The sequence below is a fragment of the Branchiostoma belcheri genome, unplaced genomic scaffold (genome assembly GCF_001625305.1).
Source record: "Branchiostoma belcheri isolate BF01 breed outbred unplaced genomic scaffold, Haploidv18h27 scaffold7, whole genome shotgun sequence".
Lineage (NCBI taxonomy): Eukaryota > Metazoa > Chordata > Leptocardii > Amphioxiformes > Branchiostomatidae > Branchiostoma > Branchiostoma belcheri.
Window position 1 is genome coordinate 946,492 of NW_017804353.1, and position 67,350 is coordinate 1,013,841.

Below are 67,350 nucleotides of genomic sequence, written 5' to 3' on the forward strand. Positions count from 1 at the left end.
GTCCTTTTCAGATTCAGTAGTTGACGAGGCAGGGAAGAAGGTGATCGTATCCTGCATGAGAACCAACATGTCCAACGTCGACATCCAAACCGAGGCCTGCAACGTGCTGCAGAACCTCGTCGTCACAGGTAGGGGGCACTTCTCTGTCATTAGTGAATGAATGAACTTTATTGCTCGACTATCGTACATGAAACTTTGAAGCTAGTCTTCCTGGTATTCATACATGTACATACAGACGATACATTATACAAACATAGTGGACAACTGGTCAAGTCACAAACATATCTAAAACAATAACATATTTACAATATACATAATTTTAAAAAACTGACAATCCTGTCGAACAGTGCTCGTGACCTACTGCCAAAGTACAATACATGGTACAATGTATGGCAGTAAGACAACAATACTACAAAACTAAACTATCTTACAATTCTTACTACAAACTACTATTGATAGCAATATATGAGTTAAAATACAGTCATGTATTGATGGTTTGGTCTTGCTTATGGAATGATGTATACAGAAATGGACCTACATTTATATGTATGTAGGCAGATATGGGAGTTGGACATGACAATAATGTAAGGAAAGTATCGTTCTGCGTACCAGATAGGGTGAACTTTGTCTGTGAAGTCTGTAACAGTGTATCTCTCTCTTTGCTATAAGTTGGACAAGTCATAACAAAGTGAAATTCATCTTCAATATTTTCATTACATGTGGGACAAAGACTCTGGAGTGGCTGGTTAGTAGACTAGTTTATTTGTCAGCTTGACTGACATTGCAGCCATTGTGGCAGAATTGTGAGGATTGTTTACATTGCTACATCAATGTGTTATAAAAGCTGTCATGCAGTGTTAAAGTTTTTAAACATTTGTTGTTGTTTGGACATGTTAACAGCTGAAGATGGGGATATCCTGTACACCAAAGATGTCATCGCACCCGTTCTACTAGCCATGAGGGTGAGGAATGTCTTTAATTCATTCTGGATATGGTATTCAAATATATACTAGTCTGATTTGTATAGGATTCTATACAAATTTGGGGCTTCAAGGGTACTGATTGCATTGCCAAACTAGTTATTTGTAGAAAATTGCGAAGTTCACATGACAGACAGTCAGTCAGCAAAATCTATTTTAATTTAAACTATCATGAAAGTTCATCTGTGTTGGTAGGTACATGTTTAAAGTTCATCCTTTTGGTCCAACACAAAAAGTTCTCTCACCTAGAGCTTTGGACCAGTCACTCTGGTCTTCTTCAGTAGACTGACCCAGTGAGGCTTGTCACGTGGCTTCTCTGGAGTGTGACATCAGCACTGGGTCAAAGGTATCTGGTAGACGATAATTTAATTTAAATTTGTCAAAATCAGATTGGATGTATTCTTTAAGTTCTCTCTGTTTTCCGCAGTCCCATGCAGCCTCTGCCAGCCTGCAGTCAGCTGCAGCCCAGCTCATCATGGCTCTGTCTGGAGACGGTAGGTCATCAACCTCTGTCATGGTTAAACCTAAACTTAGACTGCCTTCCTTCCTCTCCACTATCATGAGAGGATGAAAGAGACTCAGTGGTTAAATTAGGTTTGGTAACCAAGCTACAACTCAAGTGCCTTTCATTTTGTTTTCCTCGTGAAATTTGATATTCAGCACCAAGGACAGGTATTTTCAACACTGCAATCTGTGGTAAATTAGTGCTAGGGAAAACCACATGATCAAAGCTAAATTAGGTTTGGATACCAGGCTACCTCAGTCTGTAGTCCTCTACTATCAAGTTGGGGCTAAGAGGTGCCTTAAGAATACATATGACTGAAGATGGTTGCATAGGTATGCATGCAACCTGAAATTCAGTATTCGGCTGCTCAGATTTGGTAGAAATGTTAAGGATGATTGAGTAGAATGATGATTGGGCTTTATATGCATTTATTGTTTTTTTTTATTGCAGTTTTTACCCCTTTCATTGCTTAACATTAATTAAACAAAGAAAGCATATTTGGATGGCTTACACTTAGGTATGTGTAAAACTGGCTTACACTTAGTTGTGTGTAAAACTAACACAAGCAAACAAGGCAGGCTGATAAAAAGTATCATTTGTTGTTTGCTGTCCATTTCCCAGAGAGTGCAGCTGATGTGATCGGCCAGGCAGGAGGTGTGCAAGACGTCCTAGCAGCCATGAGACAGTTCCCTAATGACCAGAAACTCATCACTAACTGCTGTGGTGCCCTATGGAGCCTTGGAGTCAATGGTAAGTGAATTGCATCTTCATGCCGACATCGGCTAAATGCATTAAATTTGATAACTAAAGCAGAAAATTATGCTATATTTTGTTCCAAAAAGTTTCTTATTTATAGTTATATTGATGAAAGTTAGACATCTAGGTAATGAGATACAAAAAAATTGTCACTCAACCAACTAGATAGATTTTAAAAACTGTCAGACATTTCAACTAGAATCCATTACTTTTCGTCAGTGACTGAGTAGTGGATACTACTGTAAAAGTCTGTAAGTTCTTAAAATCTATCCAGCTGCTTGAGTGATAATTTCCTTGCATACAATTTTCTGAGTCATTTAATGGCATCATTTATAACAAACAATGGCAAGATCATGACCAATAAGTGTGTATCATTTTCAGCGGTGTTATAAATGTCAATTTTTGGTTTGGGGCTGTAAACAAACTCCCTTAAAAAACTGCGACAGTTTAAAAAAAAAAAACTTACTTTTTGCATTTCTGTTTGTAGAAAACAATGCAAAGATCATGACAGAAGAGAAAGGCCTGGCTGATGTGTGCGGGGCTCTCGATGGACATGGAGACACCGCCCAGCTGGTGGACTATGCCTGCTGTGCCATCTGGTCTCTCTCCATGGAGGACGACAACATCGAGATGATGGCAGACCTACAGACCGTCAAACTCACGCTCAGCTCTCTCAAAAAACACATGAAGGTAAGATGTACGTGTAGGTTATGTACATGTGTGTAGATGTTACCCCTTCTATGTAAAGCCTCCGGCAAAATTGGGATATTGATGCTGCTTCTGTATTTTTATTTGGGGTATACAGTATTTGGCAAAATGAAGTTGTTTGCCTATTTTGATGAAGGTTAGACATCCAGGTAATACAATATGCCAAAAAAGCAGTTACTCAAGCAACTGGATATGATTTTGCAAACGGTCAGATCATATCCAGTTGCTTGAGTAACTGCTTTTTGGCATATTGTTTTCCTATTTTAGACAATTTGGTTTTTGTAGACATCAAGTGAGTTTTACAGTAAATTGAAGAAACAGTTAATTACATGACCGACAATATGGAACAGTCTGATGGTTGGTTCCAAGACTTCAGTTTTGGTCCTCTTTTTTTAATCTCTTCCTTTCTGTTTCTAGGATGCCAAAGTTGCGAAGAACGCCTGCATGGCCATGGCCAGTATTGTGGAGGCTGATGGTAAGGCAGAGTGGCTTGTCTATAATACACACAGAAAATAAATTCTGTGCTGCACCGATCTTATTGTTTGTACTCTGTCCCTTTATTTTGACCTGAAAACAGTGAGCAAATACTAACATGATCTGGGGTACTCAATTAGATATTATTTTTGAGTTACTGTTTTGACAAATCATGTATTTTTTTGCACGCAGTCTATAATATTTTTTCAAGCTAAAAATGGTGTCAAAATTATCTCAAAAATCTTTATTATGATTGTCCATGATATTGTACATGTACGTGGTTCTTGGGTGATGCACACACATACAAATGTATGTGATTTATGAACTGTACATTAAAGAAATTTGATAGCAATTATTAATAACTACCCCAGCCTATAATTTTTACATGGTGGCAACTGCAACTTTCCATCTTTTTTTCTGTCTCCTGTCTTTCGGTGATTGGACAGTGTAGTGATCAATCCTTCCCTCCCAACCGATTTTTTCTCCTGTGACTTATCCTGTCTCTCTCCTTCCGTAACTCTCCCTCCCCCCCTTGCTGCCCCCCTCCCCGTCTGGGGAAAAGTGGAATGTGCGTACCAAATGCAGGGTTCGCCCTTCCTTGCAGAGGAGAGCGCGTACCGTCTGTTGGAGAACGAGGGAGAGGCGGGGATCCCCATCGTCCTGGAGACGTACGAACTGCACAAGGATAACCCGGAGGTGGTCGAGAACGTCTGCACACTCATCAACGAACTCGCACAGTACAGTAAGTTTTGCATGTGTGGAACTGGCACGATTTTGTCTTTACAGACAAAAATTGGCACGTTAAGATACGGATAGAGATGTAATGAAACAAAGCTTAGTCTACCACCAAAATTTGTCCCTCAAAATGCAGGGCAAAGCATTTCAGAGTGAAAATTTTCTAGGGGAAGCATGTCCCCGGCGCCCCTAGGATTGCAGCGTCTTTTGCACTCAACATGATCATAATAAGGTTAATTTAATGACCCGTAAAAGACGTCTGTCACCATGGTAACTGGTGGTATACATGTAGCAGACACATTGTGGTGTTGGGTTATACTATGTAGCAAGTTGGAGGGGCTGGTCACTACACACTAGTGAAGTACAGTGACAGATAGAGGGGTTTTCACGTTAGGAACTGGCACAGTAAAGTCAGTCAGAACCACGTATGTGACTGTATATTCTAAATTTAAAGTAAAATCCCAACAATTTTATCTTGCCCAGAAGGATGAACTATTGATGATGTTTCTCTCACCTCAGATGACCTTTGTGAGGAACTGAAGGCAGCGAAGGCTGACAAGATCCTGTCTGAGGCAAAGATCAAGTTCGCTTCCAATGAGGTAGGGAAAAGCTGAAGTTCAGACTGATGAATAAACTATAGACTTGTGGGGTCGTGTAGCGTAACGGTAGTGTGTTCGTCTCAGAACCAAGAGGTCCCGGGTTCAAACCCTGCCATGCCACTGATCTTGTGATCTTGCTAAGTCATATTGATGCAGCAACTTGTTACAACCAAGTGTTTTACACCTTTTTTGCTGTACAAAAATCCCAATAGACAAAAGAAAACATAATTAGATGAACCATAATTTTTAATGAAAATTTAATGGTGATGTAGAATCATCGTGTGATGCCCCAAGAGGGCTTTGCCCAGTACATAATAGGATATAGGATAGGGATAGGAAACCTTGTTTGGATGAAAATGGTGTTTATGATATCTTACTGACATTTTACTCAGACAAACAGAACGTTTTCTTCCAGGACATACAGGGTGTCTGTGAGGAGGGGCTGGAAAAGTTGGGCCCATGAGGCGGACATGTTTTAGAAAAATAGGCGTGGTTAGTAGTTGCCTAGCAACAGCAAAAGCTGTGTTTCGATTGGTGAATGTTGGGAGAAGGAGATTTTAAAATCTGTGTTGTTTACTACCCGTCTCCATGGTGATGAGAACAATCTCTAAGTATATACTAACTAATTGGGCTCAAAACAGCAGGGTTTCAACTTAAGGCTTGTCTTTAATTAATCAATTTGGTGTGAAAGGTGTAGGGCCAAATTTTTTGTCTGTTGGTGGTATCTAATTGTGATCTATATATTATATATTATGGTCATTAAAAGTTAACCTTCAAACAGTAACAGCTGCAAGGCTTTGACTCTATTCCAAAGGGGAATTGCAGATGTATGGTCTTCCTAACATCTTATCCATATAGAATCATCAGTACCAAAACTCACTTCTCCTACTATCCGGTTTATCATCTGTTGTTCCCCGACTTCCGAGGGTTAGACGTGCTTGCACTGCAATACTGAGGCTTGATGGCAGCCCGCCACTTGCCTCTATCCTGTGGGTTGGCTTAAAGTTAGATGTTCATGTTGTGATCATGGCATTTGTTGTTGTTTGTTCCCTGTAGGATATTATGGGTCCAGTCACCGAGGCTCTTCGTAAGATGGCTGGGGGCGCCTCCCAGAAAAAGGACAAGAAAGCCGGGAAGACATAAGGCATTGGGAACATCTGTTCAGTATAGTTGGGGAACAGGAAAATATATCATATGGGAACTACATTCTCCTGTTGTACTAAAGAAAAAAATCATCTGACTGCTCACATCTAACAGGATACAAATATGCCAGTTACTCATGATTTTATGTATTAAGAAGACTTAAGTCTTACATTTAACTGTTATCAGGAATGTACAAGTTATTCAGAGAGAATTGGGGAGGGGGGTGCACAGAATATTTTACAAGAAAGGCAAGGAAAAAGTACTAGATATGTCAGGAAAGACTGTAACAGTTACATTTGTTACTTTCAATTTTTAGACACAGGTGAATTTTTTGCAACCCCTTAGGAGTCTGTCCCTATGTATGAAAGACCAGAAACTGACATAAACTGTAGACGAGATGTGTAACATGGTTTAGACGACCCTGTCCTCTGGTGGTCAGATCTGTCCAACATTTAGCACAAAATCGGTTGGGTTGGCCACATACAGTAGATACTGTCGTAGAAAAGAATTACGCTTCCAAACCTGAAGTACACATAATCCAAGGGGTGTACTCCTCCAACCTCATAACAACAAAATGCCATCCAACAACTCAGTTTGCCAACTTCTTGGACACACACGCATACAAGTGATTTTTAAAGATCATTTCCACAACACCCATGCTAAAATTTTGTATGTTAGTTGAATGTTTGTCATTGTGTCCTATTATCTCACACAGTTGTAAATATGTCATGTCATAACTATGATAATTAAAGTAGATGGTACAGAACAGGGTGGATTCCGCCAGGGTGTCATAATTCATTAAAATGCCTGTTTTTTAGGCCACAACACTTTATTTCCTTGGTCTTCACATAGTTTTAAAGGCATCTTAAGCAAAATTTGAAACATGAAGCTAGGAGATAGACTTATAATAGTCATTGCCTGAAACTGTATCAGACCAACATGTGATATTCTAGTCAAGTCTTCATTTATTGTCAAGTTTGAAAACCAACAAATTAAATTGTTGTGGCCTTAGATAGATCAGGTGGAACAAATGCTGTACATGTATATAAGAGGTGTATTGGGCAAATATACTAAATTAACAAATGATCACTTTCAGAGGTATATTTTCAACTAATTGTAGAGGATAAATTTTTGGAGCCATAAATGAATGATGATTAAGAACAACTTTTAGACAAGTGCCCTTACTCTAGCCAGTCATGTTATGTCTTTGTCTTGATATCATGTAGTTGAATGGCACCAGTGAAAAAAAAAAATTTGTGACCAACATTTTTCTGAGCTGACTGCACTCCTAAAAGGTTCAGAGGATACAGACATTTTCACTAATTGAGAAAGTCTCTCTAAATTTTTTAGGGTGGCAAACAAACAAATGTTGGTTGCCGAGAGAACGTAGACAGTTAAACACAAGATAGTCAGTGAAGGTTAGACATCCAGGTAATAAGATATGCCAAAAAACAGTTACTCAAGCAACTGGATATGATTGTTGAAAATCATATCCAGTTGCTTGAGTAACTGCTCTAGATCTTTGACATAGTTGAACACAAGATTTCTGTGTTACATGTACTTACAGTCTACACCACTGGTGCTATTCTTCTACTTGAACACTTAGTCTAAATATTCAAGATTTCATGTTTTTTTTACTGGCTTACTCACCATTCTGAGTACTTTGTATAATCTATAAACTTCAAGAAAGCACAACTACTACTCTTCAGTATTACTTCTCATATTCCTGCTATGTTGTCACAGTGTGAAATGGTCACAGTAAGCCATGGTTAAGTATGTTTATACATGTAACGTTATGTCATTGGTATCATAAGTTGTTAAACCACTGTTTAATATGTCTTCTCAAAGAACGGCTTTATCATAATGATTATAAAAAAAATGGCTTTTAGGTGATGTATAGTACTTCATGATCAACTACCAAGCTGAAATCTTTTTATAAATTAGTTTTTATCAACGAAATTGTAGAGATGCCTACTTTAGAATGCAACCATGCTTGTTCGGGCTGTCTACTAGTAGGCATTTGCCTTTTTTCTCCCAAGTGTTAAGGTTATTTCCTTCATGTAAAACATTATGTTCCTTCTCAAATATTCACAACACATGTGCCTTATAGGATAGGATGGTTTAGTAACTAACATACAAACAGGGTGTGGGGTGAAAACTGGTGTAGTGTAGTTTGGTGTATCAATGTTTCTAACACTGGGATTCATTTACTATATTATTATGATTCACAGATCAACAAGTACAATTTTAGACAATGAATTGTACCATCTTATGGGGGGCATGGACGCTTAACCATCCCATAGAAGTACATAGTACAATGTACATTATTTCATACAGGTCTAAGCAAGGTGATTTATCTTATATGCGTAATTTCAAAATTGAAATGCCGTTTTTTTTCTTGACTCACAAATCTATATATTTTTAAATTGAAATTGTTGTCTGTGGGAAAAATTTGATCTAATTTTCCTAATGATTTCAGAAGCTTTTTGACTGAAAAGCTTGTTGTGATTATGTTGCAAAGGCCTGTTCAATTTCCAACTGCTAGATTGTTCTGTTTTTTATGTATTGGTGTTCGAATTCGCTCTTTACTTGCTTCTGAATAAAGGGAACATTCACACACACAATGTAGTTTTGTGTCAAATGTATGTATCTGTTCAACGATATTCTGTAAGTATTACAATCTCACCTGTGCCTTTCTCTACCCATCCTTCCAGAGGATATTGCAAAGCCAGAGCTACGGGAGGTTGTGGAATAGGCAAGGAAGCACCTCAAAATCCTGGAAGAGCAACTGTTGTGAAATGTTTTAAAGCAATGTGCAAAATTAAAACACCTTGCCCCCCCCCCCAACATACATTTTGTAATGCCCTAAGCCCTCCTTTGTCATAACCACACCTCACAGACCTGCCAAGGTACAAAATGTACCAGATTGTAGACTACATTCTTCATGTTAATAATCTGTCTTTATTCCCTACTGTATAATTATAAACATTTTCAAACATGGTTCTACACATGTATTGGATTTCGACTATTTCATATTTGAACATTAAGTAGTTCAAATAGCACAAGCACGGCCTATCAACATTTTGAACTTTTCTGACAACAAACTCTTGAGCATAGTCATGCATTTAACTAACAAGCTAGAACCCAGCATAAAACTCATGTATATGCTGACAATCTTGATACTCTACTCATCACTGTCACTGTCCGCCATGGTCGCTCTCCTATCCCTTTTGTGATGTGCATGTTGTGACGTAGATTTAATGGTGAAGGGTGTGTGGTGAGTGTGCAGGTAGTACAGGTACACCAGGAACAGGATCATGCCTATCATGATGCTGATGCCTCCACGCATGATGTACTCCGATGGGTAGGCTATGGGAGGCCGGTCCACATAGACCTGAGGGGGAAAGACAGAATCAGCATAAGGTCATGCTGATTTGCTTTTATGGATGACATCCGCACAGACATTCATTTTCACCTGTTCTCAAGAAAAAAAAAAATCCCCTCCTCTGATGCTCTGGCCTGGGTGCCATCCTCCGTAGTCCATGGTACATGTAGCTATTGACAGTAGGGAGCCGGCAGTAACTATTGCGGAGGGCGCCCAGGCTGCCGCAACTCAAGAACCCAGTACAGTTCCAACTCAAGAATGCCGCAAAAGGCCAACATGTGTGTGCCGGCTTGTCATGATAGTCGCTATACTATAATGGTATATTCACAATACCAGCTTTTTATTCCTGTGGTTTAGCAAAAAATTTTTCTGGCTTATTTTCTTATTCGCCTGCACGCTCTAATTTAGGGTTCTTCAGAGGATGTCATCCATAGAATAAAATCTGTGTGGCCTAATCTGTAAAAGTATATAACAACGAACTTAATGCATTTGGGCAATTAATCCTCAGCCACTGAAGAAGCCACATCTGATTCTGCAAAACTTAACTATGGTTGTGAACAAAAAACTTAGCTGTTCGGAGATGTCTCACCATAAACTCAGCATTGAGGTTACAGTAGGAGAAGCCCTCCAGTACGGACACCCTGAAGTGGAACAGCCGGGCGCCCGTCATGAGGACAGAGAGTTTGCGAGGGCTGTAGAACATCAGCGTGTGGTTCAGCCGTTCATCGCCACGGAGACGGGCCAGTGAGGGGGTTACCACTGAGTCAGGCACGTAGTCTGAACGACTGTTCACCTCCTGCAGGGAGATTGTTTGTGGGATCATGTGGCATAACGGCAGTGTTGGGCTCATAACCAAGAGGTCTTGGGTTTGAATCCCGCCTAGTGCCCTTAGGAAAGGCACCTTTACACTCAGGTGAAAATGATTACTAGTTAGGGCTGGTCTAGTTCAACAATCTCTGTACTTTACCTTGAAGTTCTTTTTCTTCTACTTAAATATCCCCTACGTGGGGTATTATTGATGGGGGAACGGTACGCGGCTATGGAAGGTCGACTGCCAGTTTGGCCTTAAAAGCCTTAACTGTCATGGCCTGCACAACTTGGCCTGGCAGTTGATTCCACTCACATATTGCTTGTGGGGAAAAAAAAAGAAAAGCAGCCTTTATGTACAGTGGTACCATGGACAATGTTGTCCAATGTAATTGTACCTACCTCTATCACTACAACATAAGGCTGGTCCAGTTCAACAGTCTCCACGCCCGGTTGCACCACCTGAAGTTGGACTGGCAGCACCGCCGGGTACAACATCCGGTGAGCACGGTCGATGCAGTCTGAGAACTCTTCTTGCGACGAAAGCTTCATTTGTTCTGTACAGCCGCACTCCGCGCTCGTGGACTTGCCTAAGCACTGCTTAAACTGGCCTGTGTCCTGTACAGGAATGACAATCAAATAGTCATTTTTCTGTTACATTCAATAATAGCGTATAGCACACATGTAGTTTGAAGAAATTAGGTTGAATATAAAAAATGGATATATATTGCTGACAATACATAAAATTCTACTTATTTTGTACTTCGTAGATCTAGGCAGACCTCAGAAAAAATGTTTACCATGTTTTTGAACAGTTGCCATGACAGTCCCAACTTGAGAGAACATGTTCTATCTGAGACATGTTCTATCTGAAACCAGCAGTCATTCATGTGTTAGTTTGATCCAACGACAAAAAGTACCGATACTGAGTATGGATGATTGCAGCTTGTCAAGAGGGATTAATATAATGGTTGTAAAACGATAAAATTCTACTGCTTATTAAATAAACTGGATATTTTTCTGACCTGTGATACTTGGTAGAAGTCGTTGGGTCTGTCCTGACTGGGGTCTGCGTTGTAGATGTTGTTGGACAGGGGGATTCCCACTCCCATACTGGAGGGCGGACGGTAGTTCACCTGGAAAATAAAATTGCCTCTATTCCTTGTGTTTGATTAAAGCTTATTTTGCAATGAAGTACGGCTAAGTCGATGAAGGTTAGACATCCAGGTAATGAGAAATAACAAACAGGATGGAAAATAACATGCAATCCAGTGTTTTAGACCAGCAAAACTTGCAACTTTAGTAGACAGAAACATGGTCATTTCTAGAAATGCCAGGAAAAATAATCCCTGTTAAGGCTGGGTTATGCATAATGTTTACCTTCACATGGTCCACTGCTCTGTTTATTCTCACTTAAACACATTAATACATAATAGTGACCAGCCCCTCTGCCCTGCAACTTGCTGCATAATGTAACCCAACACCACAGGGTCTGTTACAGCACAAGGTACCATGGTCACAGACGTCTGGTCCAGGTCATTAACCTTATGTGCTTGAAGAAGAAAAAGAAGGATAAACAGAGCAAAAACATTGCAAAAGCAAGTTCTCCTTCTGTTAAGGTAAACAAAGATATAACATTCACCTCTAAATTCTGCAGCAGGTCCCTCCCATCCTTGTCCACAGGTTGTCCGTGTAGAAACTCGTCGTCCGTGAACTGGTTCTGGTACACAAAGCGCAGGTGCTTGTCCGGCGGGCACTGACACCGCAGGGTCACGGTGTGAGAGGTCAGAGGGCACAACAGGGAGGCCATGGGGATGTACAGGGTCACCGAGGAATGGCCCTGGGGGTGTACAATGGAGGAAAAAAGCAATGAGGGATGGCAGACTTCAACCCCTTCGGTACATTGTGATGTTACTTCTGATGGTAAGAAAATACATAGAAACAGTAGAAACAGGACTGCAGAAATACACACAGACATACAAACATACACACATACACAGACACACATGCATGAATGAAGAAACATGCAGACACACACACACATACAATTATGAAGACACATCCATATACAGACACACACACACACACATACACACACACACACACACACAGACATACATATACATTTGTACAAACATACAAAGACACACATACAAATAAACATGCAGACACACACATGAACACATATGCGCACATACACACATACACACACACCAACACACACATATACATGTACACACACACCTACACACACATTTACCTGTTTGAAGAGATCATCCACAACATGCAGCCTCAAGTGGTGGTACCCGGAGGTGTCCCAGAATGCATCAGTCTCTATCTTCTGGAACACGAAGGGGTTACCGAAGGTCACCACCAGCAGGGCGCGCTCACTGGGCACCTCTGGGGCTGCAGGGAAGGGGAGAATTCAGGTTTAGATTGGTGTCACATTGCTGTTGTACCACAAGGATCTATATTGAGGTCTAATGAAAAGAAGAAAGGAAGGAGCTTAGTAGTACACATTAACCTTATTTAGCACCATTCACAATAGCGCTTTCAGCACCAAGGACAGATCTAGATACCATATACAGTGTTTCTTTCATCTTCTTTCCTTACGACTAACACAACAATGCCCAAATCCTTTTTTTAACTTTAAAAAAAACTTTTTTGAGTCATGCAAAACTTTAAATAGAAAAAAAATAAGAGTTGAAACATGTAATAGAAGCTTTTTGATATCAAACTCTTATAAACATCCAATCAGGTATCATAAATTTATTCATCAACACTTCACATTCACAAGGAACATGTGAACTGGATAGATTTTGAAAACTGTCAGACATTTTATTTAGCATCCCCTCACAGACCATAGCATTTTCTTGTATATCTCATTACCTGGATGTCTAACCTTCATCGACATAACTTGGTGAGAATTGTTTGGCACTTTTGAAACATTGTAGCATGTAAATAATTGAGTGCCAGAAGGAAAATGCCTTTACCATTCTCAGCGATGGTTGCATTTGCTGCCAGCCTGACGTCCTCTCTGACGTCCATGTATCTCAGACTGTGGGTCACGAGGTCGTCCTGAACGTTCATCACATGGCGACACTCGTCCTCGGTGATGTTCCACTTACGGACGGCCTGTTGTCCTGGCGATTTAGGTAAACAAGAAATCTGAGATTCCAAATGTCTGGGAAGTACCGTATATAAAGTTCAAATCTGAGATTCCGAACCTCTGGGAAGTATATTAAGTTCACAATAATGGCTTACAATTTCAGACATTACTTCTACAAATACTTTGGAGAACACTGTAACGTTATATGTTATGAATGAATGAATGACTTTATGTAATGTTATGTAATAGTCAGTGGTATCAAATGTTTAAAAGAGCCTGCTTTCTATGACTCATTCCTAAGGAAACATCTTAGAAGTTAGATTTGATTTTCTAAATGGCATGATCATAGGAAAAAACACCTATGATTAGAAGACCTTAAGAATCCTATTCTCAATCTACATGTAGGCATCATTGCAAAACAGAGTTAAGCAAAGAGTGACACATATTTGTGTCTAGAAAACAGGTGTAAAACTACTTCTTGTTAAAGAGGAAATAAGAAAAAACCTTGTATTGTATCAACCTGAATACTGAAGGGAGACCTGAAGTGCCGAGGGCTAGGCTCTGCCACAACAGAAAAGAAACTCAAGGAGCTTAGAGAGCTCGCGAGGCAGAGGATATGGTGGAAAGAGATGAAGAAAGACTGAATGCGGCTACAGGACACTTCCATACGACTGTAGATGCAGAACGCAGTGGATGATGATGATGAAAAAAAATCTGTATCTACCTGAGACTTCTTGTAGGCTCCACTCCCCTGCAGAGTATGACCCATCTAGGGAGCCAGTGTGGACCTGTAAGGTGACCTGGGTCACACTACTGACAGCTGTGACTGTGGCAGACCCTGAGGATACCTGCAGTACCAGCCCAACGTGATAGGGGGCGAACTCGAAGTGCCCTGAAGTCACAGTCGCTGTTGTTGAGCTGATTGTCAGAGCCTGGGATGGATAAAGTATATCAAATATCAGCAACTGGCATTGAATCGCATCTTGCATTCTTAATGCATTCTTACTAAATATTCACTGCATTCTGTTGATATTTGCCAAACATATTTTCCAAATGCAAATATTGTCCATACAATCCTAATGCTTTTCAGTAGATTTGGTAGATGTTTAAAACATTATGCCAAACATTATGCCAAGAATTCACATAAAATTTACTTTATACTATTATACTTAAAAATGCAGATTTTTTTAAAACAAGCTCTTAAGTAACTTGTGACCAAAAAGTGAAATCAAGAATTGAATATAACACTAGGAAGGCCAATATTCCCTCAGGAGCAAATGCAGCACATTTCACCCGTTCTTCCTCCAAATTCCAAATTTCCACATTCCCCATACATTCCATGCCACCCTGTGTTTGCTTGGAGACTATCATTTGGCCCAAAACTGAATCCATTTGACGAAATGGCAGAAGAAGAAGAAGAAACATGAGAGAAAACAATACATTTCACCCATACTACATGTATACTATGGGTGAAATGTAATTAAGACTGTTAGTACCTGGTCATACACTGTAGCATGTTCTCAGTAACTGTGTGACTGAGTAGGAGGACAGGAAGAGGGAGTACCTGGTCGTACCACTCTGGTCTTTGTCAGTAGACCACGGACCTCAGTACGTACTTTACTTAACCGTGACGGGGGCCGACATTGTCTACCAGACACTTTTGACCCAGTGGTGACGTCACACTTCAATGAAGCCATATGGCAAGCTTCACTGGGTTAGTCTACTGAGGAAGACCAGAGTGACTGGTTGAAAGCTCTAGGTGAGAGAACTTCTTTGTGTTGGATCTTAAGTTTTAACTTCAAACAAGAGTGACTAGTATTACCTGGTCGTACACAGTAGCATGTTCTGTGTAACTGCTGAAGTCATACAGCTGCCACAGGCCTGCTGGGAGGGTCACGCCCTTACAGGTCATCACGGGGTCAGCTCGGGCCGTCGTCGTGGTAACCAGCTCCGTCAACAGGTGGTTGTTGCCGGTGGCAACAACCAACGACTTCCCTATGTCGGAGAACAGCCAACCCGTGGAGCCTGGGGAAACAAACAAACAAACAAATAAACAAACTGGCCGTTCTAATGTTTTTGTCAGTGTGTGGTGCTCTATACCATATTGGCTTGTGCTCAATGCATGGTGTATTGCAGTGTGGCAATCCTAATAAAAATCAAGTGTACATGTCTTTTATTCATCAGAACTTTGCAACAAAATATAACATACCTCCTACATTCTGTAGGGTTAGGAGAGACTTTCCGTTACTCTCACAGGCAACCTCTGAAACAGAACAAGGGTTACTATCATATGTGTGTGGACAAATGTTTTTGCTAGACAAATTTGTCATTGATCACATCAAGGAACATAATTTCTCAATCAATTCAATCAATTTATTAAATCAAACAAAATTTGACAAATCATGGAAACTTTCTGTACAAGGCAAAACCTTAATTACAGTCAATAGATATATAATTTATCATATAAACTGACTCACCCACACTGTATGCCTGAGCTGGGCTCTCAGATAGTCTCTCGAACTGAAAAGGTTTGAAGACATGCGCCCGTGCCCAGGCAGTGTAGTTGTCCATTCTGTGCTCTGTTGTCACCTGGGTGATCAGTGCTGAGCCTGATGTGCTGGGGGACAGACAAAAAATATAAAACACGGATTACTAACTTAAAGTTGCTTAAAGTTTTCTTTTACAAGTCATATTCCCTCAAAAGGTAGTGTTGTCTGTAAAAAATTTATCTTACTTAAGGTGTCGCAGTAAATACTTGCAGGTTTAGACCACACTAATAAAACTTGCTTGTCAGCTCACATATTTCTATACAGATCCAGAAACAGAAGATCAACACTTATTATTATCTAATATATATATGTCTAGAAAACTCTAAAGTTTGAGGGGACACACAGTATCAGGTAGTGTCACAGTCAGAGACAAATTTTTCTCCTGGCATGTTTTCATCTTTGCCTCTTCATGAATCTTTTGCTGGGATATGTTTAAGAACCAAAGAAAAAAGAAGAAACAAAATTCTGTGGTCCTGGTGTGAACCTATAAAATGACTCCTGCTCTGAAATACTAGTACCTGAGTTGAAGTTTCTGTCCCACATGAAGCTGGGAGAACCCTGAGGTGAGACCATCCCCTGCGGTCTCCCACGGACGTTGCAGCTGCTGGTGCTCGTGGAACACAATGGTGTCAGCTGACAGGAACTGGGGGATCAGGGGTCGCACAAACGATGTGTCTGCACTCTGTAATTTAAAATAGATGCCATTCTCAAATTAAACAAACTACACAAATTTTCTGAGGAATAAAATCCTAATCATCAAATATTATTAAACCTTTTTCATCATTGATACGTCGGTGAAGGTTAGACAGGTAATAATATACGCCAAAAAACATTTACTCAAGCAACTGGATATGATTTTGGCTTACTACAACCAGGGCTGCCCAACTAGTCGTAGACTATTTTATTAAGGGTCAACCCTGGGAGAAAAGAAAGTTCTCACTCACTCACTCACTATCAGTTTAATGTCTCGTGGTCCCCGTTGCTCGAGGGTTGGACGTGGAATGTTGCCCTGGCCTGATTGCTGCTCTCCAGCAGGTTCTGTTGATTTTGAATATAAAATATGATATTTCCCCTTACCTGTATCCCTGCTGTGATGTCCACCACCTCCGCATGTACCCCAGTAGTACTGCTGTTCCCCCTGACATGGTACCACTGGCCTGTGTTGTCCACCAGGACTGCGGTACCTGGTATCTCCGCATGGAGTACTTCTGACATCCGGGGAATACCTGGGGAATAACACAAACTCACAGTTAACCAGTACTACTGTTTCCCCTGACCTGGTACCACTGACCAATGTTGTCCACCAGGACTGTGGTACCTGGTACCTCTGCTTGGAGTACTTCTGACATCCGTGGAATACCTAAGGAAAAACAAACTCACAGTTAACCAGTACTACTGTTGACTCTGACCTGGTACCACTGACCAATGTTGTCCACCAGGACTGTGGTACCTGGTACCTCTGCTTGGAGTACTTCTGACATCCGTGGAATACCTAAGGAAAAACAAACTCACAGTTAACCAGTACTACTGTTGGCTCTGACCTGGTACCACTGGCCTGTGTTGTCCACCAGGACTGCAGTACCTGGTACCTCCGCATGCAGTACTTCTGACATCCGGGGAATACCTGAAAAACAAACTCACAGTTAACCAGTACTGCTGTTCCCCCTGACCTGGTACCAGTGTCCAGTGTTGTCCATCAGGACTACGGTACCTGGTACCTCCGCTTGGAGTACTTCTGACATCCGGGGAATACCTGGGGAATAACACAAACTCACAGTTAACCAGTACTGCTGTTCCCCCTGACCTGGTACCACTGGCCCGTGTTGTCCACCAGGACTGCGGTACCTGGTACCTCTGCCTGTAGTACTTCTGACATCCGGGGAATACCTAAGGCAAAAAACAAACTCACAGTTAACCAGTACTACTGTTTCCCTGACCTGGTACCACTGGCCAGTGTTGTCCACCAGGACTGCGGTACCTGGTACCTCTGCTTGGAGTACTTCAGACATCCTGGGAATACCTGAGGAAAAAAACAAACACACAGTTAACCAGTACTACTGTTGACTCTGACCTGGTACCACTGGCCAGTGTTGTCTACCAGGACTGCGGTACCTGGTACCTCCGCTTTTAGTACTTCTGACATCCGGGGAATACCTGGGAAAAAAACAAACTCACAGTTAACCAGTACTGCTGTTGACCCTGACCTGGTACCACTGTCCAGTGTTGTCCACCAGGACTGCGGTACCTGGTACCTCCGCCTGGAGTACTTCTGACATCCTGGGAATACCTTCAGTTGGAAGAAAAACAAACTCACAGTTAACTATGAATGCCCTGTAAGTTCATTTAAGTGAAGAAGAGTTACGGATGTCACTGAAAATGTCAGGAATTAATCTTTGTAATTTTATAGTTGTAGTAGACTTGTCTAATAATACTAAATATGTTTCAATACTATTTAGCTGAATTTCTGATCTTCATATCTAATGTACAGTATGAATATGATTTCGAACAGTGTGACCAATTTTTTATGCATCCTTTAAGATTATATCCTTCCATATCGTATGTTCCTTCAAGTGCTGGCATATGATCTAAAGGTACGTCCTTGACATGCGTCAAATTAAAGCAAGCCGATTTACATGCAGGAAAAATTTGATGAACACAGTTTTTGTGCACAGGTGTGCGTTTGTAGTTTAAATACCCTCAGGTTTTTGCCCACATGTAAATCGGTTCAACATATTTTGTACTGAGTACAAATAGGTAAATATATCAAAGAATGTTTAGACCTTAGAACAAGTAGTATAAGTTGACCCATCTATTGTTTTATACGTAGGTTAATTTCGTTATACCTAGTACGTATTTGTCTGTATATCTACATGTAGTTTCAGACCTTATGAAAGTCGCTGTACTTGTGTCAATAAAGTTCAATTTGATTTATTACCTGCAGTTCCATAGAACATGGCTCCATCGTTAGTAACCATGGCAACAGCCTCATCATGCACATCGGCAGCGAAGGTGGTCACCGACTGGCCAGTCCTGAGGCTGAGGATGCAGCTGAAGGAACTTCCCCCGTCTAAGGACACAAACACCTGGGGAAAGGACAGAGATGGTGTTACCGCTGACTAGGTAATATTTTATGTACATTGTATATACTGAAAGTTGTTCAGTGTACGTGTAAAATAGCCAGTTGCTGCATGCCTGTGAAGCTGCTGTGTTGCGCCAAAGCGCAGTAATTCCAGCTATACAGGTACATTGTACATTCAAATACACTCCACCACACAGTAACATACCCATTTATAACAACAGTATCTCAGTCACTGATTGAAGATACTGGTAGTGGATGCTACTAGACAGTACAAATGTATCTGAAATGTCTTACTTTTCAGAAAATTTATCCGGTATCACTATGGCAGGATTTAACATTATAAGCTTGAATGAAAAATATTTACAACATTACTCTTTTAATTATACATGTAATATGATCTTCCATCCATAAAAATTCATTCTTAGCTTCTAAGATGACCCCTACTTGTGATCCGTAGGCATAGAGGAAGTGGTTGACAGGATGGAAGACCAGTCCAGAGGGGGTGAAGCTGGGGGGTAACTCTGCAGGGGGGTACAGCTGACCCCCTCCTGTACGGGACACCACTGTCACTCTTGGGCCTTCCTGTTGGGAACAAATGCAACGACGCAGTCATAGATGGCAGACTTAAAAATCTCCAAGCAGATCCTACGGTGGCAGTATCCATTGGCCAGAGGAGTGTCCATTAGCCACCAAAGGACACTCTTCTGGCCAATGGGTACTGCCACCGTAGGATCTGCTTGGAGATTATCAGCAGATTTTACCTGTAACCCTTTCAGTCTTCCAGACAATAGCAGAGTACTGAGGATGTATATGACAATCATTCTGACAGAATGGAAGGCCAGTCCAGAGGGGGTGAAGTTTAGGGGGTGAAGCTGAGGGGGTGAAGCTGGGGGGTAACTCAGCAGGGGGGTACAACTGACCCCCTCCTGTACGGGACACCACACTCACTCTCGGGCCTTCCTGTAGGGAATTACCACAACAAGGCAGTCTGAGATGGCAGACTTCACCCCCTTAACCATATGTATTTTGTGACCGTTTCAGGGGGTGGAGCTGAGGGGGTGGAGCTGAGGGGGTGAAGCTGGGTGGTAACTCAGCAGGGGGTTACAGCTGACCCCCTCCTGTACACCACACTCACTCTCAGGCCTTCCTGTAGGGGAATAAATGCAACAACGCAGTCAGACTTCACCCCATGACCTTTTCAGTCTTTCAGACCATAGCAGTGCTCAGGATGTATGATGATTGTTTTTTCCTAGAACTAACGCAAGTATGCAAATCAGCGCCCTTGGCGGCGCTGCCATGTACTTGAGATTTTTTACGATAAATCAATAAACATAAATTATATATATTATGTTCAAAGGTTAGGTGTAACAAGTTGTACAGTGTTATGTAGCATAATAGCTAGCTGCTGCTGTGCCACGTGCCTGCAAAGCTGGTGTGTCTATGCCAAGGGGCGGTTATACCGGCTACACAGATACAGAAGCTGCACCTTTTAAATGCTATAAAGGAAGAATCAAGTCAGCAGCAGGGAGGGTTTTTATTCAAACATTAGAATTTTTTCAAAGGTCTTTGTTAAGAGGTTAAGAAACCATCACATACCCTACGTCAGACCGAAAGTTTAATGTAAAAGGTATTACAATCAGTCAGTTAGTGATAAATGATGCTTTGTTCATCACTTGTTCATTTACACTTAAGACACACAATCCTCCTACATGTAGACGATGAAAGTCATCCTTTAACACTTTTATCCACTCAGTTTTGTCTTAGTATATATAACACCATCCAAACAGTGCTAGCATTGTAATCTCCAAGCAGATCCCTTTTGGTGGCACAAAGACAGTATCAAATTGGCCAGGCAGTCTCTATTAGCTGAGAGAAGGTCACCAGCCACCGACGGGTGGGTAGCAACAAAAAAACGGCCATATATATAAAAAGCTAATGATCATTCCCCCACAACCTCTGCTTGGAGAGTACTAGCATTGGTGCACTCTCTAAAAGGTTGGACCTGATAATGTTGTTTACTTTATGTCACGCTTTCATTCAGTGGCTTCACTCCTGAGCGGCTTTCAACAATCCATGAAACAGTAAACCACCATCCCGGTAACCCCCATCCCCGCCCTTTAACCTGACACCTCAGTGGCACCATTGTTGTACCCACAGATATCTATGTACACCAGTGACCCAGCCACGCTTTCTAAAGTTGTGTGGTCCTCACTCGGAAAGTGCTCTTACTACAGGTAGCAGGGAAAAAGAAGTGGGAGCTTGATAAGGCTGATTTTAAACTTGAAGGACCCGTTGGCAAGTGTTTAGAGGTAAGCAGAATTATGTTACTCTTGGTGTGTGTGTGTGTATGCATGTGTGTGTATGTGTGTGTGTGTATAGGTTTAAGTAACCATGCATTCTAGCAGAACTGTAAACTATGGCACAGGTGGGTGACTTCTTAAGCTGCGTACATTTACAAGTTGCAAAGGCCTGACTGTTGAAAATGTCTTGCTGGGAACTACATTTTGCATCCTTGCAGCCTTGCCACTGCAGTGCTGGTGTTTTTGTCTGCTTGAAGTCTGCCATCTCTGATTGCCTCATTTAATGGATATACGCTATGATGGAAAATACAGGGCCACAAAAAGAATCATAAAAGCTGTTGACACTTTGAGACTTCTTAAACTAAGTAGGAATCAGGAAAAGGAATGCCTCTTAAGATTCTAGACTTCAGAAGTCTGGTCCAGAAGAGTCAGATGCAGGTTGAAGTACATAATAGCTGTATGTGTTTAATTAATTAGGATCAAAAAGTAAAACTGAGTGGCCTTCAAGTCTTGCAGTCTTTAGTACATGTACATGTATGCATGCTGCTACTAAAAGTAACTTTTGATGGATGCTATAATAAATTAATATCCAGCTGAATTTTAGACCTTAAGAATCAGTGAGACACATTTCTTCCAGAAACTTGAAATACAGATGAAGGCTTTTTCTCCATTTTACCCAGCGTCAGTAAGGCCTATATCTCCCTAGCTGAAATCCACACCAGCGTGACCCCGTGACCTATAGGAGATAAACATGTACCAAACGACACACGACCTTTGTGTCGGGCCATCCGGTTGGTCGAAACCAAAACATGGAACCCCATCAGTTAATGGGCAACCTATATGTTTCACAATGGGGGTTGTTTACAAGTGGTTGGAAGGGGTTTAACCTATCACAGTTGCCCGTCTATATGGGGGGACACTTTGGCTGCTCTGACTATTGTTCCTAATTCTTATTGTGTCCTATTATGTAGTTAAGTAGTTGTGCACAAGAAGGCAGTCTAGACTTCAATGTAATATAACCTCAATGTTACAGTTAAAGCTCAACTCTTATCAGATTCTGTTTCTTTAAACACATTGGCCATTGCAAGTGAGGTGATATGGCTTTGTTAATTGGACAGAAGAATCATTGTATCCATATCTAGACCAAGAAAACTCAGAAAAAACAGTGTCCTTAATTCCATAATTGTATAGCATGTATGCCAAATTAGAAAGTAGAAATTGGTAATATCATATATTTGGTTACAGCTGTAATTCAATAACTAATTTGTGTTTTGTGAAAACAATCACTTGTCACCACCACATTTCAATGAATGTACATGTACCTTCAACATTGCTGGATGGATATGAAGGTACACGATGTGTACGTCATTGAACTGTGATGGTTCATGCACAAATGGTGGTCTCTAGACTCTCCTAGTTGCATTCTGTGTGCCGTAATCTATAGTTAACTTTTTGACTGACTTTGTTAATACCAAAGCTCCATCTTGCTATGAAAAAAGTTTTTAGCTGTAATCTGCAACACAATAAATTGGACTGCCCCAAATTTTGAACTCACAGTACAACTCCAGTCTTTGTAGATAACACACACACTCAGTGAGCTTTTCCTTGACAGTTGAACAGTTAGGAAAATTTGTCGTTTTTTTCCCCAGTCACCATGCCGAACGAGATGCGGCTGGCCATGGCGGACCTGGAGGCGCGCCTGCAGAGCAGGATAGTCAGACTGGCAGGTCTGAAGCGCAGCATGGCTGATAATAACACCTGTGCTAATTTATTTTTATTCTTCCCCAGCCAGTACTAACATAACCATGCCGAATGAGACACGGCTGGCCATGGCGGACCTGGAGGCGCGCCTGCAGAGCCGGATAGTCAGACTGGCAGGGCTGAAGCGCAGCATGGCCGACCTCATCGGGGCTGAGGAGGGGGGCAGCTTCAACGAACTACAGAAAAAGGTCAGAGGTCACAGCTTGGGAAATTTTGATATCTGTTGGTCACATGTTCTGTGTTTGACTAAATTATCATTATTGTATCAGCTATTCTGTTCTTTCAGTTACAGCACTGTCTTTTAATTAAGAAGCAAGAAGAAGTTGAACCTGTACATACTAGTATACTGAGGAAGGAAAAGATACTAGGCTTGTCTCATTGTGTAATAAAACAATGAGAACTTTATTGCCGTGACCTGTACTTAGCTTGTAAGAGCATACTTTATGTACAATAGAGGTCTTTCATTCAATAATTCATTCATATTATTATGAAGTCATAATATATACTATGCAATCTTGAGTGTAAATCAGATATGAACTAAACAATAGACACTACCGTAATATTAGTCCTTATAAGATGTGTTTGATATCTTTTGCATTGTGGGCAAATTCTCTATCCTTCCCCCAGAACGCCGAGCTGCGCCGTGAGCTTACGGAACACCGCGGCCACATCGCGGTCCTGAACCAGCGCGTGGACGACCTGACCTTCTCCGAGACCTTCCTCCCCAAGAGCGACCTTGTGCACACATACGACCTTGACCATGACGAAGAAGACGACCGCTCCTCTCTCTCCAACAGCCCGGCAACGTCCCTACTCAGCCTCAACCTACAGAATCTGGACTTGAACAGAACAACGTCGTCTCTAAACTTCCCAGACACATGTAAGCACAAAGCCGTTTATACTAGTACTCTCCCCATTTTTTTTAATTTTGAGTTGATTATTCTTAGTTTGATCCTTATGTTATGGGGAGAGACCAACTGAGTGTTTAGAAGTTACATTCCTTTTGATTGAGACCTTAATTCGAATTTGATTTCAGTTACATTTTCTTCTATGTTATTTAGTTGATTCATTCTATTAGCTGACTTATAACTTTAAACTTTTGTTTGATTTCTTTATCTATTGTATGACTGTATGATTGTATGTATATTTGTTGCCATGGCCCATATGAGGCAAAAGCAAATAAAGTTCAATTCTTCTTCTTCTTCAGACACAGCCAAGCCATATATTGCTACGGATGACGACAATCCGTATAATCCACAGCCAACTCTCACTAACGGTACTACAACCAGCAAAGAGTCAGCACAACAGGTCAACAGTGAGTCTCTTAACTTCCCATACACAGCAAAGCCATCCACAGCTGACAACTACGATACACACAAACCACTGTCGTCACTCACTAATGGCACTCAAACCAGCAAGGAATCTACAGAAGACGTCATCACCACCAAACCCAAGAGGAAGAAGTCAAGAAAGCCTGTGGACAACCCTCTGAAGATCGTGGAGTCAGACGACTCGGATAAATACGAGTGGGACTTTGAGAAAGCGATGGAGGACGATGCGGAAGATGCGGATGAAGAGGAGAAGATTCCGGTCATCCCGCATCCACGCTGGGACGAGTTTGATGTAGATGACGGTGGGAGCATCGCAGCGGAGAAGAAGCACAAGAGGAGTGAGCTGTACATTGATGTGAGCAGCTCCTGCGATGGATCCCACTCTGACAAGTCTGATGAAGTCGACTGAGATGTACAATGTACTATGTCACCAAGAACAGTAGCTATAGGGGCATTATCATTAGATAGTTTAGAGTTGTATAGATGTTCAAGGCTTAGGTGTAACAAGTCGTTTGGTGTAATGTAGCCAGCTGCCAGCTGTAAAGCTGGTGTGTTATGCCGAAGGGTGGTTATACCGGCTATACAGAAACAGATACAGAACTCACGCAGCACAAAACTGTCAGAGACATTTTCTAAATTTTAGCTACATCCGCGCTGGGAAAAGGAATTGATGAAGATGACAGCGGAGAAGAAGCACAAGAGGAGTGAGCTGTACATCGATGTGAGCAGCTCCTGTGATGGATCCCACTCCGACAAGTCAGATGAACATGAAGTGGACTGAGATGTTACTGTTACGTAACTGTAGTACTAACAGAGAACTCTATTTGACAAAAAAAGTTGATGGTGTTGTTCAGGTTTAGAGGTATGCAAAGAGCTCTAATTTTAAAGGTTTATGAATTTGTTCAGCATGTTTATGGTGTTGTAGAGGTTTGGAAATGTACAGACAAGCCCATAGTATGGTGCTTTTATTCTTAGTAAATCTGACTGCAAGGTTTCTTTGTCTTAAATAGATTTAGATAGTTTAAGATGATTGGTAAAAGGTCTCATACACTGACGAAAGCTGCTATGCAGGAAAAGTAAATTAGCACTAATGGCTATAGCCTTAATTGATGTATTCCTCATAAAAATCATTAAGCTTAGACATACGCCGTGATTTCTGACATTTCAAGACAATTTAGGCACTTTGGTGTGTGTGGTTAAAGTTCCAAATAAGTTGCCAATAAAAATGTCCCTGTTTGACAACTCACTTTTTGTTCAAAATTAGAGAAATTTTAAGTACCATATTGGTTTTTCATACAACATTGCATTCTTTGCCTGTGATTTTGTTTGATGAAATAAAGTTTGAAAAATACCACTGACTACTGTATTCAGATCTTCTATATCAGTGACCGTCACTACTGATTGTCACAAACATTTGCTTGACAATGAAGAATGATAGAAAGTTTCATCACATCTGACCTGAGTTTGTTTGAGGATGACAAAGTAGTCCTTCTGTATGTCGTAAGCAGCAGCCAGGACTGTACCACTGTCAGCTGTCCCCGGGGGTGACAGGGTCTGCCATGTCATGTAGGGAGCTGTGCTGTAGTAACTGCTGCTGTTGGTCTGGAAATAAAACCATTCTGTCATTTTAAGAACTAACTTAAAGGGACTTCATATTTCTTGGGTTATCAAAATTCTGTTGTTTCATCAAAAACCATTCTCTAGAATATACAAGTATATGCATATACCAGTAATTGCTGAAGAAGGATTAGTACTGAATGAATGAATGAATGAATGAATGAATGAATTGTATTATTGTGTCTTGCAACATTTGTATGAATATTGGTCAACCAGTGTAGCACAAAACATCAGAAACATCTTCTAAATTTCAGCTACCAGGAACAAAAATGTGGCAAATATTATTTCCTTTAAGAAATGCTCCATTTGCAGGAACAGTGAACTTTTGGGAACATATCCTCAACTAGCCAACCTGACCTCTGACCCTACTGGAGGCTGATGGGTAATGATCACATGATCAGCTGGAAGCAAAAACAGAATCCTGCACTTGAAAACTTGTTTAATATCTTTTCTGATTTCCTATTCTAATATCAGAGCCTAAATCAAGTCTTGTACATTTACAAATAGCAGAATGCTAAAATGACAAGGTGTGCTCTTAGTAGCATGTTGGCGGAATGTACTGCACCCATGCAAAACTGCTTTCGCTTGGAAGTTTAGTTAATGTTGCATCAGAATATGGCCTGCTGCAGACGATATCTTTTAGGACACAACATTTGCAAACTATAGACGGGATGTCATCTTTAAATATGTGAACACGATCTTAAATGAGACATTCTGTCCAAGTGTTCTGCACAGAATATTATGGTATAGGTAGTTTCAGCCATAGTATATTCTGCCTACATTCTGGTGTTCTAGGTAGTATACTTAAATACTTCTCAGGTGAGAATGCCTTACCAGGTGTGTGTCCAGGTGTGACAGACTCACACTCAGGTGTGTTCCAGAGTCGGGTGTTGGTCCTGCTCACATTACCTGCCTGGAAACATGTACAAACAGACCACTGAATATGAGAGTTGAAAGGTGTCTAAAATAGGTCCCCATGTCTACCTCTGGCTCCCAGACAAATTCTGAGATCATTGACTTTGCTTTAAAGTGTTCAAGGGTTAGGTGTAACGTGAAGCTGGTGTTACGTCGAAGGGCAGTAATACTGGCTATACAGATACAGATATCTACATACAGTGAAATCAAATGACTTTGCAGTTATATGAAAGAGTTTAAGACAGTAATATCTACCTGGAAGTCGGCTGACATAAGACTGTTGATGGGTGTACTGAGGAACCGAACCTGGGCAAGACTGTCCCAGCCAATCAGGTCCCTGCTTACAAACAGGCCCTGGTTGGTCAGGAGAAGCAGGTGATGATTGGTCAGCATCATATCGACCAATCGCAGCGAAGAACAGTCTGAAACAGAAGTTGGAAAAGATCGTTCTTGTATCAAAGGTTCTGATTGGTAAAGAACATATAGCTTTGATTTTAAATCTTTAAAAGCAAAGCTTGACCATTGTTATTCTTGACCATACACCATAAGCTTGACCATATACCATAAGCTTGACCATATAGCTGGTGTGTTACGCCGAAGGGTGGTTATACCGGCTATACTGATACAGATACAGATTCAGTGGCTATAGATTTCATGTGGATTTTGTTGTTACTGCAGAAGTTGGAAAGGAAGAAGGTGAAACCAAAAATAATTTCATAATGGTATCTGTCCTTGGTGCTGAAATGGTTATTGTGAAGGTGCCTTCTTCCTTTTTTCAGTCTTCCTCAAACTGAAATAAAAGGCTCAGAATGCAGGTGAGATTTCCAGCCTTGAGATTAACTAACCTATAATTTTACTTGCACTAAGGTGCATATGCAGGTAGTAATTCAAGCCTTGAGAAGTAACTGACCTGTAGAGATGTTACAGAGACTGGGGTTCTGTGTTATGTTGAACCATGTGGTATAATTATCCTCGAAGCGGTGGTACGTCACAGCTAACACGACTCCTGAAAAAGGGAAAAAAAATTGAAGGCAAATTCTTTCGCACTTTCACATTTACAGCCGAGCAGGTTTGTTGACTAAAAGGATTAAGAAATTATCATTGGAGAAACTCACAGCCTCACACACACAGACTCACTATCCGTTCTAACATCAGTTTTCCTTGTTGTATGAGTAGATGTTCAATCAAATCGATCAATTGATCAATCAATCAATCAATCAGGAGCATTATCTTGTCTTGACTTGTCTGACTTTTGTTCCCTTTTCGACTCTCGAAATATTGTCTTCACTTTATTTGCATATCAATCAAGAGTTTGTGCTTATAAACCTGCATTTCTCCTCTGGTCTCTCAGTCACTGACGAAAGGTAGTGGATGCTACCTGACTGTTTTCAAAATCATATCTAGTTGCTTGAGTAACTGCTTTTTGGCGCAATCAATCAATCAATCAATCAATCAATCAATCAATCAATCAAACACGGTTTATTGACAAAATGTACATATTGATACCAGTGGATGTGTTATTTTCTGCCACTCCCAGAACGGCCACATCAGGAGAACAGGGGCTCTTAGTGATGACCAGCTGTTCTGTGTCCCCCTCCCACAGGACGGGTGGGGCTGGGAGACGGTCGCCTAGCAACCAGTGTAGGATGGGCTCTGTGGGGAGAGGAAGGGGTGAATATATGAATAGATGGATGCATGAATGAGTGAGTGAAGATGAGTAAACATTTGTATGGTGTATTTTTAAATGAGTAAACATTTGCTAAAGATGAAAAATTTTAATGCACGTGACACTATACTGTAAAGTAAGACACAGAGTTGTTGTTTTTTTGGGGTGTCTGTTACATCACCAGTTACCATGGTGACAGCCCTCTGGTCCAGGTCATTGACCTTTTGTGTTCTTTTGTGACCATTGAAGAAGAGACAGAGTAATATGTTTTCCTTCTACGAATTAAAAATGTTTACAGCAACCCACCCACCTCTCTGTAGATGTAGCAGAGAACCCTGAGTGAGAAATTCTCCTTGGTCCATGGATACCGACACTCTCCACTGTTCTGTTGGGGTTTTGTCTGAAACAATCGAAAAATGCAAACTTGTTCAATGGTTTGAGACAAAATAGAGGCTTATACCGAATGTTTCATTAATACTTTCTTACTTCTTTTTCATCCAAGAAAATGTGAATAGAACTTAGAAGCTCAGTATAAAATTTTTGACCTACCTTGGTGACTGAACTCTGTTGTGGGGATTGTCAGCTCCCAAGACATGACAGTTGAGTTGGACTGGTTTGTCTAATGTGGATTAAGAAACAAAGTTAATGTTATCTCATCACCTTAGCCAGAATGAGCCTTCTTAAAACAGTGAACAAACAGATGTACCTAGCCCTCTCCCGGTACATCGAGAGTATGCATGCAAGCACATGGCACCAAGAGTTTAAATACCTAGAGAGACAAGTTGACTCTGAACTGAACCAAGTGCAAACTAGCACCAAGAGACCACGTCTGGCAAGATATTAGACATTAAACAAGGACAACAACAGCAACTTACAGCTGGAAAGTGGAAAGTCTGACTCCATGTCCTGTTGTATACAGTGAGGGCAGGAGTCTGGCCCAGAGCTGAGTGTGTGTTAAACAGAGACTGTCTCTTCTCTGGGGTGTCAACAGCTGGGTCGATCAGCCAGCAATACATGGTCTAAAACAAAGTGTCACACACAAATCAGGATCTAGCATAAGCAATAGTAGCCTTGAAAGTTGAATCCAGTCTGGTTAGCCTAGTGGCAACAACTGGAAGCGGACTAAACTCTAGATCTGCTTAGCTGAAGTGTATGTACATGTAGTTTGCCACTCAGAAGCAGTCTTTTAGTGGACCAACTATGCCTACTTGGCCAATTTCGAGTTCTACTTCTACTCTTCCCAACCACCAGCCTTCTGGAGCTTGGTCATAAGAAATTAGATGTGACTAAAAGGAGCTTTGAAGAAGTTGTACCTAAATGTAATACTTGCAGTTTAGAAATTGTTTAGTTACCACTACAGTATATACTAATGTGAGGAGTATAGGATCACCATGTTTTCTCCCTGAGCAAAGAGTGTGTTGGAGACTGTAGTGTTGGCATCTAAGGTCTCATCTGTCCACATCACAAATCTGTAGTCAGCTGGATAATACAAACAAAAAAACACTCCCATTATTGGATAAAATCAAATAAAAAAAATTTAAAAAAACACACTTTTAAATTGAATGGTATTTCACATTCTTTTTGCATTTTTTTTAAAAATTCGCAGCACAATGTATAGCAGTTGTAGATACTCTGCTCCATAATTCTTGGTCGGGATTTACATCAAATGCTGCAAGCTAACTTATATAGACACCATGTAATGAGCCTGAAGAGATACAACATAATTTGTTGATGTTCCATTGTTACATTCTTTGTCACCAGAGTACAGAATTACCAGACATGTAGTGCTACATCCACATGCCTAGATCTTTCTGTACTTATTTAACTAACTCATGTTGTACCTTCTGGGAACATGAATGCGTAACAGAAACTTTGCAAAATGATTATGCATCGAGCAACACAGTTGTGCTAGCCGTGGCGACTCTTGATTCGGGCTTACATTGCATTACGAATCAAGAGTCGCCACGGCTACCCCCTCCCCACAAAAAATGCGCACGGTATTATACTTTATGTCTATTAAACGTCTACTTTGCCAGTAGTTTCTTACCGTTAGTTGCCGCAACTCCATCTAGTAAACATGAAGCGTACAGGAAAGCGAAAATGAAGACGGTAGCTATCCTCATGGTTAGATACAGGCACAATTATTGTAAGACTCACAATGAAAAAGTCAAAATACCCGCGCCATTTTGGAAGAACACACTCAGTTTCACAGGGGTGGTCAACATGCTGGTACAACGAAAAAGCGCCACCTCCGGACACCGTAAGTACTGCAAGTTGTGGCATGAATGCAGTAAAACTGTAAAAGTAAATATATTTCATATACACTGTCAAGATTTTGGGTCGTTAAAGACATAATTGAGCCACCGTAGAGTTAATTTCCCCGTGCAGTAGGGAAAAGTATAAATTTCCCGCGAATAAACTCTCCTGGCCAGTTATAATCTCTTTTTTTTTGCCGGATTTTACAATCCGTACTCCCGTAGAAAGGCCCATTGTGTTCTCCATCTGAATTTATATAGCCAAATAGAGAGATAACATACCAGCTGAGTTTGTCCGCTAGAGAGCACAGTTCGGGTGCGGCAAAGTTTGTTCTAGTGGACCAACTCCCCTGGCATGTTATCTCTCTATTTGGCCAGTTTCTACTCTTTCCAGCCGCCTCCCGAAGCCTGGTAGGATAGAATTTATCCACTACCAACCATTTAACAAGAATTGCATTAAACCCGCCCATGCAGCCCGTGTGTGTACCAACGCGGTTAAAACATCTATAATGGCGGGTAAATATTGACCATCGAATGAACCTGTTGAAAGTTTGGACCTTGCGCGGAGCCTGGTGCGGCAGAAATTTGGTCAACAAGCCTGATCGCAATTGGGAAGTTGTTGGGGACTAAAGTCTTTGTGTGGCGTCCTTGGTGACCGCTATAGTTACCCTAGGATTGTTTTTGGCCAGCAGCACACCTGCACTAGAGGCTAACAAAACTAGCCTCTACCAGGCACCGCGGATCGCTGGAAAAATAGTAGAAATTGGCCGAAATAAAGGGATAGTATACCATAGAAGATCCCGGGCCATAGAAGATCCAATTCACGTTCTCTGGTATACTATCCCTTTATTTCGGCCAATTTCTACTATTTTTCCAGCGGTCCACGGTGCCTGGTAAAGGCTATAACAAAACATCTGTAACGTAGAATAGCCTTCTAGGGGTTGCCAGACCCATAACACACTAGGCCCAGAGTTATTAGCCTGTGGATCAGGGCCTAACTGAGGGGAAAATTTCCATGGGGGCATGTTGGCCCTGGAGCCGAGAAATTGTCCTGTGTAGGCCCTGGAAAAACAGTCTGGCACCCTGTCTAGGTAGGGGATTCGGAGTATTGTATCCAAAACCGTACCTGTCTAGTTCTATGCCTGAATGGGTTTAATAGGGTTTTGGATAGTCTTCGCGTATCCAAGAACGTATCCTGAATACGCGTGGACTATCCAGATCCGTGTCTGAGCATGGTTCTGGATAAAGCACGGTTCTGGATACGCGTGGACTATCGAGGCATGGTTCTGGATAAATAACGATGCTGGACACAAAAAGGAGTTTAGAACGCCCGCCCCTTCCTTCCTGTTAAGATTAGAAGGAATGTTGTTATCCAGCAATTGTATGCTACCGGGATATTTATCCGATAACTAACAGTTCTTCAGTTTAATTAACTGGTGTTGCCGAGGTGTTCGGGATGGCCGGCGAAAATTTTTAGGTTTATACAACCACCGGGGAATTTTCTAAGTGAACCTTAAACTCTGATCAGTCGAAAGGTTTGAAGCGATTTCAAAGATTGTTACCCACTAACCTACCACTAACCTAGCCTCTACCAGGCGTCGTGAGGCGGCAAAATGTACTGTCTAGCGGACCAACTCCCTCGGCATGTTTTCTGTATACATGGCCAATTTCTACTCTTTTCAGCCGCCTCCCGAAGCCTGGTAGAGGCTACCCCTACTACTAATCCAGCCTCTCTAATCCAGATATTTATAAGGGGTTAGAGTACAATTTATTAGACGTCGTATTTTATTCGTCGTCTAGCCGTCTTCGAGACCTTAAATACACAACAAAAGCCATGTAGACCACTTTGTAAACAAATCCTCGATCCTACCATATGATAAATACGACAGCAGTAATTCCAAAAACACCAGAAGGATTACTCAAGAGTTAAGCCAGATCAACTAGGTCCTCTACAGGCTCACAAGTGGAAACATTTGCCCACAATTTGCCCAAACATCCGCGTTCTCCTGCCTTAATTGTTGTTGCTAAGAAAGTCACAAGTGCAATTGCGTAAACACTTGAAAACCCTACAACCGTCACGGCCAAGTTCACATTCAACACGGTGACCCGCACTTGAACTCACGACGTCCGTTAATTTTCAAACCTTAACGCCACTGCTGGCCTGTTGGTTGAGTTTTTTTCTGTACACCTGAATTTCTTTCTTGTTTTGAGTAATTCTGTCATTAACGTGCATTATTGTGGCAATCGTTATCTAGTATATTATGTAAGCTCAATGCCGGTTGTTGACTTAAAATCTATAAGCTGCAGGTGCAACAAGCCTATGAAAGGCTTAAAAACGTTCAGTGTTGTTGGAATATTTTCAACAGCCTCACTTAAACTACTTCTGTTAAGTCTGGCCCCGCGATAACAAACAATACGGAGTGGTTGAAGCGGTGTTGTTACAGTGAACCTGTGTGAATTCACAAGTACACTCACATGTTTGTGCACGTGGGTGATTGTTGCTATTGGGGGTCCCAATAGCTAGCCTTTGTCTAGCCTCCATAGCATGGCAAAAACTGGGGGTTTGGGGGGTCTTCAGGGTCTTTGGGAGATTTTATGCGCTATTTTCTGATAGCATATAGACAACATAGATGGCCTGGTTGAATTACCCCCGTTTTTAAGAACGGCGGGGCTAATCAGAAAACAGCCGAAGACCTAGCCTGGTATCCAGCCTTGTTAGCTTTAGTCCGCTACCCAAGATCCGCTCCCCGCACAATTGTTGGCGGGGAGCGGATCTTGGGTAGCGGACTAAAGCTAACAAGGCTGGATACCAGGCTACACCAAACCCCCAGTTCTATAAGCCTGCTACGGAGGCTAGCCTTTGTCTGTGTTAGTAATTTTTTCAGAAAAGAAGTGAGCTTGTCTAGTGGGCTGTTGATGTGTTCTCTTCTTTGTGATGGTTTAAGAAATTTCCAAAATATTTCCTATGTTTACGTCTGCTACAATCGGCAGTGGGTTCGAATTGCTGGAACAAAGGGCTTTTACCTGTAACAACCTTTAGCGTGTTAACCGCCTTTTGTGGACATCGAATTGGCCCCCAACATAATCTATAGAAAATGTATCATTTCAACGTGTACAAGTGCTCGCAATTTTTTGTCGATGGCATTTCGATATGGACATTTTAACTAGTAAAATCGCCAACACAAACTCTATTCACACAGGTCAAGTCAATACAGTTATTTGATCAGAGAGCAATTGAAAAAGCTCTCAAGAGCATTCGAAAACTTTCCCTATTGTACAATGCTACTGTATTGGACAACCATGCCGTTAAGATACAAGTCATGGGTAGGCATGATATGCGATGAAGTTGACTAGACTGTTGAGATGTGTAGCTTTCTTTGGTGTTGAAAGCCTTCACTAGCTTAAAAAAAAACAGAAATCGCAGTTTTAGGCTCTGTGGAAGATTATCTAGAAATCGAATTCTTATTGATTTATACAGCTGTATACAGACGGGAACGGTGGGTAAGTGTTGTCTTTGAGAATCACCAGAAAAACATATCCGGTTCCGTGTCTTCAAAGCTGTCCGTTTCCAGCGGTAGTAAGGTGTACAAACATTGTTATGTCATCCTACGGTTAGAAGTGCATCTCTAACTACCCCCTCCCGTTATGTTGTAATCTTTTGGAGAGCCACTCCAAGAAAAGGTGTGTCCTTGGCAATGCTAAGTTTGTTGTCAGTGTACACGGAAGGAAAACTCGAAAGCCTTCGTGGAATCTAAACCCCACGTCAAGACCCGTGTGCTTTATCCAGAACCATGTTCAGACAAGGTTTTGGATAGTCAACGCGTATCCAGAACTGTGCCTGCAGTCTACGTTCACAGAGACTATCAATTCAAAACCGTACCTGATCCTAACCCTAACCCAAACCCATCCAAGTATAAAATTCTGGGGACGATATCCTAGCCCGAAGCCTTGTAAAGGCTAGCGATCCCACAAGAACTCGTCTCCGAAAAGCCCTGGACTTACACGGCCTTGGCAAGGCAACACACTAGTCCCTGAATTACATCTATTTTTTGCTCGAAACGGGCCGTATTCAAGAGCCAGTTGCAAGATATTAAATCGTTTAAAAGCATTATTGTACAGTTGCCGGTCTGGGTTTTCGTAGCCTTTTCCTCAGAATCTTCCCACCACGCCTCCGAGCTCAACCCGTCAGTCTGAAGCCACCATTAATACATACCTGCTACCGTCTCCAAAGTTACTACAACACTACAAAGTCCCGACTTAGCAGTCGTGAGAGGAGGGTTGGGCCTAGGGGAAAAATGTTGTGTTTCCTGTTTCAGTCCTGAAAAAAAATTAGGGTCGGTAGGTAGGGATTATCGTGTTTTTTTTAGACTTCAGTGATGTCTATATAGGGTTCCAACTTATACAATACAGTTTAACAAAGTAAAACTTGCATAAGGACACTTTTATTTACAATGTCGATGTTAGAAAACTAATTTAACAACGTTTTATCACTCAGGTGTCAGATCATGGAGCTAGAAAAGGTTGATCAGCTCGAAAATTGATGTCTCTTGCAGGGGTCCACCCCCTAAAATGTCTAGGGTCGGCAGGTTTTTCTAGGGTCGGTTAGGAAACAGGAAACACATTTTTCCGAGGCCTTGGTAGCGTTGAGCTGTCTCCAGGCCAACGGTTTACAATTGATACTCGTTATCTGCAGTTTTGCTGGCATATTTACCCCCGACTACTGATAATTTGCAACAACAAAATATTCGAGGGATTTCGGCGCACCCTTGGCGACAGGATTCTCTGGCTGGGCGAAATCGAACGCCACCATTTTTGTTCTGTCATACCACATATATAGGTCGGTGAAGTCTATAATAGTTTGATTCATTTGCCGTACTATGCTGCTCCTTATATCCAAAACAAACATATTCATGTACAACGCTGCCTTGTAGGTATTAGCATGGAGGCATAATGCCTCCATGGTATTAGCAACAGAATTTTCTACATTAAGTTCCAGTCAAAAAATCTAAACCATTTGTAAGTATCTATAAAGTCTCTACGTGTTTGAAAATTGTGAGATTGGAAATGACAAAACAAGGAGACACCACTTTTACTGACCCGCAAGAAATTGCTCGAAATTAACAGGAGAGTGACATGCTATCAGTCTTGGTCCTACCTTTCTACAAGCACTAACCCAAAATGCACCCAACGGCCGTAGAAATCCAGAAAAGGTCTCAAAATAATCTGGTCTCGACCGGTTAATCTGCTTGGAGATCTTCTATCTATAATCTCCAAGCAGATCGTTGGGTGGCTGCAATACACAGTATCAAATTGGCAAGCCAATATTAAAGACAATATCCAATATGCCACCCAAATAGTGACTCCCGGAGGCCAATTTGTTCGTCCCCTGCCCCTGAATAAATCTGCTTGGAGATTACCATCTTGACAGAGATCTATGGAGAAACACAACATCTAAGAAAACCAAAAGTTAACATAATAAAAGACCCCCTACAGGTGAGTACAGGTGCTACTTTTCCCCAGGGACAGGTAGATAATCTGCGTTCAAATGTAAATCCAAGAAGCCATTTCTTAATCCCCGTGGATTAAGTCATTATCTAGTCCGGAGACAGAACCAACATTAGGTGATTTCTTAAGTCTGTCTCAGCCCTAGACACAAGTTGTCTTGAACCACCTGATCGTAAAAGTAGAAGTAGAAATTATAATCATAAAGAAATCCCCAAATATCTTTTACATTTTAGGTAGTGCTTATCGTTTAGAATCTGTACTTTACATGGCACTTGGGGGATTTTACGACTGCCTCTTTAGTGTTTTAAACTACGTGTATTGTCTGTTAATCTGCAAGTTTACATCGACGTATTATGTGTTAATCCCAGACGGATTAATTAATTTACTTTTGGTTCACCCCAAGAGACTTTATTATTCGTCTGCTTTTCTCTATATATAGTTACTGACAAGTCATGCTGAAGGGTTATGAATGATTAATAAGTAGAACTATGTACTTCCCCTAGTCTCCACCAGACTCCTTTGCAGACTGAATAAATAGTAGAAATCGGCCTAAAAAGGGGATATCATAGGCCAGAGGAGTTGGCCGGCCAGGGAGGGTCCATTTGCCTGCACACATTTGCCTGGACCCTCTCTGGCCGGCCAACTCCTCTGGCCAATGATATCCTTTTAGGCCGATTTCTACTATTTATTCAGCCTGCAATGAAGTCTGGTGGAGACTACCGTTCCCCCTTCCTCGCTACTGTTCAGCTAGCACTAGACTGTAGAGCACTTCACTCCAAGACCTTTGCCCTGGTTTCCAAACAGTAACCGCCAGTTCAGGCGCCTATAATCCGATTTACCTGCACCCATAGTGTTTGGACCCACACGTTTACCTGGAAAAACAACACACGACAATGCCTGGTTATTTGAAGTGCTTAGGGGAGGTACCAGCCTACTGTGACTGGTGAAGGGGAGACTTAGTCACGTTTTGGACCTGAAACATGGGATCAGCCTTTATACTGCACAGCGGGAGGGCCGGGTAGATATACAACGTTTAGATTTGTTGTAAGAAGGCACAGGAAACTCTTGTCTTTATCAAGTTAATAATACTTTCTGCTTAGAGTGATTTTTTTACTTTTCTCAAAGCAACAAAGTTGTACTGCACAGCGGGAGGGCCAGGTAGATATACAACGTTTGGATCTGTTGTAACTTTAAGCCACAGGAAACTCATGTCTTAATCAAAATTAAGTCAATAATACTTCCTGCTCAAAAAAAGGAAAGTGATCTTTTTACTTTTCCCAAAGCAACAAGGTCCTATTGCACCGCAGGAGGGCCAGGAAACCTACGTCTTACCAAGTCAGTAATACTTCCTGCTCAGAGTGATGTTTTTCCTTTTTTTCTAAAGCAAGGCGGTGTAAGGCTTGGCTAGAGGACTCTAACACTCCTACAGAAAACACATGTAACGTTACGTACAATCACACACACACACACACACACACACACACACACACACACACACACACACACACACACACACTCTCTCTCTCTCTCTCTCTCTCTTCCTCTCTTTTTCTCCCTTTCATTCTCTCCCTCTCTCTCTATCTATTTCTCTCACACACACACACAGTTCAAACCATGAACCACCCATAACCCCTGATTCCGCCCCGTTCCCATGGTAACCGCCAGACAAAGCCGGCTGTCCGCTGGCCTGCTTCTCTCCGGGCGAAATCCGACCAGGTGGAAGAATCCCTGCTGACGTCACAGTCTTCAGTTAATAACCGGGGTTCGAATTCCGTGTGTGGGAACAGGGGTGCCGAGTATACAGTGCAATTTTACTGGCGGAATACAGTGCAATTTTACTGGCGGAATACAGTGCAAGTTTACTAGTATACAGTGCAATTTTACGGAATACAGTACAAATGGTATTAGTACATGTATACAGTGAAATCTTACTACTATATACTGTATACTAATACGATTGCACTGTATCCCGTAAAATTGAACTGTACATGTATACTAATACGATTGCACTGTATTCCGTAAAATTGCACTGTATACTCTGGCACCCCTGGGAAAACACTCAGGTAGTCAGGAGGCTACTGGGGGGGGAGGGGGGGTTAGGGATTACCAGGGGTCACTGAACTAGTTTGGAGGGACTTTATGGAGATATTGGCCTATTTGGATGCCAACGGTTTGACGTCATAGCTGAGAAGTGGCCTGAAACTGCTGTGACAGCCGGTTTACTTGCTGTAATCGCGGTTTCCAGATGTTTTTGAGTCTCCGCCAAACCAAGAAGGTTTTTAACTTACGCCAAAAAACAGTTACTCAAGCAACTGGATATGATTTTGGAAACGTCAGACGTTTCAGGTAGCATCCACTACATTTCGTCAGTGACACTGATGAAAGGTAGTGGATTTCTTTGACCAAATTAGTTACGTCGCTGCAAAATTGTAGAAATCGTCAAATGTCTAACTGATAATTAAGCAGAGGACAGGCCGGAGTTACAACTAAACCCCAATGGACTTTGCCGTCCTAATATATATATTTACCACATTTGGCCAGTTTCCAATTTTCCATGCCAGGGACGAAAGAAGTCATGTAATCAGGTGGAAACTGATATTCTGTACAAATCCCTATCGGCCTGTAGTCTGAAGCCATATATCAATTATTTATCATAACCTTCAACTTTCTGCACTCAAAGAATAGGAGCTGATGCTGTCGACTGGTGAATGGGAGGTTTGAAGTCAGGGAAATCCCATTCACCCACTGGTTATCAACATTCTCACACCTCAATACCCGCAAAGCAGTAGGGATTTAAACTAACTATTTCTGGTTGTGTCTGGTTGTGAAGAGGGTTTTGTGTTGACTTCTGTGTGTGTGTGTGTGTGCGCGCGTTTGTTTGTGTGACCTACCGCAGTAAGTAAAACTGAAGGTCAATGTCAATTTTGGCCCTCCAGCGGCTTCCCTTTGTATTCCTGCAAAATTCGGATAGCCTTTGAGCGGGGAAAATTGATATAGGTCCCCTGGCAGCTTCATTTAGAACTGCAGGGGCATTATGTTGAAAAGAACGGATTGATTTTGATGATTTTGAACAACAGTCCTTAAGTTCAGCCGTCTTCACCTCTAATTAGCATGTTAATTTTCATTCTATACGCGCCATTTTCTTTATTTTTGTACTATGTTCAATACTCGTTACCATGCATTGTACCATGTACAATTGTCGTGCAATAAAGTTCTTCTAAAGTTCCTCTTCTAATGCCCCCTCCCCATTATCGCAACTCAAATGTAGATTTCAATACCTCCATTCAAACTGATCTGCCACAGCTTTCATCCCCTGCCTTTATTCAAACACCATTACGCCTTCAGATTTTACAACACACAAAAAAAGAAAAGAAAGAAAATCAACACTTAATACCGCAGCACCGGTGACGTGTTTTTTGTTAGCTTTATTGTACGATACGGAGGTACTTACACCCGAGGTGGGGGGCTCTCCAAAGGTTTACTCGGTAAATATAGACACTGCGTGCGTCGGCACACTACTAATATAGCTCAGGTCACATTTCTAAACCTGGGCCCGGCCGGGCCGTCGTATGGAACGAAAATTATGATATAAAAGACAAGGAAGAGTTGAAAAACATTAATAATGGGAACTATTTGCGTATATTCTTGATAAAAGTTGTTGATTTTTCGTTAATCGAAACAGCCCGGTCCGGACCGTCTCATGGAACGAAAAGTATGATATAAAAGACAACGAAGCACAAAAGAGGTTAAAAAATTAATAATGGGAACTATATTTGCGTATATTGTTGACATAAATTGTTGATTTTTCTTCAATTGAAACAGCCCGGCCGGGCCCCGGTTTGGAAATGTGAAACCCTCAGCATAATCTCCAAGCAGATCCTAGGGTGGCATAAGACAGTATAAAATTGGCCAGGCAGTACCACTTGGGTGGCGTATTGGACCCTCTCTGGCCAAAGGATACTGCCTGGCCAATTTGATACTGTCTTTTTTGCCACCCTAGGATCTGCTTGGAGATTACTAAACACCTGACCTCTCACGTATGTGGCATAATTAAGACAGAATCAAATTGGTTAGGCAGTAACCACTTGGGTGGCGTATTGGACCCTCCCTGGCCAATGGTTACTGCCTGACCAATTTGACACTGTCTTACGCTACCCTAGGATCTGCTTGGAGATTAACCTCAGCATATGATACGAACATTACGGTTCACTGTCGGACGGTAGGGCACTGACTGGGCATAATACATTTTTACGTCAAATTTTCAAATTCTCCAAAGTTACAAAAAAGTCTAATGCTTATGACATACGTCAAAAGCTATGTGGCCTTTTGTATCCCAATTTTTTTTAACCAAAGGCTACAACTACTTATATCATTACTACTTACATGATAACATTTTATGATCTAGATTATATACAAAGTGACATTGCCATATTATGTACAAGCCATGAATTCAAAATGTCATTAACAATATATATACAACGTGGAAATTGTCTGAATCTATACTTCTAATATTTGGAAGACAAGACATCTTTGGTTAACGTCAAATGGATTGTTGCATAGCGATTGGACCCTATAACCTCGATGATTGGACGTACATGTATTTGAACAACTTAAACTTTGCCACTTGGTAATTATCACTTGTCACAGTGTAACGTGTTGTTTGTTACATAGTAACACAGTTTGGAACTGTAGAAATGGTTGCTAACGAAGAAATCTACATGTGTAACCTTTTCATATAACATGACACATCCGATTCACCTGTATCTTGTTTAACAAGACAATTACTTACAAAAAATAAACTTTCACAAAACTTTCAGCTTTCAGTACATGCAAGTAGCCTCTACCAGGCTTCGGGAAGCGGCTAAAAAGAGAAGAAATTAGTCAAATAGACAGATTATGTCAGTGGAGCTGTCTATTTGGCCAATTTCCTCTCTTTTCGGCCGCTTCCCGAAGCCTGGTAGAGGCTACTTGCAAGGACAATGTCCTTTGTGCATGTAACAGTAGCATCAACTTTAAATATCTATCTAGGGCTTCAACCGCATTATAATGAACTTCTTCTCTTGAATAATGTACTTCTTATTCTGAATAACGTACTGAGGAACCCATAAATTCCCAGACAACAATTGTCTGCTGTCTACAGAGACCGTTTAAAGCGGCGTCGTTAGGAAGATAACACCACAATACAATTACAACCACCGGCTGTCAACTACCTACACAAATACTCTGAACATATCCCAGGCGATATATTGCGTAGTCGTACATATTTGCACCGTCTCCACATTCCAATATCGTTCACACGTGTTTTGCAACAAGCAGCGGACTAGAATTGTGGTTATTGCTAACAGAGGGTCATAAATTTTCGAAACACTCAAACAGTCACAGATCTTTGTTCCTCCAAGGAGGTTTAATTAAAGAGACAGACATTTTTTCTCAGTGTTTCCTCAATAAAAAATGATTTGTTCAAATTCAGGCGATAGCTTGGAGTCCAAAGGTTATAATTATACTTTTGGTGACCCAAAAAGTAGAAGCCCGGTATTCAATATTTGCCATTTATTAGCTGATGTTGTCTTTTTTAGAAGAAAGGGCTCACAGGGAACCAAAATGGCAGCCTTTGATTGCGTGAACTTTTCACCCTTGTGAGCCACGTCTCAATCTAATCACATCTGTCCATCTTATGACACTACTGTATTGTAGTCAGCTTGCTGTAGAAAGCCGCTGTGGTCTGGGGTCAGTGTGCCCGTCGGTCTGCGCACACCAACTCCTGCACGACTATCGAGAAAGTGTCAATCTAACCGCTGACTACCCAAACGAACTGTGACACGGCTTTTTTTGCGCGTCGGCATGTCCAGAAAGACCGGCGGTAAAAGTTGTCAATCTAACCGCTGACTAACCCAAACCTACTGTGACACGAGTACCAAGAACCGGATGGCGCAGTTTTGCCGTGCGTGTCGGCATGTCCAGACCGGGCGGTAAACGTTGTCAGTCTAACCAGTGGCTACCAAAACCAAGTGTGGCACGCCGGTGAAGGTTAGACATCCATGTAATAAGAATTACGCCAACAAACAGTTACTCAAGCAACTGGAAATTTGTTTTGGAAACGGTCAGACGTTTCAGGTGGCATCCACTACCTTTTATCAGTGACACTAGAGACTTGCAGGAGACAGTGACACGAGTACTAAGAAACGCCTGGCGTGCTTTTTTTTGCCGTGCGTGTCGGCATGTCCAGATAGACCGACGGTAAACGTTGTTAGGCGGCCGGCAGCGTCTGTCTGGAATGTCCGCTTTCTAATCAATGACCGTGGCTTTGTGGTGGGCGACTGACGTATTTCTAGCTCTGGGCTGTCCGTCAACTTTTCAAAGTACACGTGCGCCGATTTGAACCCTTCCGTAAGCACTGAACAAAGTACAAATAAACGACTTCTGACTTCCACTGTTCTGTCATATGCCACAGTTCGCTCTAATCTATATGATGATCATAAGCATAACCATTCTTAAGAGGATAGAAAGAATATTGGCCAACGAAGAACATGAAATGGGCTGGGATCTCTATGAGTTAGTTAACATTTTTTGTCCTTGTTTTACGTCTAATATCTCACTAGACGTGGTCTCTTGGTGCTGGTTTGCGCTTAAATTGGTTCAGTTGGGAGTCATTTTATTGTCTCACTAGGTATTCATAATTAGCTCTAGGACCTCCGTGCTTATTCCTGGGCGTCCTCCATCTCTTCATGTTTAGCAAATATCTCGTTCACCGACAGCGGAATTTCGCTGGGCAGCAGTTCTCCCTTCCCAAGCCTGAGGTACCGAGCCTTCTTAGCTTCGTCGAAGGAGTCCTTAAAGTTGGGCAAGGTGTGTAAAGTCCTTACATGCCCGTCAGGTGCGTACAGCTCGGGGTTAAACACCGGGTTCGCTAGAAAGTCTTCGACGCTCTGTAGATCGCTCTTCTTGTTCTGCGACCCCGGTGATGACTGTGCTACAAGACTGTTCACCCGTCCAGGCGAGTCTTGGTTAATGTCCGGTAGCACGGGGACTACGGAGTCCATCCGTGGCTCTTCTCCGCCGCGATCCGTACTTTCGATGCTGCTCTTTGAAGCCAGTCTCTTCGCGATCGACTCTTTAACCTCGTCCATGTTGAGTTCCATCCCGTTCTCTCCACGCGGAAGTCTCGGGGAATCTCGCGAGGATTTCCTCTTGGCCCTCTCGTGGTCTACGCCGATGAACTGGTTGACCTTTGAAGATTCAATTCAAGATTCAAGATCACTTTATTGAACATTGGAGTGGGAACACTGAGTTACGTCCAATTTACAAAGTTTAAAAACAACTCACTACAAACAAACGGCATTTTACATAATAAAATGTATCAACAATTCACAAATATTGCAATCTAGAGCAATAATGACAAGTTTATTGCAAATCCATGTCCGAAGTATGTTTAAAGTTACAAAAATAAAAGAACTCTGAAACAGAGTATAAAATAACTTCAAAATGTACATAATGAAATCTAATTGTCTAAAACTATTGCTATGTCTAAAACTATGTCTGAAGGGTTTGACGTCTCTTTTGTAAACTATGGAAGACGTAATGTCCCACCTTTCTAAAAGTTAGAAGTTAAAAGAAGAATAGTTTTTTAATAACTTACAATGGTTAAAACTGGCGCAGCACATCTAAGGGACATACCTTCTCCTGCAGGCTCTTGTTCTGAGCCTCCAGGATCGCCTTCAGTTCTCGGGACTTCCTGGACAGCTCCAGCTCTTCTTCTATGTCTGTTGGGGAGGAGGACAGTTCCACCGTCTTACTGGCAGCGGCTGTGTGAGAAGAAAGATGTAAACTTAAGTCAGAATCATAAGCTGTTGCCATATGTTACCTGGAATTTGAAGAACTTTATTGTACGACAATTGTACATGGTACAATGTTAAACAACAACTACAGTTGTATTAGCTATATTGGCATAGTACAAAAGGAGGTATAGAACTTTTTAAGTTCAGTAAAGGGTGTTAAAACACCCTAATCATTAAAACAATACGGGCTAACAAGACTAAAATATAGTGTTACAAATTTAGTATTAAATTCAGTATATTTCGGGTCTGTTCCTGTAAATTCAAATCTACGTGTCGACGTCATTTGTTGCTTATATTTTCTGTCCCCCCTCTCTTTTGATACAATGATCCACAATACAGCGTTACCATACATCATTTTTGAAATTTTGTCTGTGAAGCTGGAACGGTTGGAAAGCAATATGGGTAAGGGATGAAGTCTGTTATCTGAGTACGAGACTGAAGTGAAGATCCTCACCGGTCCCTCGCCTGGGGCTGATGGCGGGCAGACCCGACCTCCGGACGTCCCGCTCGTTCTCCGCCTCCTGCCCGGAGGACTGGCGCAGGGAGATCTGCGTACCGAACCCGCGCCCGCGCTGGCTGTATCTGGCAGGGGAGACATGGATTAATACAACTCTTCCTTATTTCCCTCCTTTCTTTTCCTTTCTTTAGTCCCGTTCTATCTTGTAACCTCTGTTAGTTAAATCGAATTGGTAGTTTGATAGCACTGGTTACTCTCCAAGCAGATGCCTGGGCTTAGCCTTGTTTTTGACGTGTTTTAGACTCTTTTATCGGGCTTTCTTGTACTGGTGTATATTTTGAAACCAGCCAAACGTCGGGTGGCAAATGGATACTGCCCAATTTGATACTGTCTTTGCAGCCACCGAAAGATCTGCATACTTGGAGAGTAATGACTATACTTTTTTCTATACGATCCATGTGTAAAGCTATAATCTTTATGACTTTTAGCTTGTTGTAACAGAAATGTACAGAAATTGTAACTATATTGAAGAACTATATTGTGTACTAAGAGCCTCCAATCTGCCGACGCTACATGTTTACTCACTTTCCCTCTCGTATCTTCTCCAATTCCCGCTCGATTCTCTTCTTCTCCTTTGTCATAGTGGACAGCTGGTAGGTCTTCACGGCCTCCAGCCCGTGGGAACCCTGGAGAATTAACGGTTAAGTGACGGTTAGATCGAGGAGGTGAACAGAGACGGGGGGCTACACAGGTTATCTCGCACGTATGACCCGCTATTGCGGTCACGTGTCTCTGACGTCACGTTCCAAGAGTAGACGGGTCCATTCCGTGAACAAGGTTGATGGAGTCAACCGCCAATTTGGGGTAAGTCCCAATTCATTGTTGAAGTTAGTGTTGGAAGTTAAAGCTTAGTCTTTAGTTTGTAACGAGGAGGTTTAAATCAAACGTCTAAAGGGGTTGTTTGTAGGGTCCAGAAATGATGAGAAGGCATTCTTTCCTTTGTCATAAGGCTCATAAGGAGGTTTACTAGACGACAGGTGCCCATAGAAAATTTCATCCGACAAAAGAAGACATTTCTGCTTCTAATTCACCTCCAACCCGTGAAAACCCTGAAGAATTAACGTTAAAGTGACGGTTACATCGTGTATGGTCGAATTAGACGACTTAAGAAATTGTACACAGGGTCAAAAAATGATGAGAAGGCATTCTTTGCTTTGTGATAAGGCGGTTTACAGAAGACAGGTGTCCGTAGAAAATCTCAGCCGACAAAAGAAGACATTTCTGCTTCTAATTCACAATTCACTAAGATATCCTATGTGGATGAAAAGGTTTTTCTTTGCGTACTTTTCGACTTTGTTGGTTGTCCTTGCGTGTTTTATGTTTATCCCGCTCAGCTGAACTAAAGGGTACATTCCGCTCAATTTAAGTAAAGGTTTTCCCCCACTAAGCCTGAGTACAAATGTTGCTTCTGCTGTGTCTAAGCCAGCCACAGGCTAGGATTTAAGAACACACGACCGAACGGAGGATGGCCCTTTTAAAGGGACTTCAGAGTAGTAGCTGAAATTCATGCAATACAGTTTCAGGGTGGAAAAACAAGGAAATTTGTCAGCCTCCGTAGCAGGCTTATAGAACTCGGGGTTTGGTGGTCTTCGGCTGTTTTCTGATTAGCCCAGTTCAAAACGGGGGTAATTCAACCAGGCCGGCTATGTTGTCTATATGCAATCAGAAAATGGCACAAAAAGCTCCCAAAGACCCTGAAGATCCCCCTCCCTAGTGTTTGGCATGCTATGGAGGCTAGAAATTTGTCTGATATTGTCTGATACTGCCATTTTTTGTCATCCTCATGAACAGCTACCGACTACGATATATACAAAACAAGCAACCGTTTTCCGTCGGTGACATCGCATTTTTGCCTTACAAATATCAGTATGCCATACGTTAGGGTTGAATCAACTTACTACATCGAAAGAATGACCAGAAAATCGACTTTGAAAATCAAAATCCGATTTTGCCACCCTGAAATTGTATTGGATGCCTTAAACAGAGTTTAGTTAGTAACTTGTCATGTAGGGCCATGTAGGCTAACTTATCCCCGATACAGCGATAGCTAAGGTAATGCTGCCACACATTATAAACACAAATCTCTCCAAGTGGCTTTTCTATAATTCCCGATTTCCGTAATGCTTTAATTGCACTCATCTTCAATCTTCCAGCTTTTGAATTCGAAGATTAGCTCAAATGTTTCCTGAAGAAAAGAAAGTGTTAAGATTAGAACTGCTTGTCTTAGCTACCAAGCCAACATAGCCCAACACGTGCCTCCAGACGTCAGAAGCTTAGATGGGAGACAAAGACGTCTCAGGTCCTAATGTCTTGGCCTGGGGTTGGTCTTAGTCGTTTTATTCCTTAAGAAATAAGCACGTTTCTAAGCCTGTTGCCCTCGGGCAGCGAGTTACTGAGTCTAAATATAAAAGCATTACTGTCTGAATAGAAGGGGTGGGGCACCTGCCTAAATTACTGTAATTTCACTACTGGTTACTTTGTGATCTGGTACCGAAAAAATAATAGATTGGAAAACCTCACACTTTTACTAGTAGCGTTGTAACAAAAGTATATCAGTTTTTGGAAAACCAAGGACATTGTATTATGTCCTGAGGAAAACTATTAATTTATCTCACTTTATTGATGGACAAGATAATTCTGCTTAAGCTTGCCTAATCTAATGTTGTGTAAATACCACGTACGTTTGATAACCTCTATTTACTCCGTACATACACGCGTATATGTGACCAGCTGTGGAAATACGTTTGAGCCGGCAAATAAAGTTTAATCCGCGAAATTTCTGCAGAACTAAGAGAACCTGGAAGCACCTTTTGTCTCCAGACAGGGGAAGTCCTGGTCGATTAAGGGACCAGACTGTTCAAAGGCGCGCTTAATTCGGTAACCTCCAATGTCAATGTTTAAAATTCCTGCAGATATTTGGACAGATTTAGACAACTATGTGGGGTCTCCAGTACAAGCCGATAGGCTTACGCAACTTTTGCTGCTTGTTGTCGTCTTTTCCCCTTCATTGTTGGTGGATCAAGGCTTTAAATTTGATAGTTGTTGGTAGTGCACCCTTAGCTTTGAATAGATTTCATACACCGCATAACTTCTTCTTCAGTGTGCACACATACACAAACACAAGCATAAAGACAACTCCATTGCGTGTACTTCCACCTTAAGTCATTATCTATGCTTCAGCGTGCACGTATACACAAACATAAACCTTCATTGCATGTATACGGCAACCTTTGTCTCTTGCCGTTTTTTAGTGGCTCGACTTAAGCAGGCTTTGCTATTTGTCTCTAGTACATCCTTTGAATAGAATTGGTAAAGCAAATTACCTCTGTTTCAGTGTGTACATATACACACACATAAAACTTCCATTGCGTGCGTTTCCACCTGTTGAACAGAGAGGTCAAACCCCATAATCGCGGCAGAGTCCGGTAATTGTGGGCTTAGGAGGCACAGCAGTACGCACGCAAGGGCGTTCACACCACCTGATCCCAGAGATAAAGTGTTCCTGTATCCATAGCTGTTGATGGGTACCTGTCTGTGACAGTGCCGTTGAAAACATTCAGACCATGGCTAACACCGATCCAGAGGACATTGTCATACCCATGTCAGTGTTATTAGCCTTTATAGCCTTTTTTCTAGAAGAACATTATGCAACTCTTCATCATCCCTTTGTGATTTAATGAAAGAGCGGGGGATTGATTGATCGATTGAATGATTGATTGATTGATGAATAGATGGATGGATGAATGGATGGATGAAGAAAGGTTTGAATGAGTGAATGAGTGGTTGCATGGATTAATAAAGGAGTAAATGTTTGAAGGAATGAATAAACAAACGAATGAATGACGGAATGACTGAATGAATGAATGAACGAATAAATGGGCGAATGAACGAACGAATGAATGAACGAACGAATGAATGAACAAACGAATGAATGATTGATTGATTGAACGAACGAATGAACGAACGAATGAACCCGTACCTCCAGTTTGTGGTTGAGTCTCGCCTGTGAGCGCTTGTTGTACCTCCTGTTCTCCTCGCTCCTTCGGACGATGTCGGCAACAGTCGGCACCGCTCGGCGCCGGGACTGGTACGTCACACCGTTCGAACTCATCCTGCCTACGTCACCGCACACTCAGGTCAGCTGGACGGGTACAGAACAAGGAGTGTGTTGATTTTCTGAAATCTATGCTATTATCGACAGGATCGACCTGTTTATTTGCATCCATGATCTGACATCTCAGTTCAGGAGTTGTTCACTCTCTACACCTACATTGTATTTTAGTTATACGGTTCAGTTTTTGGTTGGTTATGACAATATGTACCTAATATAGTATGTTCTCATAATATTGAGGATCGTAGAAGCACACAAGACAAAACATCATTCTTTACTCCTTTGCGATTAACTAGATAGAGCAATGAATTCAACTTCTCAAAATCAAGGTTCATGATTTGAACAAAGTGATTGAGCCAGCCTCATATGCTTGAGGGAGCTACAGGCCACAAATCTCTGTACGCAAAAAAAAAAAAAAAACCAAACACTTCTCAATAAAGGTAGGGGTCGCCCGGTATGCTTGGCTAAATTGGAGAAATTACGTACACCTATACATTCTTCCCGTCACTGAATGACCAAAATGTATGACATCGTCTGTTTATCTTGTAACAGCGCTCGTACCACTTGAACTGGCACATAACCATGACCGTGAGAACAAAGTAGGTTTTACTGGGAATAACTGCACACCGACACTTATACATTCTCCCTGTCACTGAATGACCAAAATGTATGACATCATCTATTTAACTTAACTTAATTTAACACTGCTAGTTATAGTACCACTTGAACTTTCACAGTAATCATGACCGTGAGATTAAAGTCAGTTTTACTAGGAATAACTGCACACCGACAGACCAATAAATTGATCTATCAAAATCACATGACAGGCGAACCATTGTTTTCGCCAGCTTCCGTCTCAAAGTCTAGACAGCACAATATAATAGTCTCCACCAGACTTCTTTTGCAGGCTGAATAAATCGTAGAAATCGGCCTAAAATGGGTTTTAATTGGCGAGAGAAGGTAGCCGGCCATCGACGATCAAATTGGCCTGTTTTGATCGTCGATGGCCGGCTACCTTCTCTCGATTTCCACGATTTATTCAGCCTGCAAAAGACGTCTGGTGGAGACCAACAATACAATAATTGGATGACAAACACAGGTCATCAAACTTATTGGGAAAAGGTACACTTCGATTAAGGTGAAGGTAGACGGCGATGTGGTCGTAGAAAAAAACGGAGGACCCAAAACCTACCGCTTCTTTAAGTTACCAAAAGCTATCTGCCACCCAAAAATCATGGCATAGAATACGAGATATATAAACCACAAGTTCTACTGCAGTACCAAGGAAAGCCGCCAGGGAGTCAAAAATCTACTTGTTTCTTTGATAAGTGAAGACCTAAGCACATACCAAGTTTCATGACAATTCATTCAAAGCCTCTTAAGTTATCGTGCTAAACCACATGCAAACACACAAACGCCACCCAAAACATAACAGTAGGTGCATATCGTACATGACCGGGACTTAACCTACCAAAAAGACTCAAGAACAACATTTGTAACATTACCTTGCAACAAAAAGAGTTGTAGCATTTTCTAAGATTATCTTGCAACTATCAGAGATGTAACATTTGTAAGATTACCTTGCCACAGTCAGAGCTGAAACATGTCGATCGACAGAGAGCTGGCCTGTTCTCATGTACAAGACGGAAACTACTACAACAGCCGCTGTGGCTATCTAAGAAATCACTAATATACCCTTGTGATGACCCCTATAATTATGCAGTTGAACGGCGCCCATTATGATTGGCGACCACTTAACAGGTAACCAATTATACAGGAGTATCATGGCGCCCCCACGCCCAAATGGGAGGGGCTGATGACTAATTATAATCAATCAATCGTTTAGGACTGACGAGGTGACATAAATAACATTTTGCATGACATTTGCCACCGTTTTGTACACGGATTTTTGTACAAATGCGGTAGTTGCAGATTGGACCCTCTATGGCCGGTCAACTCCCCTGCGAGTTACATTCTTTTTTTAGGCCGATTTCTACTATTTATTCAGCCTGCAAAGGAGTCTGGTGGAGACTACACGTCTAAAGGCTTTCAAAAAGAAGAGCTGATGTTAGCAAAATGTACAACGACGGAAAATGTATCAAGCATCAAAAGGCATACATGCGGTACGATAATGTACTACTAGACTATATTCATTGGAAAAAACGTATTGCATGGCAGAATTTTTGTTGGCTTCTTTCAACGAGTGTTTGCCTGCACGTTCTTGGTACATGTACTTAGCATTGCGAACTTTATGATGTACTAAACTCACTATGGATAAATCAATCAGTGAAACAACTTGAAGCTTTCACGTTTGCCATTTACTGCTATGAAGCACTTATTATTTGATACGTTTGATATCTTGCGCGTGTGCAAATCCACACGTACACACACAGAGTGCCCAATCGTGTAATGTAAAAATAATGGACCTTAGCTACAAGCTCGAAGGTCACTCGGTCGCCATTAGCGCCCTGGACACTTATCCTCCGTAGCAGGCTTATAGAACTGGGGGTTTGGTAGTCTTCAGCTGTTTTCTGATTAATCCAGTTCTAAAAAAACGGGGGTAACTCAACCAGGCCGGCTATGTTGTCTATATGCATTCAGGAAATAGCACATAAAAGTTCCCAAAGACCCCGAAGACCCCAAAACCCCCAGTTTTTGGCATGCTATGGAGGCTAGTACCGACACACAGTGTCCTAGAGTACTCTCCAAGCAGAGGTTGTGCATGGGGGAATGATCTTTTTTTTTTTAATCGCTACCCCACCGGCGACCTTCTCTGGCCAATGGATACTATCTTGCCACCGAAAGGGATCTGCTTGGAGATTAGGCAAATGGATACTGCCTGGCCAATTTGATACTGTCTTTTGGCCACCGAGGAATCTCCTTGGAGATAACCCAATCGTGTAATGTAGAAATAATGGACCTTTGGTACAAGCTCGGAGGTCACTCGGTCGCCATTAGCGCCCAGGACGCTCTGGGTTTCGTCACGTTCTAGTTTACCTTTCTTCAAACATTAACCAAAAATCAGCGGCGCCGCTTTGTTACCTGTACTGATTGATCACCTGTACAGGTGTACCTGACGCACAGGTGCAGGTGAGGAAAGGTGAGTTCGCGCGTGATAAATGAAAAGCGTTCCGGACTCGACGTTCTAATCAGTAGTATGGTTGGGCGGGGGCAAAACAGGATAAAGAGATTATCTAGTAGCGTAGCCTCTACCAGGCGTCGGGAGGAGATTGGAAAGAGTAGAAATATAGAGAGACAACATTCCATGGGAGTTGGTCTGGCAAATTGTACTCTCTAGCGGATCAACTCCCCCGGAATGTTATCTCTCTATTTGGCAAATTTCTACTCTTTCCAGCTGCCTTCCGAAGCCTGGTAGAGGCTAGGGGCGGTGGCAAAACAGGATAAAGAGATTATCTGATAGTGGACTACAAGGCAAATAAAGGTGTTACGTTTCTTTTTTATTCCAACATCTTTTTTTACAAGACATGGCGACGGCACACTCAAGTTTTTTCAACTTATTTTCATGCCGCTACCAACACAGACAAACGCATGAACAGACATACTCATTTTCTCCTGAATAAAGTGAGGAAATTCGTAAAAAATGCCTTTCCCAAGGGCACTAGATCGGTAGGATGGCAGGGTTCGAACCCGGGACCTCTTGGTTCCGAGGCGAACACTCTATCGTTACTCCTCACCACCCCATATAAATAAAGGTGGTTAAGATACGACAAACAAGACGTATATTTTTGACAAAGAAAAGACAAGACACTTTTACTGCAATACGAACCAGAACCAGTCATTGTTGCCCTGAAGAAGGTCAAGTCAAGGTGACAGGCGGACACCCAAACGTCGGATGTGAAAACCCACTGAACCAAAGAACCTCCTTATACAGTCACTTACCAACCTGATGATGTTATTCACGGAAAGAAGGACATAGTTCAACAGAAAGGACGGTCTCGAGTGACAAAACATTACCTGTACGGCTAATAGCCTTTAAAGGGCTCTGTATAGAGGCAGTACAATGTCGTGCAAGTATTTATACAAGATTTAACAGAGAAAAGAGCAGCTAATTTATATCGGGCGCACTCGGTAGTGGTAGCTGGGATCGTGTAGGGTTCGTGTGGAATGACGTAAAATATTGTCTGTTGGGCGTAGGCCACACCAAGTAAATTTTATGGATGACGTCCACGCGCGCATTGATTTTGGCCTACATGTATTCCTGCTTGTAACTATGACCAACGAATCATTGTAAGTTTAGCTGGTTTTTTTCCACGGTTTTCGTTGGATTTTTTTGGTCCCCGTTGTATCAGAATTTTGGCTGTTGCAGATCTCTAGGCGATATCTTTTCCGACATAACATTTGGAAACTACAGACGGGATGTTAACCTTACATACGCGAATACGACCTTATGTGAGACGCTCTGCCGAAGTTCTATGCACAATTCAGTACGTGTTGCAGTAGGTTAGGTTCTGCCGGCAGGCAAGCAGAGGCTGGGGGGGTGGTGGTCGCGGAATAGAGTCACGACCTTACGGACAACAGGAAGTGACGTCTGTGTGTGACGTCAGTCAAAAACAACAAGCCATGGATGATGACGTACAAGTCATGACAAAAATTAACTCCAAATTTATCAGAAAAATAGATGCAAGATAGACGTTTAAAGATGAGAGAAGTTGTTGCAGTGAAAAAACAGGACAGACCAGTGCACATGCCATACTCTCGAAACAGAGGTTTGGATGTTGCCTATTTTTGGCGTGTTTTAGGCTTTTTTTAATATCGGGCTTTCTTTTGTTATTTGCACTGGTATCTTTTGTACGCCTTTACGTTGGATTGGCGTAAAAAAAGATACCAGTGCACAAAAGAAAGCCCAATAAAAAAGCCTAAAAACACGTTAAACACGCCAAAACCCAAACCTCTGCTTGGAGAGTACACATGCCATTCAACTCTGATACGCCTCCAACACAGCGTAACACACACACGCCACACACACGTGCACATGTCGACCGTGGGTGGTACAATACCCACAATAAGGAAGCTTTCAAAGATTTTACTGCTCTTGACTTTGTGGCATGTTTCCTTTTATATTTCCGTGTTTTAGCTGTCACAGTAAGAGGAACTATAAATTAAAATCTACCTTTGTAAGCTAGCTGTATGGAAAATTCCTGTTCGTGTCCAGTAAGAAAGCTTGCAAGACCTCATTGTTGTTGACTTTGTGGCATGTTTCCCTTTATATTTCCGTGTTGATAAGAGGAACTTTAAATGAAAAACTGTCTTTGTAAAGCTGTATGGAAAATTCCCGTTCAAGTCCCACAGGAAGCTTGAAAGTTTTTACTGTAACAGTTGTTGACTTTGTGGCACGTTTTGCTTTATATTTCCGTGTTTTACCTGTCGCAGCAAGAGGAACTGTAAATAAAAATATGCCTTTCAAAGTTGTCTGTGAAATTTCTGATTGTGTAAGTCCAATAAGGAAGCTTTCAAAATTTCATTGTTCTTGACTTTGTGGCATGTTTCACTTTATATTTACGTGTTTTTACTGTCGCAATATAATAAAAGGAGCTGTAAATGAAAATCTGTCTTTGAAAGTTTTCTTTGAAATTCCTTTCCAAGTCCAATAACTGAATAAGAAAGTCAACAGCATGTTTCACTGCTGTTGACTTTGTGGCATGTTCCACTTAGAATTTCCGCGTTATAACTGTCGCTATAAGAGGAACTACAAGTTAAAGTCAACATCGTAACCTGTGTGGGAAACTCCCGTTCGCGTCCGGACACTTTTTCAGAGGCGGAGCTCGTTTGTTTGTGTGTTAACGTTACATGTCATGTCCTTCCGTGGACTCTTCTTTGTTTTGAAAACTTCCGACCATTTCTGGACCATAACATGCCGTGTTAATCTCCAAGCAGATCCTAGGGTGGCAAAAGACAGGTAAAAATTGTCCAGGCAGTATCCATTCGCCAGAGAGGGTCCAATATACTCTCCAAGCAGAGGTTGATGGGGAAAGATCGTTACCTTTCTATACATGTCCCTGTTTTTTTTGGCACTACCCCAAACTCATACACATACACAGAAAGGTAACAATCTTCCCTCTCCTTGGAGAGTAGGTCCAATACCTTTGGGTGGCGTATTGGACCCTCTCTGGCCAATGTATATATACTCGGCCTGGCCAATTTGATACTGTCTTTTGCCACCCTAGGATCTGCTTGGAGATCAACATCGTGAATTGTTCGTCGTTTCCTCCGCGAGTCCCCGGCAACGTGACATGACTCAGAGACGGTTTACCAGTTGTGTCCCGTCTTCTGTACCGGGACCGGGTTAACTTAAATCCGTGTTTGTCCAAACTCAGCTGACCGAATCTCCCGGCAAATACTGTAGTCTCTACCAGACTCTCCAAGCAGAGGTTGTGTGGAAATTATCGTTAGCTTTCTATATATGGCCGTTTTTTTTCGCTACCCCCACCAACCGTCGGTGGCCGGCGACCTTCTCTGGCTAATGGATACTGTCTTGCCACCGAAAGAGATCTGCTTGGAGATCAAATGTAGTCTCCACCAGACTCTTTTGCAGGCTGAATAAATAGTAGAGATCCGCCTAAAACAATCAATGTAGCTGGCCTGTATGCAGGCAAACTGGGCCCTCTCTGGCCGGCCAACTCCTCCGGCCAGCTACATTATTTTTTGGCCGATTTCTACTATTTATTCTGCCTGCAAAGGAGTCTGGTGGAGACTACAAAACTAATACTCCTCTCCAAGCAGAGATTTAGGCTTTAGCTTTTTTCGGACGGGTTTTATGCGTATTTATCGGACTACTATCCTTTTTTGTACTGATATCCTTTTTTTTCGCCAGCCGAAATTCGGGTGCCAAATTGAAAACGTCTTGTCAATTTGATACTGTCTTGACCTAGCCACCAAAAGATCTGCTTGGACAGTAGGCAAATACTAGCCAGACTACCGGACCAACTCCCCTGGCATGCTATCTCTCTATTTGGCCGATTTCTACTCTTTCCTAACGCCTCCCGAAGCCTGGTAGAGGCTAGGCAAAACACGCCGTTCTTTTCTAATTTCGCACGTCCTTTCCCAGATACTAACTTACCTTTCTCTCTGGTGGGAAGACAAGACGAGACAAGATGAAGAGAAAACAAGACAGCTACACAGGCTCTAGACCTGAAAATCCCTGTTAGTAATGTTACTATGGTTAGAGATTGACTCAAACAACCGCGATGTTTTCTAAGAAAACAGGATGTACCTTATTGCAACAGGTAGTGAAATGTGAACGCGTCTTCCCATGGTTAATTCAATATCTGGGAAGCTCTCCAAAACATTCCGCGAATACCCGAATTCTAGTTCTAGTTTTCTAGTGATTTATATTTCACCTTTCTGTTGTATTATGAATACGTGGCTTATATATGTCTTTATTAGTTCTTGAATTGTGTCCTTTTTTTCTGTTTGTGTTATGTATCATTTTGTGAAATGCAATGAAAATTTTTTTCAAAAATACCAAAATTGCGCAGTTTTGCTAAATAAGCTGTACATGTATGCGAGGAGGTTCAATATTTAGGTCCTGCTCCTTGCTATATGGTATGAATTATGAAATTGGCTGAACTGGAAGAATTTGACATTGAAAAGTAATATCCGTAAAATTTATCCGGAACAACACCCTTCGCAAATATGTTATAAAGGAAATAAGCTATATCACTTTCGTATTCAACCAGGAAAGCTTACAGAAAGTGACTTTTGGTCTCACCACATTTTTTCAGGTGTTAAAAAAAGTAGTCGACTAATGCCGTGTTTTTATTATAGGGAGTATTACAATAGGATATGATAAGTGCGGTGGATTCAAATGTAGATCCATAATCGCCCAGAGACCGCCCCAAGTCCCAAATGGCGACACCTGTTTTCTCAACAATTATCATATATTAGGCTGTGTCTATACGGAATCACCCAAACCGCGATTCGGGTAACTCACATTCCTCACATCTGGTCCACGTGCCACACACACCTGCGAAACCGTGTCCGAACATAATGCGCTTGAGCTACATTTATTGCTGTTTGATGATAACACGCAAGGCGGCGTGTTATTAATGTCAGAGGTCAACGACCTGCTTGCTGATGCCCCCCTCCCAGCGTATCTCGGCCGAATGCCGACGTGGTCCCGCCAGAGGCGGTGAAGCTCGCCCTAGAACGGACACATTATTTTACCATTACTGCTCTTTAAGTTGCTGCCACGTAAAAGTTGGTATTGCATATAAAAAAAGAAATATCACTCCGTAATCCATGACCAGACAAAGTCACATTGAAATCACATTGCGTTCAGACGCAAATCGCGATGCGGGGAAACCGATTCGAAACCACCTCTAGAAGTGGCTTGGGATCGAGGCGCTTTCAATGTGATTTCGGAGCGTTCAGATGGAGCCACTTGAAACCGGCTTCGGGGTAAACCACATGTAAACCGCCTTGGGTGATTCCGTTTAGACACGGCCTTAGCCTCCGTAGCACTAGCAGGATTATAGAACTGGGGGTTTGGTGGTCTTCGGCTGTTTTCTGATTAGCCCAGTTCTAAAAACGGGGGTAATTCAACCAGACCGGCTAAGTTGTCTATATGTAATTGGAAAACAGAACATAAAAGATCCCAAAGACCCTGAAGACCCCCCAAACCCCCCAGTTTTTGGCATGCTATTGAGGCTAATGTATTACCCAGGGCGACTCAAGTACTGTACACACACCGTGGTAATGTAATTGGTGCACACATGTCTGACCACATGTACTGCAGTTGACCGGTTTTGGGATCGTAAAAGTTTCAGCCATGGCTTTTACAGAATTGACCATCGACAAGAATTTACTCAAACCTTTTCCGTCACAGCTGAAAACCACCCAAGACTGTCCCAAAAATGTAGCCTCTATCAGGCTTCAGAGGCGGCTGGAAAGAGAATAAATTGGCCGAAATAGAGAGATAACATGCCAGTTTCAGAACGGCAAACTATATACCTCCAGCGGACCAACTCCCCCGGCATGTTGTCTGTCTATTTGACCAATTTCGACTCTTTCCAGTCGCCTTTTAAACCTGGTAGATGCTGCCAAGATTAAAAAAGCCCCTATTTGCTGTTCTCAAGCTACGACGAACGCAATTTGTGGTTGAAGATGCAATCTCGACGTTAACTTATTTCCGTTTTTTTTTCAATCAGTGACAAAAACGTAGCCTCTACCAGGCTTGGGGAGGCGGCTGGAAAGAGTAGGGGTGCGACAAAATGTTCTCTCAACGGACAAACTCCCTTGGCATGCTTATAGCCGATTTCTACTCTTTCCAGCCGCCTCCCGAAGCCTGGTAGAGGCTAACAAAAACGTCCCTAGCAATGTTTTGACCAAAGAGTACAGACAATCAGGCATATTTCCATCGCGTATACCTCGTCTGTGAAACATCAACGGCCGTAACTTAATTCCGAGTGACAAAACATCGCCTGTGTCATGTGTGCGCGACCTCTGTTCACACAAAATACGTTCCCACCCACATTCTCATTCAACAATTCTCTTTCAGCTGTTTTCCAATACTGTAGCGTTCCACATATCACAGGTAGTCTGCTTAGAACTGTAGTTCTATACGATTAGCCTCCGTAGCAGGCTTATAGAACTGGGAGTTTGGTGGTCTTCGGCTGTTTTCTGATTAGCCAAGTTGTTAAAAAACGGGGGTAATTCAACCAGGCCGGCTATGCTGTCTACATGCAATCAGAATATAGCACATAAAAGCTCCCAAAGACCCTGAAGACCCCCCCCCCAAAAAAAAAGCCAGTTTTTGGCATGCTATGGAGGCTAATATATGATGAGCAACGACCGAATGTCGTCTAAATACATGTATAGAAAGTCTGAATAGCTTACCAGCATTAGGGTGATGTTTTAAACCGAACGCAGTCAGTCCACACTAGTTGCCGACCCTAGGCCCTGTACGTTCTGTTGTGGAGTGAGCAAAGACTACATCACATGTACCGAGTGCCGTCTCGCCCCTTCGAATTCACTCACTCCGCAAATAGAGACGCCACAACTCCGAACTCCCGCAGATTTTACCGTCGAAAATCAATGATATCCACTGACAAAGCCTGTATGTACGTCTGCTGTGATTTCTTGGTAAATCTGGCCACCGTGTTTTTTAATCCCGATCCAGAGCGGGTGCGCCCGTACTCGGTGAATGGGCACGTTGTTGTGCGGCCCGCTCGCTATACACATAGTAACCGATTAACTTCTTTTCTTATCCAAATCAAAAGGGTGGGCAGGCCTGCATGGCCAACTGATGTAAACAACATGATACTCGTCACTACGATATAAAATTGTCACGGCATATCATGGACACAACAGTAAGGACTTATCATGTGTTTATGAAATGCCCAGGTAAGGAAATTGTCATTATTTTTTCGTGCAACAGGCCTAAGTTTGCGACAGTAAGTTTAGGACATTCTTAAAACAGTCTTGGTTATGCTTGCGTTGGTTGTCTTGTAGTTGTAGCGAAAAAGTTATGGTAGATCTTTGCCGACACTCGGGCCTGCCATAGCCTCCAAAAAATCATACAACAACAACAACAAAAATCCGAATGTAACTTCGCCTGTGTTCTTAAAAATGGGGAAACAAAGTTCACGTAGCCGTTTGTTTTTGGTTGTTTTCCTATATGGTTAACGTTGTGACAGGTGTCACAACTTGGCGCGCGCCTCCTAGCGCTCGAAAAATACAACTACAGGCAGGCAGCAATTAGGTTCAGTCAATAAAAAAGTGTTTTCCGACGTAACAGAGTCGTTAATTACAGTAAAAAGACGGCGATATTTTCTTTGCGGCGGAGACGCGGTCACGCATCTATGCACGATTTACAGGCCAACAGTTCACTGTCAAGCAAGTGGAACATGTTACGGTACAGGGTTTCAGGATAATATGTGTACTTTTCTTTCACTCTGCGCTCTCTTCGAGAGGTGGCGCCCATTCAAAACACGGTCCTTTCTCTCTCGTTGACAGTTGGAAAGGTTTTTTACGCCCGGTAAGCGACCAACAAGGGTGCAGCATATTGTTGTACGCGCGTTTGGTACATTAGCTAGTGTTGTACAATTGTGTTAGGTAGTCAGAATAACATATTAGCTATATGGGTCACATAACCGGAAACGAAAAAAGGCGGTCCATTGCACGTGTGCATATTATTAAAGGAGGAATGAGGGAGCGAAAGAAGGCAAAACAGATGAAAAACTGAAGTTAAGATGAAAGAGAGACAAGGAGAAGTAATTACTAGTATTAGAGAGATTAAAACACAACAAAAAGAACTGAAGTTAACAACAAACTTAAAAGCTACATAGAGAAAATTGCCGATTCTACCAGATCAGAGTCTAGCCTCCGTAGCAGGCTTATAGAACTGGGGGTTTGGTGGTCTTCGGCTGTTTTCTGATAAAACGGGGGTAATTCAACCAGGCCGACTATGTTGTCTATATGCAATCAGAAAATAGCACATAAAAGCTCCCAAAGACCCTGAAGACCCCCAAACCCCCAGTTTTTGGCATGCTATGGAGGCTAATCAGTCTCTACCCTGACATAAAGATATAGTGTCACTGGTATGTATGTGTGTGTGTGTATGTTTGTAGTTGACCTTACGAAAGCCGTTGTACGTTTTTGTTGTGTCAATAAAGCTTCTATGTTAAGTTCTATAAATAAGCTGAATCCCTCCAGGCGACCGCCCCATGGACGTGCGACTTCGCCATATTTCACTGCACTGTGTCATGTTTCATAGGCATAAGCATGCCTAGGCACGGCCGTATACTTTCCAGTAAGGTACTATGGAGAGGGCATGTGTTCAAACGGACTGTTCAGATAATTGTTTACAGCACCAAGTGATTTTAGGACAGTAAAACGGGATATTATATAAGTCAATTTTCTTGGCATTGTTTAAACGTGGTAAGTTGAATCAACCCTATCCCATAGCATACTGAATCTCCGGGGCAAAAATTTGATGTGGCTGCATGACGGAAAACATGTCCTACTCGCAGGCTATCTATTGGTGGTACCAAAAGATAAAGGGATTCCTCACGTAGCTTGTTTTTGGGGCTATTTCAACGCTTCAAGTACGGAAATGTCAATATTAGACAGAGTTTTGCTAGCATCCCATTTTAGAAGGTTGTCTTTTTTTTATATCAGGAAGACCGTTTGAAACAAAAACTGAAACACTAAACAAAGTTTGTCTCCCAACATCTGCTTGTAGATTTCGCTCTCTGCAGCCAGCATACCTTACTTTATTGACAGAACAGTGCCACAGACAGTGTTTCCCAGGGACGAAATGGACTTATTCGTTAATTTGGTAAATTCCGTTTCCTGCGCTCTCACGACACTTAACGTATTCCGAACCAAAGTCTGGTATCCAGGGCGACTATTGTTCTACTTTCTATGCCTGTAGGATTTTAAAGGCATCCAAATTTCAGAGCAGCAAAACTGGAAATATCCTGAATAAGGCAATCTTTGTGATATTGACACATACTGCTTCACATTAGCACGTTTCAATCAGTATTTCATACTTCAGGCATTTAAAACTGCAGAAACAGCCCCCAAGATGAGTCTTTTATTTTCGGGGAGGTACCCTAAAAATCAGCCAAGGGCCCTTCCAGTAACTATTTTCCGTCAGAATTTTGGGTATTTTTGCTCCATGGGAGTCAATATATATTGGGACAGTGTGGTTTCGGCTTAGTATGTAACGTTACATGTAGATAAGAGACTAGAATATTGACTTTGAAAAATCGGGCTTCCATGCCCTAAAAACTGCACTAGATGCCTTTAAATATTCAGACAGGACGTCGAAGTAACAACCTGTTCACGTTAATGTCTCATTCTTAGCAGGAAAATACAAAATTTGAGAAGTATATTTTTAGAAATATAAATGGATTACAAACCTGGCGACCCCAAACCACGGAGACTGTTGTAGTTTCTATGCCTGTCGGATTTTGAATATTCATACAGGAAGTCGAAGTAACAAACCTGTTAACGTTAATGTCTAATTCTTAGCAGAAAAAATATTGACAATTTAAAGAATTCGCATGCAATGTTACCAGATGACATATTTCAATAGTCAAGCCTGATTTTTTTACCACCATGTAACTTAGATGTAATTTTAGGGTAGTTGGGGGTGTATTCTACACACACACACACACACACACACACACACACACACACACACACACACACACACACACACACACATACGCACACACACACACACACACACAAACAGTCCTTACTCACTAATCCAGCCAAATTTCTTTCCTAACAATAGATATATACATCATTTATATAAAATTTAAGAAATATAAGTTATATTGAGAAATAAAAATGGAATGCAAACCTGGCTGCTCCGAACCAAAGTCTAGTCTGGTAGCCACGGAGACTATTGTTGTTACTTTCTATGCCTGTCGGATTTTGAATATTCAGACAGGAGGTCGGAATTAAGAACGATCGCTACTTGCTCAAGTAATTTTTGCCCAGACAAAATTCTTATTCAGAAACAAACGATTTAGTGTCTCATTCATTCAGCAGAAATGACATGACTATTCAGAGAATATTCAGAGAATGCTACAAGATATATAAGTAATTTCTAAGTCAAGATATGCTAGTTGCCACCAAGTCAAAACTATTTTAGGGGGAGGGGGTAACGTTACATGTACACACACAAACAACCCTCTATCCGACCGCATTTCTTTCCTATTCCAACTATTTTAAATGTCCAAGTCAACGTAAGTCTTCGATAGATCCATAATCATGTAACATACACGCCAAATTCTACCCGTAACACACCGGAAACCATGGTGACATCGCCCGATTGCAAATCCTTGCTTCGTGACTGTACGAGCCAACCTTCTAGCCTCCGTAGCAGGCTTATAGAACTGGGGGTTTGGTGGTCTTCGGCTGTTTTCTGATTAGCCCAGTTCTAAAAAACGGGGGTAATTCAACCAGGCCGGCTATGTTGTCTATATGCAATCAGAAAATAGCGCATAAAAGATCCAAAAGACCCTGAAGACCCCCCAGTTTTTGGCATTCCATGGAGGCTACCAACCCTCGTCCTAGCTTGAACCCGACCCACATTCACCAACCCCATTCACAACATGTGTGTCTGTACTAGCCTCTATAGCATGCCAAAACTGGGGGTTTGGGGGTCTTCAGGGTCTTTGGGAGCTTTTATGTGCTATTTTCTGATTGCATATAGACAAGATAGCCGGCCTGGTTGAATTACCCCGTTTTTAGAACAGGGCTAATCAGAAAACAGCCGAAGACCACCAAACCCCCAGTTCTATAAGCCTGCCACGGAGGCTACATGTATGTCTGAACAATGTACTTACAGATCCGCCAGCCTTCCACACTGAACCTGCCACCAGAGGAATACAAAATCTTCTGAGAGAGTCTACAGAATAAAGACTTGGGGGAAAATTCAAAGAGGAAGCGGAGATATTTTGGGGATGACACAGCAAAGGAAGTGCGAAGATCCACTGCTAAACCTGTTGACACAACACTCACATGTTTACGGAAGTATTCCAAAAACTATGAGGAAAGCACCCTATAGGTGAATAGACAATCACACAGGCGTACAAGGCAGACTAGACATTGAAATGTTGACAAAAGTCTAAAACTTGAAGCTATTCAATTCATAGACAGCTTCGTAAAATTGCTACATATAATCAGAGCAGACTGAACTAGACGGATAAAATTACATTTGCAGACCAGAGATGCTACATTCAAATACTCTCCAAGCAGAGGTTTGGGTTTTGGCTTATTTTTGGCGTGTTTTTAGGCTTTTTTATCGGGGTTTCTTTTTTGCACTGGAATCTTTTGTTGGGTTTGTGTAGAAAAAAAAAGATGCCAGTGCAAAAAGAAAACCCAATAAAAAGCCTAAAAACACGCCAAAAATAAGCCAAAACCCAAACCTCTGCTTGGAGAGTAACATTCAAACTCTGGTAACATTAGATCTATAACGTTATAACGTTATAGGTCATTTATAGAACATTTGAGAAAAATATATAAATGGAATTCAAACCTGTTCATAATAAACGTCCCCTAGAGCTTTCAGATCGTCTCGGACTGTTAATACAGTCTGGATAAGAAATAGATCCTGCTTTTCTGACACACTCCGAAGACAAACATTTCCTATTCAGTTTTCACGGTCACGTTTCAACCCAACATTCGAATTCAGGCGAGTGGGGACTGTTCGTTATGTATGGTCGTCAGGGTATATGTAGCTATGTGTTTAATATTATTGTACGTGTAAGGAATGCAATGAGCAGAATTGTTGTTTTCGTGTTCACTAACTTTATTCAAACATACATCAATTTCATACGCCAACAACACAGACTTGGAATCTGCCAAGCAAAATACATACATTACAATTACAAGTTAATCATACAACAGCATGTCAGACCTTTGGTTACATACACCCTTCTTTTCCAACAATAATGAGTCAGAACATTGGACGAAAGAACTTATCGTGAAACATGGCTATGTCAGGTACAGGTGCATAATTATGTTTACCGAAGGAAAACATTGTTTTTGCTACGTTTCAGCTTCTTCTTCTGTTTCAAACACTGACCTCTGGTGTGGCTAATGACCTGATTTGTTGACGTCTGTCACCATGGTAACTGGTGTTGGGTTACAAAATGTTGCAATTTTATCAGTAGGAGGGATTTAGACTCCTGTCTGACCATATATGTGAATGTGCTTGAGTAAAAATTAACAGAGCAGACCATATGCGAAGGTAAACATTATTATGCATTTGCTTTGCAAATGTTACTTTTCTAATTACACAATTGAAGTTAAACAACTATTTTCTGCTATCCTGTGTAACTTAATACAAACAAAATAAATGCCTCGATTCACAAGCCCTAAAAAGTATTGCCTTGCAATATTGTATAATAACAATTAAATGAGAAAATATGCTGTTTTCAGCCACGTGACTGCAACACGTAAAAATATTTTGTACATGTAAACATAAATACAGTCATACCATTTTGTGACAATAAGTTACACCCACACAAATTTGTTGGTCTGTCTCTTTCAGGTTCAGCCAATCAGCACTGAGTGTATGACGTCACGGGAAAACACCATATACGGTCCTAGTAATACTAGAGTTGACAATCATTACTTTTTATGTGAAACTAATGGAATGGATTTTCACTTTTTACCATCCCAGGGCTCGAAATTCATTTTTGGAAAAAGGTGCACTGGTGCACCCAACCTAAAAAATTAGGTGCACAAAATATATTTTTTTTGTGCAATATACACAATAAAACCTTATTACAGATCTTACTGATCCTCTTCTAAGCTTGAATATGAAATCTTTCAGAACTACTACAACAAAGATTTTTTTCTGACAGATTCCAAGAATATCCTGTATAGTATTATACATTTAGTTTGTAAAATATACGTACAAAAATATTTGGGTGCACCCTCAGAAATAAATTGGTGCACAGCTCCAAATTTGGGTACACTAAGGTGCACATGCACCCAAACCTGCCATCCCTGCCATGGTTGTGGTGCAGCGCTATTTTGTTGATGATAGGTACTCGTACTCGTTTGAGAGTTACTTTTTGAATATAAAGATAGCGCTAGCCCCACAGTCTTTCAAGTCGTTGGTTGGCTTTTCTAGAGCGGGACATCCTTTTTCTGTCATCCCAAAGTACGAGTAACTTTTTGTCGTTCGCCGTTCTTGTTCAATGGGGCAAGTAGGGAGGTACGTATTGTACAACGGAACATCCGTTAATTTTGCGGGGCTGGTGCATTTCAGGACATCTTCAAAGAATGCCAAGAAAAGGGGACCTTTTTTGAAATCGGCTGTACACTTGCCTGGCCAGCATTGGCGGAACTCTTTCGCCATTGCCACCAGCCAAGCTATGCGGCAGTCACAGTGAATAGGGTTACCGTGGATAAACACTCGTAGCAACGTCCGAAAATAATTTAACAACGTGCTTCCTTTCGGCTCAACACTCTCAGAGATCCCCAAATCAGAACCCGAGAACGTAGTCAGCTTGTTGAAGGCTACATTCACAGAACCGAGGTACTTCAACCCATGGCGCATGGCTATATCAACCCTGACAACAGTTAACTGGTTATGTGACAAGTCTAGATTGGCTAACCGCTTCATGTACTTTAAAGACTCCCACGGAAATTCTGTGAGGAGGTTGTAGCTTAGATTTAAGTTGCTGACTTGTGGAAAGTCGGACAGGTTGCCGATTTCTCGGATGCGATTTTGCGGCAGATAGATCTTGTAGATAAAGGGTCGTGGGTGGGTGGGTAGACTGGTGATGTTGGATTTGGGACAGATTATGTCGAAAGTGAGGAATTTTTCCACGTAACACTCAACAGGAAACGTGTCATTGACGATTCCTGCACTTGTTGTGATCACCATCGTAAAAGCGAAACACACCAAATATTTCAAAATCATGGCGAGCTCTTAGAATTTTACCTTTTCGATCTCAGAATTGCGATTTTTATATTAAGATAACGTTGCTAGGGGTCCGCAAGTTCTGTTACTGTAGATAATCCCCAATGTATTCAAATGACAGTCAATTCTTTTACAGCGAAAGGCCCTTAAAATACTCGCTAGCTATAGTGAGCTAGTGCAGAAAACTGTCACGGTCACGGTTTCCGGCCCGCCTGGTTTGGTCTCCTTCAGCTGATGATGGCCAATATGTACTCCTACACGGAGCTCCGATTCTACAGTAACATATACAGTACATGTATACATGCAATACAAGTGTGCTAAAGAACACTAAAAGTCTTCCCAAGACGGTGGATTCATCATGAAAACTCGTAACTATTACTAAACAACAAGCCACCATAAAAACGACAATGTAGTATATGGGATGAGACTGTATACTAACTAGCACAGTCTTCAGTGGCTAACACTAACCCAGCTTCTTGTGCACTAGTGACCTATATCTACAATACAAGGCTGATTACAAGTCAGTATATACTTACATTTTGTCCTTAGACATTGAGATAGATTCTATATATTGCGATAAATATAATTATAACATTTAGTTTAAAATGATACAAGCATCTTCTATGAGTTCTGGACTACTTGACAGTTTTCTTCAGAGCAATAATGTAAATGTCAACACAATGTACCCTATATTTATACCCTATGGCTATAACCTTAAACTCTTCAAGTCTAAGGTCAACAAACATTTGTCCTCACTGGCTGTTCTGTAACTCAAAACATGTTAAGTGGCTCCCATGAGCCTTGTTTTGTGGTGACCGATGAAGTAAATAAAAAAAAATAGTTACCGTAGTTCCTACCTCAGTTAGGACGGTTACAATCTAGGTTCCCCTTGTCCGCAGTTCCAGGTCTTGCTTATTGCCTGTGGACTGTCTGAAGCGCAGCCCGGAATGCAGTGCCGCAGACTAATTAAGCGGTACATGTGACAGGCAGGAAGCCCACGCGAAGAGTCACTTCCGTATTCATTATGTACATGAAAATGTAGGTGTTATTATGGTACAAGCAATTAGCCTTCGGGCATGATTTTGCAAATAAAGTTTCAAATTAATTATTGGTCTCTCTCTCTCTCTCTCTCTGTGTATGTGTGTGTGTGTGTGCGTGCGTGTGTGTATGTGTGTGTGTGCGCGTGCGTGTGTGTGTTTGTATGTATGTATGTATGTATGTATGTGTGAGTGTGTGTGTGTTTGTATGTATGTGTGTGTGTGTGTATGTGCGCGCGTGGTTGTGTGTGTGTG

The 67,350-nt window shown here is 41.8% G+C and overlaps 5 protein-coding genes across 7 annotated transcripts in view; 2 read left to right on the plus strand and 3 right to left on the minus strand.

Annotated features, from left to right (window-relative positions):
- LOC109484736 (serine/threonine kinase-like domain-containing protein STKLD1) overlaps positions 1-5,976 on the plus strand; it is a 19,590-nt gene extending 13,614 nt beyond the window's left edge. The window contains exons 15-23 of one of the 3 annotated variants that reach the window (XM_019788094.1): positions 12-128; positions 901-962; positions 1,408-1,474; positions 2,107-2,235; positions 2,729-2,931; positions 3,367-3,424; positions 3,986-4,165; positions 4,678-4,757; positions 5,814-5,976. In XM_019788094.1, coding sequence (XP_019643653.1) covers positions 12-128; positions 901-962; positions 1,408-1,474; positions 2,107-2,235; positions 2,729-2,931; positions 3,367-3,424; positions 3,986-4,165; positions 4,678-4,757; positions 5,814-5,900 — 983 coding nt within the window. In that variant the 3' untranslated portion in view covers positions 5,901-5,976. Of the gene's footprint in view, positions 1-11; positions 129-900; positions 963-1,407; positions 1,475-2,106; positions 2,236-2,728; positions 2,932-3,366; positions 3,425-3,985; positions 4,166-4,677; positions 4,758-5,172; positions 5,236-5,813 lie in introns of those variants that run through there. The other 2 variants (XM_019788095.1, XM_019788096.1) reach the window with 2 other exon arrangements.
- Positions 5,977-9,084: 3,108 nt separating this feature from the next.
- Positions 9,085-20,866, minus strand: LOC109484442 (cation channel sperm-associated protein subunit beta-like). The gene is given in 16 exon segments (XM_019787692.1): positions 9,085-9,294; positions 9,875-10,081; positions 10,495-10,710; positions 11,118-11,228; positions 11,735-11,932; positions 12,353-12,498; positions 13,086-13,235; positions 13,926-14,133; positions 15,024-15,226; positions 15,411-15,464; positions 15,679-15,818; positions 16,269-16,432; positions 16,828-16,976; positions 18,686-18,833; positions 19,274-19,411; positions 20,849-20,866. Coding segments are annotated over 16 exon segments (2,460 nt in total).
- Positions 20,867-22,921: 2,055 nt separating this feature from the next.
- LOC109484441 lies at positions 22,922-24,630 on the plus strand. The gene is made up of 3 exons (XM_019787690.1): positions 22,922-23,078; positions 23,518-23,770; positions 24,233-24,630. The coding sequence occupies exons 1-3, from the start codon at positions 22,935-22,937 to the stop codon at positions 24,628-24,630; spliced, it is 795 nt and encodes a 264-aa protein (XP_019643249.1). The 5' UTR covers positions 22,922-22,934.
- A 1,054-nt stretch (positions 24,631-25,684) lies between these two features.
- Positions 25,685-29,886, minus strand: LOC109484443 (cation channel sperm-associated protein subunit beta-like). The gene is made up of 8 exons (XM_019787693.1): positions 29,810-29,886; positions 29,295-29,438; positions 28,969-29,038; positions 28,260-28,406; positions 27,664-27,759; positions 27,009-27,175; positions 26,673-26,751; positions 25,685-25,823 (listed from the first exon to the last, which is right to left on the minus strand). Exons 1-8 carry the CDS (start codon positions 29,879-29,881, stop codon positions 25,750-25,752), a joined length of 849 nt encoding a protein of 282 aa, XP_019643252.1. The 5' UTR covers positions 29,882-29,886; the 3' UTR covers positions 25,685-25,749.
- A 12,468-nt stretch (positions 29,887-42,354) lies between these two features.
- On the minus strand, positions 42,355-58,828 carry LOC109484743. Its single transcript, XM_019788106.1, has 6 exons — positions 58,498-58,828; positions 48,511-48,672; positions 45,057-45,157; positions 44,469-44,596; positions 43,854-43,981; positions 42,355-43,405 (listed from the first exon to the last, which is right to left on the minus strand). The coding sequence occupies exons 2-6, from the start codon at positions 48,640-48,642 to the stop codon at positions 42,878-42,880; spliced, it is 1,017 nt and encodes a 338-aa protein (XP_019643665.1). The 5' UTR covers positions 48,643-48,672; positions 58,498-58,828; the 3' UTR covers positions 42,355-42,877.
- Positions 58,829-67,350: the final 8,522 nt, after the last annotated feature.

Bases quoted from the DNA above. Each gene is read 5' to 3' on its own strand.
- LOC109484441 (XM_019787690.1), top strand. From the start codon at position 22,935: ATGCCGAATGAGACACGGCTGGCCATGGCGGACCTGGAGGCGCGCCTG. The intron at 23,079-23,517 runs GTCAGAGGTCAC...TCCTTCCCCCAG, and splicing joins TCAACGAACTACAGAAAAAG to AACGCCGAGCTGCGCCGTGA. The intron at 23,771-24,232 runs GTAAGCACAAAG...TCCCATACACAG, and splicing joins TCTAAACTTCCCAGACACAT to CAAAGCCATCCACAGCTGAC.
- LOC109484443 (XM_019787693.1), bottom strand. From the start codon at position 29,881: ATGTGGACAGATGAGACCTTAGATGCCAACACTACAGTCTCCAACACA. The intron at 29,439-29,809 runs GTGATCCTATAC...ACTTTGTTTTAG, and splicing joins TTGCTCAGGGAGAAAACATG to ACCATGTATTGCTGGCTGAT. The intron at 25,824-26,672 runs GTAAGGCATTCT...TTTTATTTCCAG, and splicing joins CACACCTGGACACACACCTG to ACCAACAGCAGCAGTTACTA.
- LOC109484743 (XM_019788106.1), bottom strand. From the start codon at position 48,642: ATGAGTTCGAACGGTGTGACGTACCAGTCCCGGCGCCGAGCGGTGCCG. The intron at 45,158-48,510 runs GTACGGGTTCAT...TTAATTCTCCAG, and splicing joins GACTCAACCACAAACTGGAG to GGTTCCCACGGGCTGGAGGC. The intron at 44,597-45,056 runs GTGAGTAAACAT...CTCCCCTGCCAG, and splicing joins GAGAAGATACGAGAGGGAAA to ATACAGCCAGCGCGGGCGCG.